At 48.3% G+C, this 60,948-nt stretch overlaps 2 protein-coding genes across 14 annotated transcripts; both read left to right on the forward strand.

Annotated features, from left to right (window-relative positions):
• Positions 1-23,482: 23,482 nt before the first annotated feature.
• Positions 23,483-48,063, forward strand: LOC308609776 (BCL-6 corepressor-like). 13 transcript variants are annotated; one of them, XM_081259082.1, is made up of 6 exons: positions 23,483-24,174; positions 40,633-40,733; positions 41,007-41,180; positions 43,213-43,348; positions 44,668-44,746; positions 45,687-47,153. In XM_081259082.1, exon 6 carries the CDS (start codon positions 45,886-45,888, stop codon positions 47,014-47,016), a length of 1,131 nt encoding a protein of 376 aa, XP_081115208.1. In that variant the 5' UTR covers positions 23,483-24,174; positions 40,633-40,733; positions 41,007-41,180; positions 43,213-43,348; positions 44,668-44,746; positions 45,687-45,885; the 3' UTR covers positions 47,017-47,153. The 13 variants fall into 13 exon arrangements, with proteins under 13 accessions (XP_081115208.1, XP_081115199.1, XP_081115207.1 ...); XM_081259075.1 differs by lacking the exon at positions 23,483-24,174 and adding an exon at positions 37,450-40,147 and having other exon boundaries at positions 40,577-40,733; positions 45,687-48,063; XM_081259071.1 differs by lacking the exon at positions 23,483-24,174 and adding an exon at positions 37,458-40,147 and having other exon boundaries at positions 40,577-40,733.
• LOC308609780 (BCL-6 corepressor-like) lies at positions 48,000-57,408 on the forward strand. Its single transcript, XM_081259086.1, has 7 exons — positions 48,000-48,616; positions 49,275-49,328; positions 49,800-49,986; positions 55,402-55,647; positions 56,070-56,312; positions 56,897-57,077; positions 57,326-57,408. Exons 3-6 carry the CDS (start codon positions 49,809-49,811, stop codon positions 57,007-57,009), a joined length of 780 nt encoding a protein of 259 aa, XP_081115212.1. The 5' UTR covers positions 48,000-48,616; positions 49,275-49,328; positions 49,800-49,808; the 3' UTR covers positions 57,010-57,077; positions 57,326-57,408.
• The last annotated feature ends 3,540 nt before the right edge of the window (positions 57,409-60,948 follow it).

The raw sequence follows: 60,948 nt of genomic DNA on the forward strand, positions 1-60,948 counted from the left end.
TCTGAAATTTCATCAGCGTATGTTTCGCTATGAATCTTTTTTTAACACTTTGAACTCTGTACATTACTCTGTGGACCTATTTCAGTCTGAAAACTCAGATATTTGTTCAGCTAAGGGATGTCTCTGATGATTTCTTCTCTGTTTCTTATGTTAACTGATTTTAGAACTTCTGCTAGTTTTGTGTTGGACTTAATCACCATATTTCTTAATTATCCCTCATATATTTAATCACTGTAACTTTTATTTAACATTCTGTAGTATTTCCTCAATTTTATTTCCCTTTTGTCTGATTCATTGCATTATTCAGTTCATATACTGAAGATTTAAATTCCAGAAATAGTATTTTAGTTATTTATTTATAATATATAAATGTAATATTGTGTTAATTTTTATAACTTGCTTATTCTGAATTGTAAACACAGATAATATTCTCTTACCTGGTGTATTTCCAAAGGATGTTCCACTTGATATTTGAGAGTTTAATAGGTATTACTTGAAAAACAAATCTTTTCTAAAGTCAAATGAGTTTAGGAAACACTGCGCTTAACAAATATTAAATTTATTTCTTGAATCCGTTATTGTAAATGGCATTTAATGAACTCATGGGCATTGGGAAACTCTTAAGAAGTGATTTTATAGGGCGAATTTTTCAGATTTATTTTACTAAAATATTTATAAATTAAAGAACATATTAAGGCACAGGGCAGTTTAAGAAATGGAACCATGTCACTTTAGAATATCCAGCATTGGAAATACATTTTTTACAATCAAATTTTGTTAAATTTAGTCTGGTATAGTATTAGAAATTTCTAATATCTTTGTATTAAATAAATAAATTAAGAAGTACTTTATGAAGATAGGAGCAAGGGAATATCATTTTTTCCTCCATGCCCATTTCATTTCCTCCTCCAGGATTTTGAAACTAATTTATCACATCTTTATTTTGGTGACAGGTTAAAGTTTGGTTGTCTTTTTCTAGATGATAGTAATTATATTAAATGAAGGGAATTAAAGTACTACAGGAAGGCTTGACTAAGTTTACTTTAGCTTTCCTCCTTATCACTATTAGGAAAACAGTATTCAATCAAGATCTGTCGGTTTGGAGACTAACTGTTGACAGGGTCTAAAAAAACACTGTGTTAAAATTATTTCTGGTATAAAATTTATTATAATCAGATCAACAGTGGGCAACAGAAATAGCTTTTTAAAAGTAAAACCAATCAGTCAACATATGTATTGACTGCCTATATATTTGTAATAAGAAGAGCTGTATTGTATATTGACTGTTTTGCTGCCAAATTACAGGAAAAACCACAGTTGTTTACAGCAGTGACTTTTTTACCCAGCAGGATGGACAAAACATTCTCAGAAATGTTATAAATATTTTCAATGTAGTCAATTTTGTGGTTGCAACTGTATTTATTTTGATTGATTTAACTCATGGTTAAGTGTTTGCAAGGCCCTTTGTATGTAAGTCTGTGGTGCATTATTGTGCATTATTGAACTAGAGTTCATTAGGTAATGGAGTTTTATGAACTTTATTAACTTTTTCATTTTCTTACCCAGGAGTAAATAAATAAGGTTCTTGCTCTAAATAATAATTTCATGAACTATTGGTAAGATGACTTTAATTTTAAAAAGGCTAGCAAAAATAAATGAATGAAAAGCTTGTTGCTGTGTTCTGTCATCATCATCTTGCAGAACACAAATTTCATATTCACATTAAAAAGACATATTGCTCAAGTTGATCATTAACTAGGAAAATGAGCCATAGGGTGTACATTATGCTAAAGAACAGTGAAGTGAGAAAAATTCCCAAGACATTTGCCTCTTGAAAACAGCCTATAAGTAAAACCTTTTAAGCACCATGCTGTCATTTGATAAACTGTTATACTGAAAAGGTAAAAGTCAATACCCAAATTTGAGATGTCACCACACACATATACTGTGTGACTTCACTTGTCTGTAAATTGAAGTCCTCTTTTTAATTTTAGTTATAATAGTCAATATTCTGGTAGTTAGCAGAAAGTTAACAATAATAGCTTAATGATAAAATAGCAGCCCTGGGAATTGAGATAATTCATGATCTATATATATTCTCAGTGTACTGCTCCTTCATTTAAGATATATAGGTACAAAATGAATGCAATAAGCAGTCTTTATTTCTTTTGCAGGTATGAAAGACTTGGGCTTCTGTGTCAAAAAGTCCTCAGTTGAAAGCTTGTTCCAAGCTATGTGAACTTGCATATAGTGATTTACTCATCAGAAGAATGGGGCTAATAATACCATATATTATAAGTATTAAGTTAGATGATTCATTTAAAATGATGCTAATGTTACACTTAGCTCATTGGCTTCAATTAATATGTGGTAGCAATTATTTTTAAAAGACTGACCTTGATAAAGTAGTCTATTCATTATGAAAAAACTCAAGTTCATTTTTAAACTTTAGGTTCTTCTGTTGTGAGTTTGGAAGGCTAACATAATACCTTTCCCCCCTTTTTTCTTTTTTTTTCTTTTCCAGCTAGTCACTGAAATCTCATTTATATTTTTTCTTGTAGAAGTGTTAGTAGGTAGCACATTTCCAGCATGTGAATAGCTTTTGGAATCAATAAATCCTGAAGATTAGTTTGAGACAGAGGAACTAAACTTCAAAAAGTAACTTATCAAGGGCTACATTTATATGGCCTTTAGACATTTCTTATATTATTGTCCTGAATTTTTATTTAATTTCAAGAGTAACTGTCTTGTCTCTCTAAAAACAGCAGAAAAGGAACCTTAGATATTGTCTGTGTTTCCATTACAGATTTTTCTCTCCCAGAGGCTCAATAATAATGGTGTAATAAGTAGTAGATCTTATGGAGTGTTTTAGTCCACTGAATACAGATCCACTAAATATTGGTACTGATGCACTGTACTCTGAAAATTTTGAAGGTTCATCATGCTAAATTTGCTTTTTAAAAAAATTGGAGGAAAGATTGCAAACATACAATATATAGTAGATTTCAGTGGTTTTTATTTTTTATTTATTTTTTAAAATAAATTTATTTATTTATTTTATTTGTGGCCACATTGGGTCTTTGTTGCTGCGCGTAGGCTTTCTCTAATTGTGGCAAGCAGGGGCTACTCTTTGTTGTGTTGTGTGGGCTTCTTATTGTGGTGGTTTCTCTTGTTGCAGAGCTTGGACTCTAGGCTTGCAGGTTTCAGTAGCTGTGGTGCATGGGCTCAGTAGTTGTGGCTCACGGGCTCTAGAGCGCAGGCTCAGTACTTGTGGTGCACAGGCTTAGTTTCTCTGCGGTATGTGGGATGTTCCTGGACCAGGGCTCGAAACCGTGTCCCCTGTATTGGCAGGCAGTTCCTTTTTTTTTTAATTTTTGAATTTTATTTTATTTTTTTATGCAGCAGGTTCTTATTAGTCATCAATTTTATACACATCAGTGTATATATGTCAACCCCAATCGCTGAATTTATCACACCCCCACCCCCACCCCCCTGCAGCTTCCCCCCTTGGTGTCCATACGTTGTTCTCTACATCTGTGTCTCAACTTCTGCCCTGCAACCTGGTTCATCTGTACCATTTTTCTAGGTTCCACATACGCGTGTATGACAGTCTCTAGGTCCATCCACGTCTCAACAAATGACCCAATTTCGTTCCTTTTTATGGCTGAGTAATATTCCATTGTATATATTACCATGTCTTCTTTATTCATTTGTATGTTGATGGCCATTTAGGTTGCTTCCATGACCTGGCTGTTGTAAATAGTGTTGCAGTGAACATTGGGCTGCATGTGTCTTTATGAATTATGGTTTTCTCTGGGTATATGCCCAGTAGTGGGATTGCTGGATCCTATGGTAATTTTATTTTTAGTTTTTTAAGGAACCTCCATACTGTTCTCCATAGTGGCTGTATCCATTTACATTCCCACCAACAGTGCAAGAGGGTTTCCTTTTCTCCACACCCTCTCCAGCATTTGTTGTTTGTAGATTTTCTTATGATGTCCATTCTAACTGGTGTGAGGTGATACCTCATTGTAGTTTTGATTTGCATTTCTCTAATAATTAGTGATGTTGAGCAGCTTTTCAGGTGCTTCTTGGCCATCTGTATGTCTTCTTTGGAGAAATGTCTATTTAGGTCTTCTGCCCATTTTTGGATTGGGTTGTTTGTTTCCTTAATATTGAGCTGCATGAGCTGTTTGTATATTTTGGAGATTAATCCTTTGTCCGTTGATCTGTTTGCAAATATTTTCTCCCATTCTGAGGGTTGTCTTTCATCTCGTTTATGGTTTCCTTTGCTGTGCAAAAGCTTTGAGGTTTCATTAGGTCCCATTTGTTTATTTTTGGTTTTATTTCCATTACTCTAGGAGGTGGATCAAAAAAGATCTTGCTGTGATATCTATCAAAGAGTGTTCCTCCTAGGTTTTCCTCTAAGAGTTTAATAGTGTCTAGTCTTACATTTAGGTCACTAATCCATTATGAGATTATTTTTGTGTACGGTGTTAGGGAGTGTTTGAATTTCATTCTTTTACATGTAGCTGTCCAATTTTCCCAGCACCACTTATTGAAGAGACTGTCTTTTCTCCATTGTATCTCCTTGCCTCCTTTGTCATAGATTATTTGACTATAGATTAGTGGGTTTATCTCTGGGCTTTCTATCTTGTTCCATTGATCTATGTTTCTGTTTTTGTGCCAGTACCTTATTGTCTTGATTACTGTAGCTTTGTCATATAGTCTGAAGTCAGGGAGTCTGATTCCTCCATCTCTGTTTTCTTTTCCCTCAAGACTGCTTTGGCTATTCGGGGTCTTTTGTGTCTCCATACAAGTATTAAGATATTTTGTTCTAGTTCCATAAAAAATGCCATTGGTAATTTGATAGGGATTGCATTGAATCTGTAGATTGCTTTGGGTAGTAGAGTCATTTTCACAATATTGATTTTTCCAACCCAGGAACATGGTATATGTCTCCATCTGTTGGTATCATCTTTAATTTCTTTCATTAGTGTCTTACAGTTTTCTGCATACAGGTCTTTTGTCTCCCTAGGTAGGTTTATTTCTAGGTGTTTTATTCTTTTGTTGTAGTGATAAATGGGAGTGTTTCCTTAATTTCTCTTTCAGATTTTTCATCATTAGTGTATAGGAATGCAAGAGATTTCTGTGCATTAATTTTGTATCTGCTACTTACCAAATTCATTGATTAGCTCTAGTACTTTTCTGTTGGCATCTTTAGGATTCTCTATGTATATATATCATGTCATCTGCAAACAGTAACAGTTTTACTTCTTCTTTTTCAATTTGTATTCCTTTTATTTCTTTTTCTTCTCTGATTGCCATGGCTAGGACTTCCAAAACTATGTTGAATAATAGTGGTGAGAGGGGACCTCCTTTTCTTGTTCCTGATCTTAGAGGAAATTCTTTCAGTTTTTCACCATTGAGAATGATGTTTGCTGTGTGTTTGTCATATATGGCCTTTATTATGTTGAGGTAGGTTCCCTCTATGCCCCCTTTCTGGAGAGTTTTTATCATAAATGGGTGTTGAATTTTGTCAAAAGCTTTTTCTGCATCTATTGAGATGATCGTATGGTTTTTCTTCTTCAATTTGTTAATATGGTGTATCACATTGATTGATTTGCGTATATTGAGGAAACCTTTCATCCCTGGAATAAATCCCACTTGATCGTGGTGTATGATCCTTTTAATGTGTTGTTGGATTATGTTTACTAGTATTTTTCTGAGTATTTTTGCACCTATGTTCATCAGTGATATTGGTCTGTAATTTTCCTTTTTTTGTAGTATGTTTGTCTGGTTTTGGTACCAGGGTGATGGTGGCCTCATAGAATGAGTTTGGGAATGTTCCTTCCTCTGCAATTTTTTGGAGGACTTTGAGAAGGATGGGTGTTAGCTCTTCTGTAAATGTTTGATAGAATTCACATGTGAAGCCATCTGGTCCTGGACTTTTGCTTGTTGGAAGATTTTTAATCACAGTTTCAATTTCATTACTTGTGATTGGTCTGTTCATATTTTCTATTTCTTCCTGGTTCAGTCTTGGAAGGTTATACCTTTCTAAGAATTTGTCCATTTCTTCTAGGTTGTCCATTTTATTGGCATAGAGTTGCTTGTAGTAGTCTCAGGCTGTGTTGTATTTCTGCAGAGTCTCTTGTTACTTCTCCTTTTTCATTTCTAATTTTATTGATTTGAGTCCTCTCCCTCTTTTTCTTGATGAGTCTGGCTACTGGTTTATCAATTTTGTTTATCTTCTCAAAGAACTAGCTTTTAGTTTTATTGATCTTTGCTATTGTTTTCTTTGTTTCTATTTCATTTATTTCTGCACTGATCTTTATGATTTCTTTCCTTCTGCTAACTTTGGGGTTTTTTTATTCTTCTTTCTCTAATTGCTTTAGGTGCTAGGTCAGGTTGTTTACTCGAGATGTTTCCTGTTTCTTAAGGTGGGATTGTATTGCTATAAACTTTCCCCTTAGAACTGCTTTTGCTGCATCCCATAGGTTTTGGGTCGTTGTGTCTCCACTGTCATTTGTTTCTAGGTATTTTTAAATTTCCTCTTTGATTTCTGCAGTGATCACTTCGTTATTGAGTAGTGTATTGTTTAGCCTCCATGTGTTTGTATTTTTTACAGATCTTTTCCTGTAATTGATGTCTAGTCTCATAGCATTGTGGTCGGAAAAGATGCTTGATACAATTTCAATTTTCTTAAATTTACCAGGGCTTGACTTGTGACCCAAGATATGATCTATCCTGCAGAATGTTCCATGAGCACTTGAGAAAAATGTGTATTCTGTTGTTTTTGGATGGAATGTCCTATAAATATCAATTAAGTCCATCTTGTTTAATGTATCATTTAAAGCTTGTGTTTCCTTATTTATTTTCATTTTGGATGATCTGTCCATTGGTGAAAGTGGGGTGTTAAAGTCCCCTACTATGAATGTGCTACTGTCGATTTCCCCTTTTATGGCTGTTAGTATTTGCCTTATGTATTGAGGTGCTCCTATGTTGGGTGCATAAATATTTACAATTGTTATATCTTCTTCTTGGATCGATCCCTTGATCATTAGGTAGTGTCCTTCTTTGTGTCTTCTAATAGTCTTTATTTTAAAGTCTATTTTGTCTGATATAAGAATTGCTACTCCAGCTTTCTTTTGATTTCCATTTGCATGGAATATCTTTTTCCATCCCCTTACTTTCAATCTGTATGTGTCTCTAGGTCTGAAGTGGGTCTCTTGTAGACAGCATATATATGGGTCTTGTTTTTGTATCTATTCAGCCAATCTGTGTCTTTTGGTGGGAGCATTTAGTCCATTTACATTTAAGGTAATTATTGATATGTATGTTCCTATTCCCATTTCCTTAATTGTTTTGGGTTCGTTATTGTAGGTCTTTTCCTTCTGTTGTGTTTCTTGCCTAGAGAAGTTCCTTTAGCATTTGTTGTAAAGCTGGTTTGGTGGTGCTGAACTCTCTCAGCTTTTGCTTGTCTGTAAAGGTTTTAATTTCTCCATCAAATCTGATTGAGATCCTTGCTGGGTAGAGTAATCTTGGTTGCAGGTTTGTCTCCTTCATCACTTTAATTATGTCCTGCCACTCCCTTCTGGCTTGTAGAGTTTCTGCTGAGAGATCAGCTGTTAACCTGATGGGGATTCCCTTGTGTGTTATTTGTTGTTTTTCCCTTGCTGCTTTTAATATGATTTCTTTGTGTTTAATTTTTGACAGTTTGATCAATATGTGTCTTGGCTATTTCTCCTTGGATTTATTCTGTATGGGACTCTCTGTGCCTCCTGGACTTGATTAACTATTTCCTTTCCCATATTAGGGAAGTTTTCAACTATAATCTCTTCAAATATTTTCTCAGTCCCTTTCTTTTTCTCTTCTTCTTCTGGAACCCCTATAATTCGAATGTTGGTGTGTTTAATGTTGTCCCAGAGGTCTCTGAGACTGTCCTCTGTTCTTTTCATTCTTTTTTCTTTATTTTGCTCTGCATCAGTTATTTCCACTATTTTATCTTCCACCTCACTTATCCGTTCTTCTGCCTCAGTTATTCTGCTATTGATCCCATCTAGAGTATTTTTCATTTCATTTATTGTGTTTTTAATCGATGCTTGATTCATCTTTAGTTCTTCTAGGTCCTTGTTAACTGTTTCTTTCATTTTGTCTATTCTATTTCCAAGATTTTGGATCTTGGAAATAGAATCTTGGATCATCTTTACTATCATTATTCTGAATTCTTTTTCAGGTAGACTGCCTATTACCTCTTCATTTGTTAGGTCTGGTAGGTTTTTATCTTGCTCCTTCACCTGCTGTGTGTTTTTCTGTCTTCTCATTTTGCTTATCTTACTGTGTTTGGGGTCTCCTTTTTGCAGGCTGCAGATTCGTAGTTCCCGTTGTTTTTGGTGTCTGTCCCCATTGGCTAAGGTTGTTTCAGTAGGTTGTGTAGACTTCCTGGTGGGGGGGACTAGTGCCTGTGTTCTGGTGGTTGAGGCTCGATCTTGTCTTTCTGGTGGACAGGTCCCCGTCTGGTGGTGTGTTTTGGGGTGCCTGTGGCCTTATTATGTTTTTAGGCAGCCTCTCTGCTAATGGGTGGGGTTGTGTTCCTGTCTTGCTAGTTGCTTGGCATAGGGTGACCAGCACTGTAGCTTGCTGGTCGTTGACTGAAGCTGGGTGCTGGTGTTGAGATGGAGATCTCTGGGAGATTTTCGCCGCTTGATATTATGTGGAGCTGGGAGGTCTCTTGTGGACCCGTGTCCTGAAGTTGGCTCTCCCACTTCAGAGGCACAGCACCGACTCCTGGCTGCAGCACCAAGAGCTTTTCATAATGTAGAGAACATATCATGGGAAGCACATAGACAGTTGTTAAGCTTCTCCACTGTATGATAAAATTCTTGAATTAGTACATTATAAACCGGTCCGGGGAGGAAGGCGTCATCTGGGAGCGCGTAAGGGCTGCGCGGCGCAGGCGGCGGGCAGGGCCGAGCGGTGGCGGCGGCGCTGTCCTAGGAGAGGTACTGGAGCCGGGGGACGCCGAGGCGGCGACAGCGGCGGCGGGGGCGCGGGGCCCTCTCTTTGTGTCTTAATGAACAAGGATAACTGGGACTTTTTTGAAGTCTTTGCTTGAGTTGAAGACACAAAATGCAACCTGTACTCTTATAATATGTTCAGTTTATCAGTACACAAACTTATAAACCGTGAATTTCCCTAAAGTTATTATACCATTTAGAAGATGTTTGCTGGGACGTTTACTTAAAACCAAACAATTGAGGTCTATAGGTCCAAATAATTTCCTTCTCTCTTGCTGTCTCCATTTCAGTTTCCTGAGTTTCTGGGAAGGCCTGGTTTCCCCAAAGGAACGATTTCTGGTAGAAGTCTGAAGGTCTGACCCAAGAAAAAAATCCAGTATAGCCAATGAATTGAGGACAAGAAGGTTTCCAGTCAGGAACATTTAATCTCATACATTACAATCACCTTAAGTAAGGTGTGCTGATAGCTGGATATGATTTAACTTCTTGGAAAAAGATGCATATATAACCTGCCCCACAAGGAAGCTGTTCTCAATTCCCTTAGTGGTTGTGGTGTTTATCAGAGAGTGCCTTGGGGGAAGATGAGTACAATAACAGTATGATGCTTTTCTTTTCATTTTTAGCTCATTGTTGCCACGTACACTTGGTGATCTTGGTGCCTGTGGTTTAATCCCAGGAGGTTAGACATGTGGAACAGCACATTAACCCTTTTTAGTATTTTCTCCCAAGACAAATCATTTTTATAGGTTGTCTCCATGGTCTTCTAGTTGCTTATCAAAATTAAGCATCAAGTCTTCTAAGTGAGCAATAGCCCCAGTCAGTGTGAGGAAATCAGCTTGGTTCTTATTGGGGCACAAATTCTTGGTCTTGGCACAAAGTGAGTTCACATAGGGAGTTAGAAGGAGAAGAATGGGACATGCGAAAGGGGAGTTCTCTGTTCTCATTTACCTATGCATGTTGAAACTCCACTAACAGTTTTATTTTCATTAGCAATTTGTGATAAAAACTTAGGGTAAAGGGAATAATGAAGCTGTCCCATTATATGGCAGGACAAAAGATAGCAGTGACATCAAAATCAGGGCCTATACATCTCATTTGCAGTTATATACTCAGTGTTTAGCATAGCATTTGACCCCTCATCAGTATTCAATAAGAAGATGCGTGTTGAATGACTTAGGGATGAATTAATGAATGAAAAAAGTTAATATGGTAGAAAATGTGTTTTATCCTTGTATTTTCGTGTGTTGACTTCTGTATTTCAAGACCCAGCGCTGTAACTGACACATAGAATATAAGCAGTAAAATTTGCTGAAAGAATGAATGAGTCCCCAGAATTCTAAGAAGAATTTTAAGACCAACACCGACCCCATATCTGCCAAGGTCTATGACAGAAGTATCCAGAGAAGAAAGCCTGATCTCAGCTAGTGGTAGAGCTGACAGAATTTATCTAGTTTTAATAATTTACAGCTCATCCCATTACATCTAGGCATAGTACCTACGTGAGCCATACAATTAAATGTTGACTGAAAAAAAATGCACAATCTAAAAGTTGAGAATTATGTTTTATTTGGAGGACATACTGAGGACTTAAATCAGGAGACAGCCTCTCAGATAGCTCTGAGCGACTGTTCTGAAGAGGTAAGGGAGGGCACAGGATATTTAGGGGTTCTTGCAAAAAAAAAAAAACCCAGGTAGTTGGAACATCAAAAGATTACTGTTAATTAAAGAAACTAGACATCTTAAGTTAATAAATTTAGTACTTTTCTATATATGGTGAGATGCAAGAATCTGGTCTCATGGAAATCATTCCCTTGATATGCACTTTAATTATCTAGGGCCAGTATCCTGTTTTCTCCATCCTGAATCCCCTCAGGGTGCAGCACTGGGGTTGGCTTCAGTGGCTGATGGCTTGATGGCTATAACATCCTTTGTTACTGATACCGCAGGCTACATTCTTTGTCCACGTAAATGACTTGAATATGGATAGTAAATCTGTGGATTTGCAAAACGTAATTCTTGGAGCATTTTTAGAAGGACAAAGTTAAGGGCAATTTCAGAATCACTAGCAGCTAAAATTGCTATTTATACTTTTCCACCGGTAGGTAGTAATCTGCTGTTGCTATCTTCAGTATTCCCAAGGGATAACAAAAGCCATTTAATTCAAGAAAGAAATGTAAACTTTAGCACAATGCAACTTCCACAAAACCAAACACACAAACACACACCCAACTCTCGCAGATATGAAGTAATAATCTGAAATAGAATCCTAGAACTAATTGCAAAAAAAAGAGCAAATGTACTCATATTAGATTTTATTCTTTTATTAATGTTTGATATATATATATATGTATTTATTAATAAAATTCAGAGTTGCTATATGGAGAAATAGCTTTGTACGAATATTGTCTTTGTAGTGTTTATCAATAATGTATGAGATTGCCTCCTATGCTCCTTTTCCTTTATTCTCTTGCAGGCAGTAAATGTAGTTATCAGTTGTTTTTAAAATTTCTAGGCAGCCAAAGGACTAGTATCACTTAAATAAAGAAGGCAAATTGTCCCAAAGTAGGAACAATTTCCCTTCATTATGGAACATAAAGTCCTCATATGAAGGGGGAAGAATTTCATAGCTGAAAGCTTTCAACTACAGAAGATTTATGAGTAACTATGTATGTTGTTTCAAAGTGGACTCTCTATAATTAATGTCTAGGGGTTATCTTTGGTATATAATGGATTTTGATTTTTTAAATATTATTAGATAATATACAGAAGAATATATTTAATTGTATGTAAGTTATGAGAAATAATAAAAAACTCCTGCAAACACACCACCAAAACTAAGAAGTAGAATCAAAACTGCTGAGTCTTCTCTCTGTTCTCTACCCTGATCCCACCTTCCTGCTTTCACCAAAGAAATCACTCTGACCTTAGCTTTATGTTCAACATCCACATAATTTTTATCTGATTTTGCTTATTATTGAGATTTATAAAATTGATATCATACTTTAGTCTTCTGTGCTTGCTTTTTTTACTCAACATTATGTTTCTAAGGTTCATCCACTTTACTTTAACTAGTGTTCATTCATTTGTACTACTGTATAATATTTTATTGTATAAATACAAGAAAATGTGTTTATTATTCTATTAATGATATTTGGGTTGTTTGGGGCCTATTATGGACAATACTTCCATGAACATTTATTTTAATGTTTCCTGGTACACATGTGCAAGATTTAGCATAAGTAAAAGAGTAGACATGCTAAGAGTAGAATTGCTGAGTTGTAGGGAATTCAAATATTCAACTTTAAAAATTCATGTCAAAATGTTTGCCAAAGTTATGGCATCAATTTTCAGCCCTTTTGCTCTATAGCTTCACCAGTTAGAATGGCCATTCTAGTCTTTTGTTCCTTGTATTAGTCTGCTCAGGTTGTCCTAGCAAAATACCTCAGATTCAGTGGCTTAAAAAACAAGAGATTTATCTTCTCACAGTTCTGGAGGCTGGAAGTCCAGGCTCAAGATGTTGGCAGTTTTGGGTCCTCCTGAGGCCTCTTTCCTTGACTTGCAGATGACCACTGCTTTCTTGCTATGTCCTCACATGGCCTTTTCTCTGTGTGTATACATCCCTCTTATCTCTTTCTCTTCTTACAAGGACACCAGTCATATCAGTTAGGGCCCCACCATTATGACCTCATTTAACCATAATTATGTTTTTAAAGTCCCTGTCTCCAAACAGCCACATTGGGAGATGGGGCATCAACATACGAATTTTAGGGAACACAATTCAGTCCATAACAATTTTAATTTGTATTTCCCTAATTACTGATAGGCTGAGAATCCTTTCATCTGTTTAATAGTTGCCTATGTTTCCTATTCTGTGAAGTCCAGAGAATATCTTTTGTCCATTTTTCTACTGTTTATCTTTTTCTTACTTATTTGTATTGTTTTTTAAATACAAGCAAATAATCTTTGGTCAGCTATATATGACACAAATAAGTTATTTCATACCTTCTAACTTTTTTAATGTTGTCTTTTGATAAATAGCGGCTCTCAATTTTAATGAAATCAAATTTATCTTTTAGCTTAGTGTCTTTTTGTTCTACTTAAAATGTCCTTCCCTAGTTTAATGCTACCCAGATATAGTATATTTTCTTCTGAAAGTTCTAGTGTATCTTTGTTTTATATTCAAGCCATTAATGCACTTACAATCGACTTGTCTGTATTATCCAATTTCTTTGTTTTCTTATGAATACTTAAGTTTTCCAGGACCATTTTGGAATGAATGGATTTTTTAGGTGTGTCTGAGCTGTTCTTGACCATTCACATAAATTTCAGAATTGGCAATCCCGTAAAACCTCTATTAAGTATTTTTATTGTAATTGTATTGACTATATAAATTAAGTTGGGGGAAACTTACACCATTATGATGAGTCTTTTCTATCCATAAACAAGATGTACCTCTCCATTTATTTAAGACTTCTTTAATATCTTTCAATAAGGTTTTATTTTCTCCATAAATGTCTTGCACATTTTTATTTAGATTTATTCCTAGGTAGTTTTTTTTTCCATTTTAAATAATTTTTAAGCTCTCTCTTTGTTCCTGGATTATAGAAATCCAATAGATTTTTGCATCTTGAGCTTATATCTAGCCATCTTGCTAATATTGTTGTTTAGTAAGAGAGGATTTTCTTAGCAAAGAGGAATAAATGTAAAATTAAATAAAAAGGTTATGGGTCAGCTCTGGTCAATAGAACTTTCCATGATAATGGAAATGTTCTTAGTGCTGTCAAAAACGACAGCCATTACTCACATGTGTTTTTAAATTTTTAAATGTAAGTTCAATAAAATTAAAATTTCAGTTCCTAAGTCAAACTTGCCCACATTTCAAGTATTTAATAGCCACTTGTGACTAGTGGACACTATACTGGACATTGTATCTCTAGACTATTAGACTGTGAAGCCATGGCGTCCCGGGATTTTATCTTTGTCAATGGCATAGTGAGATCTTTCATGTGACAGTTATTCTGTTATTAAAAAGAGAAGTTACTTAACCTAGTCATCCCTAACTTTTTGAAATAATCCAACATAGCTTTCACCATCCATGAATTTCTTGAATCATATTTATGTTTCTAAACTATTTCTTATGTCATGTGTTCACTTTGTAGCAAGTTCATTGTCCTAAAATGGCACATACCAAAGTATCAAGAGGTTCCCTTATTCCTGATAAGCTGTGATTGGATGAAGAAGACCTTGTTACCCTGCCTATCTGATTTTTATTATAATCAGATGTTAATCTGTATCAGTCTCCATATTCAAAATTCACCTTCAAAATTATATGTTATTCCCATGATGGTTGTCTTTATTTCATTTAGCTAGTATCATGACCTTATAAATGCAGTTTTGGTCATTTTCTACTAAAACCTCATATTTATCTGTGTGGAAATACATCTCCTACTTGTTTGCCCTCTTATAAACTCTTCCTGTAATTTAATCCTCATGAGCTTTATTTCCCCGAATTTTAATTACTTAATATTTTGTAAAACATTTAAGAGATCACTGGTATGCTCTTTTTTTCAGTCATCTATACTTTTAAACAGTGTGTTGCAATAAGAAATAGTACTGGTAATCAGAAGACCAGAGTCCTAGTTTTACCCATAAAAATGAACTATATGTGCATTTAAATAAGTTTTATATAAGGTTATATAAGGTTTATTCTGATTCTAAAATTGTTATGATTATTTAGAAAATTATGTTTGAAATATGACATTATTCAAAACCAATAGAGGTTTGAAATCTATTAAAAATCTACAAAGAATTCAACTATTTCACCTTTTTCCCTGATTTGATATTAAACTGTAATCCTTCATCTTTCACTTAACAGCATGCTGTAGCTGCTGTTGACACAAAGACAAAATATAATGTCTAAATATTGTGTACTTGTTTTTAAATGAATACTTTTGTTTAAAATTGTCTTTTACATAGATTCTTGATTCCCTTTTCACAACTTTTCCATTCCCCATGCTACTGCAATCAATCACTCATGATAGAAAATTATTCTCTTTTCTGTTTGCTAAAGCTCTTTTTAAAATACCAAGTTTCAAATGATCATCAATTCAAGAAACTTTGGGAAATGAACCTCATAATTTCCAGAATGAATATTTTGTTTCACTGGCTACCAGGACACCATCCTCTCCTAGATTTCTCCCCTCTCACTCACCATTCCTTGGCAGCCTCCCTTGGTGATGCCTCCCATCCCTCAACGTCTGTTAGAATGCCCTAAGGCTCATTCCTGGCCCCCTTCACTCTCCATCTACCTTAACTACTCATGAGTTTTAATCTAGTCCCATTACTTTAATGGGAAGATGACTTATGACTCCCCAGTTCATACTTCTAGCCCTAAGCACTCACCTAACCTCCAGACTCCTAATTCCAATTTCCCACTAAATATCTCCAATCTATGCATAATAGACATTTCAAACTTAGCAAATAAAACTAAATAGTTTGCTTTGATCCATCCATTGCACTCCAGTTTTTCCTGGCTCCATAACTCATCCAGTTGCTCAGGCCAAAAATGTTAGATTCATCCTTAAACTCTCACTTTCCCACAATTCCTATGTCCAGTCCATCAGAAATTCTTGCCAGTCTAACTTGAAAATACATCCTGAATCCACCTACCTCTCACCTTACTCTTGCCGTCTTTTCTTACTCCAAGCCATCATTGCTTGCCTCATCTAATGCAATAGGCAGCCTCTTCCACAACCTCCTTGCTTCCTCCCCTCTTGCCCCAATCCTTATAGTCTCTAACCAATACAATAGCCAGAATAATCACAAAAAAACCATGAATCATATTACATTATTTCCCAAAACCTGTTCCCATCACTTTAGAATAAAAATTAAACTTTTTACCTGTCCCACATGCTTTATTCAGTATTTCTTCTGCCCTACTCTCCAAGCTCGTTTACTACTACTATTCTCTCACACACACATCCAGATTTTCTTTCTGCAGTGGCTTTCCCAACATCAGGGCCTTTGCACTTGCTATTCCCTAAAACCTGGAAGATTTTAAAAATCTGTAAGATTCCTCCAAGCAAGATCTTAGAAGGTATTTACCTTTCATTTTGGAGAGACATTTGGTAGAAGACATTTTTGCAGAAGATTGATACATTTTACTTTGGCGGCTATTCACACATCTGGCAATTTCCAAGTTGGTTAAATAACAAATGTGAATTGATGAAACTAAAATAAAAGAACTGTAGTTGGTGAGACCTATGTGTTTTAAACCGTGAACTTTGAGGAATTGTAGACATGCAAACTACACCATGGTTTCAGTGTTAATGTGTGAGAATTAGCTAAGGTATTTTCCAAATACTCATTACTCTCTAAAGAGCTTCTGAGCAGGAAATCAGAACAGGGCCTGTGGACCTGAATTTTATCTAGTACCACAGTTGATTCTGTTGCAGATGGTTTTCAGTCAGCCCTTTGAGAGACACCAAGCTGGGGTATTTGCCCAGATATGATTACCAATGGTCATGCAAGTCACCAATGAGATACAATCGAGAATCAACAAATGACTGAAAAGAGTGACAAAAGAAGAAGAGGATCCAGTAAGGACCAGTAGAGACGCTATCCCAAGCACTTGTGGCGAGGAGTTTTACAAATCCATTCATATAAATGGATGATAGTTAACAGCCAAATGGCACTGCATACTTTTTTAAGTTGCTGAGTATTAAAGTGTATGGCTAAGCATCATAAGTTTTGTTAAATTATATTTTGGTTGCTATAAAATTAGGTGTACATTGTGTGTCATAGATGTAGGGATACAGATGTGTAAATATATGTCGTTGTTTCAGTTCTTCAGCTGATACTTCATAATGTCTTTGCAACTTCTAAATGAAGGACCTCTTCAAATATTGTTTAGAAAGAAAAGATGCCTGTTCATCCCTGTCCACCTCCCTTTCTTCATCCCCTTCCTTGTCCCTTCCCTTCTTTTTTTTTATATCTTTATTGGAGTATAACTGCTTTATAGTGTTGTGATCCCTTCCCTTCTTGAACAAATTAGTCCATTAAGTGAGGTAAAATAACCCTTTGTCAGCATGGGGGAGGTGGGCATTCAAGGAACCACATGACTTGGCATTGGGTCTCAGAGTCTGAGAAAGGGGAGAGGATGTCTGCATAAGGGAGCCTGGAGTTGACTGCTGAAATCTGATTCGTGTGAAAGGGCATCCACATGAGGAAGTGGCCTTGGCAACCACTCTGTACAGATTGTCATAACCCGTGCCAGGTGGAGAAAATGTGTGGATGGGAAAGTGGCAGCTACAAGAATTTACTTAAATACAGGAAGATTGATCAAATAATTAAGGATATTAAGAATATGGTAATCAGTGTTATTTTAATATCTGTGGAGGGAGTTAAAATATGAAAAGGGCAAAAACTAGAATGAAAGGGTGTTGAAAGGGAATGGAGGATGTTAATGTGAACATATGATTTTCAATATAGAGACATTATAGAAATAAACATAGACTATATGTATGCATATGTTTATGAATGTGTTTGTGAATATGTGTAAATGGTTATGAATATGTGTTTTCATATGTGTGTATGTATATATGTACATAAATCCCCTAGCTCTGCCTATTGAGAGTACCTGGGACCACTGCTTCCCAAGAGCAATGAATACACCTAGTGTCCAGATCTTGGTTTCTAAATACAGCTCTCCAACTGAAGGAACTAAAGGTCTTTGGAGAAATGGCTGATTCTAGAACCACTACAGGGAAAATATAAGATGACCCTAGAACATACTATTGTTTCAAGAAGTAAGGGATCAGCCATAAAAAGAAACGAAATTGAGTTATTTGTAGTGAGGTGGATGGACCTAGAGTCTGTCATACAGAGTGAAGTAAGAAAGAGAAAGACAAATACCGTATGCTAACACATATATATGGAATCTAAAAAAAAATGTCATGAAGAACCTAGGGGTAAGACAGGAATAAAGGCACAGACCTACTAGAGAATGGACTTGAGGATATGGGGAGGGGGAAGGATAAGCTGTGACAAAGTGAGAGAGCGGCATGGACATATATACGCTACCGAACGTAAAATAGATAGCTAGTGGGAAGCAGCCGCATAGCACAGGGAGATCAGCTCGGTGCTTTGTGACCACCTAGAGGGTTGGGTTAAGGAGGGTGGGAGGGAGGGAGACGCAAGAGGGAGGGGATATGGGGATGTATGTATATGTATAGCTGATTCACTTTGTTATAAAGCAGAAACTAACACAACATTGTAAAGCAATTATACTCCAATAAAGATGTTAAAAAAAAGAAGAAGAAGGGAGATATCAAAGAATAATTGGGAAACATCAAAGGATATAGAAGCCAAACTGAAGGGGTTTCCACTGGACAAATCTTGAACAATCTAAGCCTCAAAATAAATAATGGTAGAAACGTATTATAGTCAATTGAATAAAATAGGAGTCTATGAGTTCATACTGATTTAAATAATTAAATTGAACAAATTATGTTTGATGAGGAACAGGATATTTACATAATTACAAAGTGCCTTACCACAAAAATTATTAATAATGAAGGAGAAAAAAATAACTTTACAATGGAGAAGACTGGGTGATATACACCTTAATCAAATGAGTAAAATAATATTCCAGTAAGGTTACAAGTTAAAAGTTTGCCAAAATTGTTTGATAGGAAGCAGTGAGAAGAACAGAGCTTCACCACTGTGTTATTCCTGCCAACTACACATATCCTGAATAATCATGAGACAAATACAAACAGCTAAATCCTACAAAATAGCTGATCCATATTCTTTAAAATTTTCTAGTTTATGAAATTCAAGGGAAGCCTGAGAAAATTTTCCAGATTAAAAAACTAAAGGGCTTCCCTGGTGGCGCAGTGGTTGAGAGTCCGCCTGCCGATGCAGGGGACACGGGTTCGTGCCCCGGTCTGGGAAGATCCCACATGCCGCGGAGTGGCTGGGCCCTTGAGCCATGGCCGCTGGGCCTGCGCGTCTGGAGCCTGTGCTCCGCAACGGGAGAGGCCACAACAGTGAGAGGCCCGCATACCGCAAAAAAAAATAAATAAATAAATAAATAAAAAACTAAAGAGACAGGACAACTAAATGCAACATGCGACACTGGGCTGATCCTTTCATTATGAAGGACATGATTGGGATAATTGACAAAACTTGAAAGGGGTCTGAGGATTAGTAGCTCTGTAGTCATGTGTCAGTGTTAATTTCCTGATTTTCATGATTATAGTTGGATATATGTTTGTAGGAAATACTAGAGGATTTGGGGGAGACATTGCATTGTGTTGGCAACTACTCTCAAATGGTTTGGGAAATAAATTATTTTTATTGTCATTTCAACCTTTCTTTAATTTTCGAGATTGTTAAAAGAAGTCAAACAAAGGAGAAGACCCCTGAGTCAGGTAACCCTCCTTTTCCTGGCGACTCCCATAGTTAAAAGCTCAGTTTACAATGGTGGTCAGTTTTGCAGTCTATTTGTGCTAATTTCTGTTACTAACAACATAGCATCTTATTTTCTATTTGAGGTTTTTGGATTTTTCCTAATTATGCTTTTGCTTTTTATTCTATCAAATGTCTATGAATTTGATAAAGTCCTCGGTATTAACACAAAATCAGTAAGATTCATAAAAATAAAAATAAGTTCTTGGAGAAATTTATAAATTTCTACCTGCATTCAAATTGGAGTAAGTTGGCAAGAAATTTATAAGGGGAAAATACTATAAGGAGCACTCCCATTCAGAAACTCAAAATGGTTGCACGTGTTTATCCTGTAAGAGGTCTGTGATGAAACAGCAGGATGAAGGCTGTATGTCCAAACTTAAATGCAATCTTTTAAATCACCTTTCATGTCAGGCCATGTAAGAACTGGGCAATTCAAGAAGTAAATTAGAACAATTCTTATTTTCAATAATTTCTTAGGTCAACACTTAGAATAATGAAAAACTTATCTTTAACTCCAAGAAATCTGGACAGTTATTAAAGCAAATGTGTTGTCCTACTGGCCTACACCTGGTTATAAACAGCAGTATGACTTCAGAAAACCCTGGACACTGAGTGGACTTTCTAAATATAGCTTTTTCTTTCTATAAAGGTGTTTTACAAGAATGCTATCTTTTGTGAAAATGTGGCCTTTATAAAGGGTACACTAAGGTCTGTGACTTTTAGACCTAGAAAAGATTTGAAATATTTTCTTAGCCTGGGAATCCACATTTTAGAGGCATAGAAAGAGAAACCCAATGAAATTAAATATTTTGCCCACCATCAAATGGCAAACAAGCAGTAACGACAGCACTCAAGCCTCTGTCTTCTAAATCCATTGAATGCAGCATAAATAGATTGCAATAACTGCTGATTTTCATTGTCCTCAACACTACATTTCTTCTGTGCCTTATCCCTTTTCTTTTAAGAGGGATGACAACATTATCTGCAAACTTTATCTATAACTATTTTTTTTTAATTTTGCTGTTTAGTAACTCATTTTTGAAAAATTCTGTTTCTATGTTGAAAATGTGTAAGGACATTTACCTTCTTTCTTGAAACACCTTTGCCTGCATTTATCACATTTTATTTTGAACTATTGTGTAGCAATAAGTACAAAAGCGCGTCTAGTAGAAGAGATAATGTCAGAGGCAACAAGGTGTGTGTATGGGGGGGGTCGGGGTTAGAGTTGACATACCTTAAGGGAGATGAGGAGAGAGGGAAGAGAATAGAAATTTTATTTATTGGAAAAAATATGATGGCAAGTTAGAGAATTTTGGCTAAACTTAATACAATATAGCTTTCCTTAACTTAAATTCCGGGTTAACTTCCACTGTTTACATTGCCACAGACTAGGGAATAAACAAAGCAAAAAGATTTTTGGTACCACCATTTTGTGTTAATTTCATAAAGATTTCTACAAGACTTTTTAAAAATAAATTGAAAAACTAAAGTCTTGTCTTTAGCTTATTTTCCCTGTGTGCTTGCACTTTAATAAGTTGATAAATGATATTTAAACTCAATAGTTATGATTAATTCTGTCCCACAATTTTTAAAAGCACTGGGGATTGTGTGCGCGTGCATGCGCGCACCTTTACAACCAGTAAAACAAAGTTCTTGATCAAAAAATTATCACTTAGACTATTGAATAAAATCAGATATGATAGAGGGGCGAGCTGTTGATAGGTTTAAAAGTCACCCTAGGTGATTAATTCATGCAGCAGTGTTGCACGTTTCTCTTTAGATGAAGCACTTAGAAGTATAACCAAGCTTGGCTCTAATTTCATATCTGAGACCTGTTTTATTTAGAGTTCTTTGGCAAGTGCTTGCTCTGTGTTTTTATAGTCTTTGGTTGTGCTATAAAAATGTCAAAATTATGAATTAACAGATATGCAAAAGTGAAATCCTAGAAGATAGGATAAACATGAAGTCCTCTAATTATCACTCAAATAAGTTTGGTTGACACAGAACTGGGAATCAGATAAAGACATTAATAATTCATAATGCTGAAGTTAAAATCTTCTAGTTACAGTACAAAAGAAATCCTAATTTGTACCACAAGGTAATGAATTCAGTACTTTTCATTTGTTAAATATTTGCTTATTACCCTGCACCGTGCATATAACACTGTTGCCAAATTTGGAGGGCAAACAGGAAAAACAGACACTCTCTACCCTCAAGTTGTTTATACTGCAGTCAGTGAAATTTCTCTACTTTGAGATCTTTTAATTCCTCAGTTCATTGTAACATCTTCTTCAGATGAATTGTTTTTTGTTTGTTAAAACCAATGTTTAGCACTTTAAATAGTTTCTTCAATGTTCCTGATGGTGAAATAGAGTCATCATGCTAATTTCCAATACTAATTATAGAGTTGATAGGAGAAATGCTCAAGATTGATAGTAAAGTGATTTCGATAATCTACAAAATGTCTTGAGGTTTCCCAGATAACAACTTGTCTCCCAGACAAAAATGCACTTATTATTGATATTCCAAGCTTATAAAAATGTTTGTACTTTAATCATATAGCGATTTTACAACATCTTTTCATTCACATTTTAAGATATTTTGTTCAGTAGATTATCTCATTTTGAAACTACTGATTTATATATACATACTATGTAAATATTAGTATATATTTCTCAATGACTAGATTAGTGCTTTCTTAACTACTTAAATTTGTTTAATTCATATTGTTGTTCTTCAGCATTTCTTTTACTCACTGGAGCCTATCCCACTGACTTCAAAAAGCCTGAAAACTCTGAAAATCCCATTTAAAGTAACTGTATGGAAAATCGTTAAAATAACATATAATGGTAGAGAAGAAGTGTATTTAACATTGTGCTGAGATTATTCCATTAATAAAGAGATTAATCAATAATTCTAACATTCAGACATATAATAAAAATGAAAAACAATCATAATACTGAGCAATGACATTTTCAATAAAGGGAGATATTGAATATTGTATAGGAAACGAGAATCTGCAAAGCAGATAAGTTGGCAATGATTATACATATATTTAAAATACGTTGAAACAGTCATAGACAGTTTTTCTTTTTGGATGGAAAGAGGCATATTGAAGTGTTCAAGCACTACTTCAATTGGAATAGATATTTAGACACTATACAGAAAACACATGATTGCAGAAGAGCAGATATTAGCAGGTGTGTGAATGTGTATGTCTTTAATTAATGCATTTTCTTTTATTCAAAAAGGAGGAGAATGCCAAATTTACTTTAAAGGTGGCTTTGTGATATGTTAAAGTTCCATTCTTAGACTTTTGCTGCTGTTACTGTTCCTTTAGTATTCACCAAAGAGTACCGTCCTGTCATTTATCCAAGTTAGAAATCTAGAAGCAATCCTGGGATTCTCATTATAGGGTCCCCTACCTTCATGCTCCCCCCTCAAGAAGTAACAAATTCTTGGCTCTCCTATATAGGAAAGCTCTCTCCAATGTACGCCTGCTCTGTAACTCTCCGGGTCTCGGCGCGCGGCTGGGAGAGCCGCCCCCGCCGCCCCGCATCCCCTCGGCTCAGGATCAACGGGCCGCCCGCGCCGCCGCCGCCGCCCAAGTCGGTCTCTCACTCGCCCAGGGCGCGCGCCCGGGCGGGGTGTGCGCAGCCAACTCGGTCCAAGCGGGGGAGGGGAGGACATGGGGCGAGGGGGACGCCACCCAAGTGGTCTGGGGTTCGGACCCAGCTAGGCGAAACGCGCCGGGAATCGATGACGGCTGGGGAAACTCGGGCAAACCTTTCTTGGGGAGTCACCCCTCCAACACCCCACCGCCCAGGCGCTGCAACGGAGGGTGAGCGGAGGGTGAGCGGAGGCTGGGGGAGCTCAAACTTGCGAGAGCTGGAGGAGGCGTCGGGCAGGCGGCTGTCGCCCGAGCGCTGCGCCTGCGGGGGGAGGGGAGGCGGCTGCTGGGAGGGAGGGGGAGGAGGAAGAGGAGGGAACCAGGGAGGGGGCACGCGTTGGGATCGCGGCGCGCGGCGTCAGACGGAGCCTGGGCTCCCAGCGGCGAGGTGAGGCGGAGCTACGCTCCTTGCTGAACGCGAACCGAGCTCGGCGGCAGCGGGGAAGACGCGCCGGAGCCCAGGCCGCGACCGAGAGCGGGAGCGAGGCGGCAGCGGCGGCGGAGGGGGAGCCCGCAAGCTGCCGGGCGGGGAGCCCAAGCCGCGCTGTCGCCGCGCAGGGAAGACTTGGCCAACACACTCACACACACACGTTCACACACCCAGCCCGAGCTGGCGCTCGCGGCTAATCGTCAACATGGCGCTGGGGCTCCTGCCCGAGCGCGCGGCTGTCGCCACCTGCCCGGAAGCTTTGAGCCCGCCCCGCCCGGCCCCGCCCCCGCCCCCACCCGGCCCAGAGCCCACCCCTCGGCGGGGCCGACCGCAGCAGACAGCGAGAGAGGCGAGCGGGTTGCGGGCAGCGGGGGACGGCAAACTTTGCTGTTCGCCGCGCTTCCCCGGCCCGGCCCCTTCTCCCATCGCGAACGTCGCCACCCCACTTTCCTCCAACCCCGCACACCTCTCCCCACCCACCCCACCTCCTGTCGCTCCTCCTCGCCGCCTCGACTCTGCTCCGGGGAAAACTTCAAAGCGCCGGATCGCAGGCTCCCTGCTTACTCCCCGGCTGGGGATTTCAGGTCAGTGCCCGGAACACCTTTCCCCGCGGAGGCCGCGCGGGCTGGCGGCCGTGCGTGCGGCGGGCTGCAGTCGGCCCCCTCCCTCGGGGCCCAGACTAGCGGCGGGTGGCTCTTCTGACTCTCGCGTACCCCTCGAAGCTTGTGCCTCGCGCTTCACTTTGGCTGCTTTGCTCGCTTTCGTTTTTATTTCCTAGCTGTAAGTTATTAAAAATGCAGCCAACCTAAGCGGCCCGGCGTGGGCTTCGGGGAGGGAGGGGCGCGGCGGGGGCGGACTGCCGCCCCCCTGGGGGCTGGGAGGAGAGCAGGGAGTTCGCGGAGTGGAAGTTTGCAGGCAGTGTGTGCCTGTGTGCGCGGGAGCGCGGTCGTCGCTGAGTGCCGCGAGTCGGGCGTGGGGGGCGGGGGGGTGAGCTGGGCTGGAAGTTGGGAAGCTCGGCTCGTCGTTAGCTCGCTAGCAGGAAAGGGAGGGCGGCGGGTTCCCGTCTGCTTTCTTTTTCGACTCGGGAAAGAACTGTAAAAACCCCCAGCCGCCGCTGCCTCGTCTCGCCTCTCCGGGGGCAGCTCGTTCTTGCTCGTGGAACGACGGCGTGTGCGTGCGCGAGGGTGTGTGTGGCGGGCGCCCCGAGCCGAGCTCGACCTGGCCGCCGCTGCCGCGCGACTCGTGAGGGGAGTCCCGGTTTTTTGTTGTTTTGGCTTTCTTTGGCTTGCTCCAAAGCGTGAATCACGTGGATTAAAAAAAAAAATACTAGGAAATGGAGCAGAGTGAGGGGTTCCGACTCTGCCCGCCCGCCAGCCAGCCAGTCAGGTCAGACGCTTTGTTTTGTAAATGTTCTTTTAAAATTGTAATCTGCCACCCTGGTCCACCCCCACCTTCCCCGCGACGTCGTGGGGTTGGTTTTAAGTTGTGAGACCCCAGGGGTGGGGGTAGATCGTGCGGGGGCGGGGCGGCGGCGGGCGGGGGGGCGAGACCTGGGTCCTCCTCTGGGTAGCGTGGAGTCTGGTGGAAAGCCCTGTAGGGCGTGTGCGAGTCTGCGGCCGGAGGAAGTTGGTCCCACTCGGAGGGCGTGCGGCGCAGAGGCTGAGGGCGAAGAGGAACTTGCGCACCCGGGCGCGATCCTCGGCCGAGGCGGGGAGGGCGAGGCGCCGCTGCGCCTTGGGGCCCGCGCTCGGAGCAGGCGGCGACGTGCTCCTGCTGTTTACCAAGCAAGCCCCGGGGCGCCGTGTGCGGAGTAGGGCGGCTCGAGGCACGCGTGGTCCCGGCGGGCTTCGCGCCGCCTGCACTCTCGAGTGGGCACGTCCCCGGGTCCCTGAGACGGCTGAGCCTGGCCTCGTGTAGGCCGAAGCCGGGGCGAGGCTTAATTTGCAGTTAATGAATCTTTTCCAGAAGTCCGCGATCTCCAGCTAGAGGCTGTGAGTGCCCGCGCGCGAGGGCGCGCGCCGCCGGCGTCTAAAGGGTTGGGGGGTTGCGGGGATGGAAGAGCGAAGGAGGGGGGAGGGTTATGTGTATTTAAAAACAAACCTTAAAAAAAGAAACCAGCGCGCTTCAAATAGGTATTCGTACAGCCTCTTGTGTCTAGAGTAGACAGCTCAGGGTTTTAGCTGCTTTTTTGTTTGTTTGTTTTTTTCTTTTTTTGAGAGAAGGCCAGAGGAGGGGTAGTGGTATTTGCTTCTAGGGGTAGTCTCTGGAGAAAAATCCGTAAAATGACTTAGGAATAAAAACGAGGAGGAAATGGCCCACCCCAGAAGGTGGTGGGTGGTGAACGCAGACAGACTTGGGTATTTGTAGCCATGTGACACTTGCTGTGGCACTGGAAACGGACACCGCGGGCCGAAATTAATCCTTAGGAGGTGTTGGATTCGGTTTGGCCAACAGAATTGCTTGTGTGGAAGGCATTTTAATTGTCGGCCTCTGAGACTCCTGTACGTGGACACTTGGAAAACACATTTGCTTCTCGACCCTTCCCACTCCACCCCCGACCCGTTATCTGGTCTGGGCTTTGCAGTGTCGGTTCCCGTGTTTATTATGGGCATGATTTCACCGCGAGGAGGAAGCGGGGAGATGGCGGTGATTAATATGCCGTCCAGGTTTAATCCGAGGCTGGCCTTTAGTGTGCGGGTTTACGCCGTCACTCACCGGGATTGCCTGGGGTAGTGGGGGGGGGCGCGGGGCTCGGGCGCCAGGCGCTCCGCGGGCAGGTCGGGGTTGGGGCTCGGACGGCCCCAGCGCTGTGCTTTGAGGCACTGTCACCAGTAGGTGACTGAGAGTTAATTAGGAAGTGTTCTCCGGATCAATGGGCCGCACAGCTTATTAGCGATTCTCTCCAGCCCTTTGCAGGGCCGGCCGGGCCTGTGCCTCCCACACAGGCCGGGACCCCGCGGCCCGGGCTGCGGAGAGCGCCTCTGGGAAGTGGGGAGGGATGGGCGGCGAGGGGCGACCGGGAGGTGAGTGTAACTTGGCCGGGCGGCGCGTTGCGTGCGGCGCCTCGAGGCCCGCGCAGCCCGCTCTTTCTTCCTGCTCTCGGTCGCCTCGACTGTGTCTTTAACTCGCTCCCGCTCGCGTCGCTGCCTGGCTGCTCCTCCCCGCCTCCCTTGCCTATCTCTTGTTCTCTAAGCACGACGCCTGTGCTCCCCGCCCAGTTTGGGATTAGACAAGATAAAAATCGGACTGCCCAGCGCGCAGAGCTGTGACTGTGCCCCGGCAGCCGGGCTGGCGGGAGCGCTGTGGGCCGGGGCCGGGGCGGACCCGCTGTGCGCTCGGGGCAGCCCGAGCCCGTAGAGTCCCACCCCGACCCTGCAGGCGCGGTCACGCTCCAGCGTTCTGTCTGTCTGGGGGCGGGCCGCGGAGGCGGCGGCAGACTCCCGTGAGCGAGCGAGCCTTTGGGCCCAGCGACCAGGGTGGAGGCAAGGCTGCGAGGGTTTCTCTTAACCCTTTAAAGACGATAGGGAGAGTGGGGGTGGGGAGTGTAGTAGAAATTCCTGGAGGCAAAGTAGCCCCCTGGGGAGAGGAGGCGGGAGTCTGGGCTTAGGGTTTTCCTTTCTCTTCTGTGTATGCAATCTCACATCCTGGTACATTGGGCTCGATTCTTCGAGGAACCAAACGCAGCTGCTAGGTGATCTAATTTGACCCGATACTTCTCAATGGGGAAGGTGTGAACACACACAGTGGGCACCCTCACTTAAGGAAGTGAGTTGGGGAGATGCAGAGGTTAGACCTTACCGTTCCCAGCGGCCCAGTATGTGAAGGTCTGCTCAGAGCTTTAGTCAGTGGGGCCTCTGACTGAGAGTGTTGCCTACCAAAGACCCAAGCCTGAAATGCCTGTCCACTGCGTACAGGTATGCGTCGGAGAGAGCAAAGGGGTCCTTGAGTTGTCTATGTAAATAAAAACACTTTTAACCATGAACTTGTGGAGAGTTCAAATAAGATATGTGCAGGGAGGCAGCCTCCAAACAGGAGTTGGACAGCGATGTGTACAAGATCGATCATTTGTATCCACATCCATGGGGTCAACATTGAATGGGTCTAAAAATTTAATACAACTCTGCAGGCATTGGTCTCGTTCTTTCCCTGAGGTAGACCCCTGAGGTAGGTGGGTTACCCTATAGAGAAATGAATCATTAGTCACATTCCTCTCTCCTTCCCCCTCCTCTTCCTTTTAGGGTTTGTAGTCTTAGGGGATCCTCTAGTTACATTAAACTGCAACCCCATATTGGTCTGGGAACGAGCCCCATTATAGGCAAAGCAAGAATGTAAGTCGTGGGGAGGTGTACGTGTTAGACAGGAATGCACAGATTAAGATGTGCGCCTGAATGACATGTGCTGAGACAAATCAAGACACTTGGGCTCTGGTGCCCACATGGAACAAGAGATAGAGAAGAGAGAAAGAACTGGCCGCGAGGAATGTAAACATGGGTATGCAAATACTGAGACCTAGAGCGAGATCCTAGGAGAAAATCCCAGACTTTGTTGAGCTGGCAACTGGAGCAGAATTTCTGTAAGTTCGTTCGAGAGACAAAAGCCTATTTAAAGGTGTGAAGAGGGTCACCTGGAAACACAAAAAGCATTCACATGCATACATCCATGCTTAGATACACAGGCTGAACGACAAAAACTCCTCAGTGCCTGATGAAGATTTTCCTGCCCGGTGAGACAGAGCAGGGCACGGAAGTGTGGGCCACACAACCACATTCGCACACTCATTCACTGGGAAATACTGTGTCTTCGGCTAGAGGGAAACTGAGGGCGACGGTGCCTAGCTAAGGGTGGATGGCCCTTGGTTACTAAGATTGCTTCTGGTTATAGTTTCTTCCCATCTGGAGTGGGGAAGAGAGTATGTCTTGAGCAGGTAGGAGGATTTCTGAAAGATTTTTGAGTTCTGGACCCTGAGAGGATGGATGGTGGAGGAAAAAGGAGTAGCTTTGCATTCTGGGTCGGAAGCAAGGGATGTTGCGCTCCTCTAAGCCCTGTTTGCTAAGGTGGCGCAGGGCCTAGTGAACTGAGAGAGACTGAACCGAAAGAAGTACGAAGCTCGGCCTCTGGGCGGAATCAAGGGGAGGTATGCTTACTTTCCCTTTTTTTTTTCCCCCTTGAGGAGACCGTGCGGGGACGGCCAGCGTAGAGAGGATTAGCAGGCGCCTCTGTGACCCCAGACGCGCGCGTAAACTCGGCTTGGGTTTGGTTTGCGCGTGGCGTCGGTTTGCCGCGGTCCTTCTTTGTCTGAGCCCAGCCGGGAATTCCAGCTTTTATTGGGAAGACAGCACTCGGGTGGAGCCCGCGCTGGGTTGGGCACGACAGCCGGGGCTGGGCAGGAGGCTCGCCGGCCTCCGAGCCGCCCGAACCCCAGGACGGTCCTCGGGAGTGCCCAGCGGCCCCGGCAATGCCACCTCGGTGGTTTCCTCGAGGGCGGCGGGCCCAGCAGACCCAGCCCGGCGGGGCGTGGGGCCTCACGGGTCCACTTGGGCCGCCGTACCGCCCCTCTCCCCGCTGGCCCCACCGCTCCCCCGCCAGCCCCACCGCTCCCCCGCCAGCCCGAGGCCGAAAGGAGCTCTGAAGGCCCTCTGTTAAGCTCCAGGGTCACACCCGTACCCTGGGGGCCGCGCAGGGGCGGGAGGACCTTCTCCTGGCTGGAGGCCTCCAGCCCTCGGCTCACACGGTTTGGGCCTGGAGGGGCCTCGCCCAGGCAGGGGAGGGGAGGCCTATCCCGACCGGGCTGCCTCGCCCGAGTGAACGGCTGGCAGGATTCCGTCTGTTTGCAAGGCTGGCTGCGCTGCCGGGGCCTGGATGGTGGCGCTGGCTTGAGAAGCAGCCGGGGCAGGAGTGGAAGGTCTTCTCAGGCCACCCCCGTGGCAGCCAAGCCGCCTGTGCCCCGAGCACTTGGCCGGGGACGTCTCCCCAACCTCCAGCCCGGCCCGTCGGCTTTCGCTGGTTGCCCGCCATGTGTTCCTCCGGAAGGGATAGCTGACTTTCTGTTGGATGGGAATTAACCAATGAGCTTCCCCCCACCCCCGCAACGTTTCTGTAGCAGGCCCCCTTTCCCAGCGCAGGCTCATTTCCGCCGGCCCCTATTCGAGGGTGTTGGAATTGGGTGGGGGCGTCCCCGCACTTTGTTATTTCTTAGAACCATGTCTCCCCGGCCAGCCATCGCCCCTCAGCACCCATGGGCTCCGGCGCCCCGTGATTAGACTAGCGGGGAAGTCCGCTAGGAGAAGATCCTGACAGCATTAAATAGAATTTGATCTAAAAGACAGTTTCCAGTATAATCTCGTTATGCATCACAGACTCCCGGTGTTATTTTGTGGAAGGCGGACAATGATCAATTGACATTGACCCGGGGCCGGGCGAGCTTTTAGATGGTAATTGCCATATTGATTTGCATGCAAAAAGGAGACCTGCTAAAGTTAAAGACCGGAAGCTAAATGAAACTAAATTTATTGTCTAGGTGCAAACCAGAGGAACTACTGGGGGGAAGAGGGTGAGTGAAGTCAGGGTGCCAGGGGCAGAGCAGGTGAGAGGCCCAAGAGCTCCGGGAGGTCACAGATTTGGGAGCGATCTTTGCCCTGGTGATTTCAAAACGTGAGGAGCGGGCTTGTTTAGGGTATGGGGACCCAGCAGGGAAAAGTTATAAACAGGCACTATTGCATTGAAGGCACTGGGATCTTTTAATGCTAATAGTAACTGCGAGGGGGGAGGAGAGGTTTATAGGGTTATAGGGGTCTTCCTGCACCATTTCCGGCACCCCCCATTTCTGTTGTTCTACCCGAGCGCTTATAACCGTGCCAAGGGCACCCAAATTCTTGCATCTGAAGAGTTACATTTTTTTTTAAAGACAGGCCTTAAACTTTCCCCGCCCCCCTCCCCCCCCCCCGCGAGTAGGGGGCGGTTCTGCATGCCGCTGCGGGCAGACCTAGACGTTTGGAGGCTGCGGGAGTTCCTCCCCGGACGCAGCAGCAGCAGCCCCAGACTCGGCCGGACGCCGATCGCTTTGGGAAGCGGCTCGTTCCAGGTGGCCCAAGTGGCGGGGGCGGGGGAGGGTCTGCCGGGGCCAGGGACTCACGGTGCCGGGGGTGGGGGGATCACCTCCCTGGAGGTTGGAAGGGCCTGCACGGAGGGTGTGGAGGAGGGAAGGCGGGGGCTGGAAATCCTGTCCCAATCGGCGGTGATCGCCAAGGCCGGAAAGTTTAAAAAAGAGAGAAAGCCACTGGCTGCAAGCCAGGGGCTGCCGGGCCGCCGGGGCGTGTTTGGCTGACTAGAGGGGTGAGGACCCGGCTCCGCCATCGCCTCGGTCCCTCCCGCTGCGGAGGCCCTGGCTTGCCCCAGGCGCTCCTGGAGCCATTTCACGCATCCGGAGCCTCGGCCACTGGAGGAGCCACCCGCCCGGGGCCGGGAAGCCGCAGGGGCGGCTGAGTGTCCGGCGCTCCTGCCCGTTCCCCTTCCCACCGAGCTGAGCTGGAGACGGCCCTGGGTCGTGGAGCCTGTGGCGTCTGTGGCATCGGGTGTGGATGGTTCCCGGAGCTTCTGAAAGCCCGGGGCAGACCAGGAAATTGAAGATGGGGTGGGGAGGGGATGTTGAGCGCTGACCCTGCGCTGCTGGGATGAGAAGTTGGGGAGAGGAGAGAGAACCCCAACCTCCGGCTTGTCTCGGGACTTGGCTTTTTGTGGGGACCCCCAGGAGTCCAGGAGGGTCCAGCATCTTGCAAGCCGCTTCCCCCTCAGTTGCCTCCCCAGCCCACTTTGGTCCCTGGGTTTTTCATTAAAGTCCTAGGAAAGGTAGATGTAGGCAGTCTTTCCAAAGGGCTTTTGCTCTGTCTAGATAATTTGATTGATTGCTTTATGTGGCAAAACTAGTGTGGCAAGCCTTCTTGTAGTTCCAGGTGTCAGCACTTTTTCCAGAGACCTAAGAGTAGCACCCACCTCCCACTGCCTGTTCTGGGCTCCTGGAGGAGGGGAAAGTGGAGCCTTGTTGGGAATCCCTGGCCTCACAGCAGGGTGTTCCAGTGTAGGGAGATGGGTAGGATGTTGGCAGAAATTTCGAAAGACTTCACATGGACCAAGAGATTTCTGGGTGTAGGAGAAACTAGGATGCGGGCTCCTTGTGGACCGAATTTCATAGGTGTTAAGTGCTATCCTTTTACTCTGTATTGGAGTACAAGGGCTAAGGAAGCCTTCCGAACTTCTTGGGGATTCGGGATGGCACAATTTGACCGATAATTGGCTCCTCTCCGCAACTCCAGGACTGAGTTTGACCGTGGCCCATTTTTACTAGCTGTGTGACCTTGGGGACAGGTTATTTATGGCCTCTGAGCCTCAGTAAGTTTCTTATTTGTCAGACTGGGTATAATTTTCCACCTTTAGGATCAAAGAATACTTGGCACATAGTAGGCCCGGAGGATTAGTAATTGCTTTGAATGACTGGTCAGATTCCTATAGGTTGCTTCTCCGTTCCCTGCTGCCCCTGAGATGCCCGCCGCCCTCCCCCCGCAAGACCTGCGTAGGCCAGTGTCTGGGGACCAACCTGCAGGTTAAGCTCCCCTCCAAGGGTATTCCTGAGGCTATTCCTCCAGGTCTGCCTCCGTGGGTTCCTCCTTCTTTCCCTTTGTTACAGTTCTTTGCATTCTGGGCTTTAAAGGAATCCATATGAAAAGGCTGGGATTTTTTTTTCTCCCCCTAAGTGGGATCATTTATATGGTTAGGAATTGATTCCAGAACCGGTATCTAGGTGCTCTTTGGCAAGTCCTCCCGTCATTCTTTCGGGGGGAGGGAACAGCAGCGGCTGGAGGGGAGAGACCTGGTGGGAAGAGGTGAAAGGGTCTGGCCCGCTGCAGAGGCCAGAGGTGCTGTGGTTTGTCTGATAGGGATTAAGTCCGGATGTTATGAGGTCTCAGTGTGGTTTTCAATAAAAGTCTGTCAGGGATTGCTTCTTTTCTATGGATATGTATTTTAAAAACTTTACTAGCATGAGAAGAAAACCAGACCTGTATGGATCCAGGCCGGTAGTAAGCTACTGTGATCAGGTTTCCTACTAGACTCCCAGAGGGGAAGTCAGCGTTTGATTGAAGCTACACTTGGTTCTTGACTCTCTGGGGATGCCTGCTCTGAAACAGGAGCCCTCCCTTTCTCTCCTCCCCCCCACCCCCCTTTTCCCTTCTTCCCCTAAAAGCCTTTGTGCTGAAAGAGCTTCAGTAGGCATGAGTCCCTGGTACCTCTCTAAAGAATGCCTTCCAGTCTTTGCTGACATTGTTTTGTGAACAGTGGGTTTTACCAGGCCAGCAGTTTTCCCCCGATCTTAGCTCACTATTTTAGAGGTTCGAGTATGCCCAGGATGCGCCCAACTGCAGTGCTTTCCAGTGTGTGTAGCCAGGGCCTTGCCTGTAATCTGAAAGACACCTTAACCTTTGCCCTAGGTGCCCCCCCGCGGGTGGGGGTGGTGAAGGTGGGGAGAGCAAGGACAGGGGATCTTGTTGAGGGTCTGTTTGTTTTCTCCAGCCACAGAGGCAGAGGGGTGGAGTGGGGCGAGGCCGAGAGTACGTTCCAGCCTTGGGTCTGATTTAAAACTTGGTTTAATTGGAGAAACTCTTAGGCATTTAACAGTTCTGTACAAATGCAAACTTGACATAGCTCTAGGCCTACGTCAATTAGGAAAGAATAAATGAAGTACAGAGATGTCCAAACTATGTAATTCCTAGAGTTGTCTGCCCTCCCGTAAACACATGACAAGTGCCAAGGCATTTCCAGTCAAAACACCCATGGAACCAGCAGCCTCCATCCTTTGTATTTATTATTTTATTAACAGCATTTTACAGAGCATTTAACAAGCACAGCCTGCCTGCTTTCCACCACAGCTCTCAGCAGACTGAGGGGTGGAAAACAGATGGGGGTGGCGAGGAGTGGTCTCTAGAAGAGACTTCTAAGCTGGAGACATCTCTTCAGGTGGGCAAGGAAAAGGAACATTTGGGGTTCCTTTCTCCTGGCCCCAAAGAGAAGACAAAAGTAATGCTTTGGAGGAAGAAATCCCCTCTCCCTTCTCCGGAGGAAAGTTGTGCAGATGTGGTCTGTCTAGTCTCCACTTGGATTCCAGAAGGTGTGAAGCAGGGTCTGCTTTCCCAATACTCTGCCCATCAGTTATTGGTGCTTTTCAAAGAATAAGTATTTGTCTGCTATCATTATTCTATATCCTGGTGGAAAGTTTATAAGGAAAACGAATGCCTTTCTTAAGTCATAAAATGAGCCTTGTATGATTATTTAATTAAAATCTATTTAAGGACCGATTAGGCGTGTAATTTGCGCTAATAATGACGATGATGGAAATGTTCGACTTAACCAAAAATCATAAAAGGAGACATTTTGATCAGTGGGGCGACCAGGAAGGATTCAGGGAGTTGGACGGTTTTCCGAAACACGAGGCTTTGGGCTGCAGAAAGTGCCGAGCTGCCTAGCCTCTGGGACCACGGTAGAGAGGGCTGCAGGACCCCAGGCTTGGCCGGGGCAGGCCGACCCACGCTTTGCTGAGCAGAGAAACCGACCCTGGGAGTCTGAACAACCTTTATTCCCAGCTGAGGAAATGGGGGAGGGGGCCTGAGAGGAAGAAACTCTGGGAGAGAGCTGATGAACCCCACAGAACTCTGCGCGAAATGGCTGTGTTCTCTTGCTTTAACAATCAGCAGCGACACACGCATTGCTGTCTAGGCTAGCCTTGGCTGGAGCCTGGAAGGGTGGGGGGAGGGGGGGTCTCTTGTTCTGGAGAAACCTGCCAGCTGCTGGGCTTGGTGCGAAGGCAGACACAATGCTGCTGTTGGTTTGATCTCTAACTGGATTGTTAGTCTGGCTTTAACTGTGTGGTAAGGGGGGAATGTGAAGGCTGTTTACAGCGAGTGCAAATAATGTGACAGCTGTTGGTGCAGGAGCAGCGCTGTGCCTCCTCGGCGCTCACACAATGCGAGCACTGTGCAGGCCCACGGAGAGCTGCAGAGGTGGCCGCCCCTTGCTGGCCCGGGAGCCCTCGGATGCGCTGCGAGAGAGCCCTCCGGCGGCGGCACCCGCACCCCGCGACACGCATCTTTCTGGCTCCTGGGATCGTGGTGGACGTGCGCGCTGGTTGGTGTGTTGTGGATTAGGGAACTTGTTAGGCAGAGGTGGCAGGAGAAGGCCTGCGGGGTCATGAGTGTCAACTGTCTGGAGGGGTTTGGCCGGGATCTGTTGACCTGGGGCCTCAGTGGCTTGTGACCGGGTTGTTAAGATTTGGGAAAGTAACTTTCCACCCTAAAGCAAGCCTGTTGGAAAGAATGTATTAACTGAAGGCTTTCTGGAAATTGCAGAGGCTCTGAAGGCCGTTGTTCTTCCTCTGAAATGGCCCTGTTATTCAGACAAGTTCAAGAGACAGGCGGCCGCTGTGTTCTATGCCCTCGGCCCCGTTTCCTGGATTGGAAACACAAGTGTGTAGGTTCAGGACCCGAAGGGGGGTGAATGGGGGTGGGGAGGGGTGCAAGTCGGCTTTTGATCACCCGCCTCCCTTTGCCTTCCCGGTTTTTAAGAGCGCACTTGCCTTTCAGCTGCAGGACCAGCGGTGCTGTCTTGAGGTCTGCCCACAGCGCCACCCACTCTGTGACTTAATCAACGAGATGCCCACAGCCCGGCCTTCTCTGAGTTCCTGGTCCTCTGCCAGGCACTGCGGGGAGGCGCCAGGGTGGGAGGGAGAACAGTTGGTGGGTGGCAGCAATACCCCGCTGGGCCGGTCCAAGCTGGCAGGCTCAGGATGGTCCTCAGGATGGTCCAGAAGATGGGCCTGCCCCTGGGCTGTCCTGGGGCAAGCTGGGGGTAAGCACCACTCCCCACAACCTCAAGGTTGAAGGCTTCCGCAACCCTGGCCCCCGGGCTTTGGAGGATCATTTAGAGCTGACTTAATTCTATATCCTGCCCTTCTGTGTGATTTCGGCCCCTGAGTGTACAGCTTGCAGGATATCTGCAAATTACGGGTCCACCTCCGCTCCCCCCTGCCCCCACATCTACTCTCTGAGTTATAATGTGGACTTCTACATCTAGTTGGGTTCCCTAGTGGGGAGCTGGGAGATGCTTCTGGAATGATACATGAACTTCGGTGCCAGTTCTATAAATTGGTCTCTTTTTAGGACGTGTGCCATTTTCTGTAGGAATGTTGCTTGCAAAACGAGTTTCGCCTTGGAGGAAAGGCGGAAAGATAAACAAGCCTGCAACGCCAAAGCGCTGGCAGTCTTTCCCTCCTTCCAGCTCTCTTAAAGCAGCCGGGCTGCATTTCCAGGATTAGACTCGTGCTTGTGAAGAGGGACTCTGGTTGGCTTTTCTTTCCCCCGAAGCAAATGCAAATTAGAGAAAAATAATTTTCTTTCAACGATATGCAACGTATGAGTCACTTGTTATCGTGCTCCGAGGCAGGTCTCATTGGCGCGTCTGCCAGCTCGCTCACATCTGCTGGGCGCTGTTTGGGGCATTTTAACCTTGGTGGTGTCGTGTCTGGTCCCACGGGTCAAGGAGGAGTAATTAAGCTCTGAACAGCTAGAAAAATTCACGGGCCCCCACGTCTACCGCAGTTTTCCCACAGCTTTGTTTGGGGTGTTCCGGGTTCCAAGATGAACAGACGTGGGGTTCCTATTGTTCCTCGTAAAGAAAGTGGGAGCCCCTGTCCTCCTCTGACCCTCATCCCCAGCCTTCCCAGGACTCCCAGGCTGCACACAATCAGCAGGGAAGCCGGGTGCAGGTCACAGGACCCTGTGTTTTATGCATCTTTTTTTTTTTTTTTTTTTTTTTTGCAGTATGCGGGCCTCTCACCATTGTGGCCTCCCCCGTTGTGAAGCACAGGCACCGGACGCGCAGGCTCAGCGGCCATGGCTCACAGGCCCAGCTGCTCCGCGGCATGTGGGATCTTCCCGGACCGGGGCACGAACCCGCGTCCGCTGCATCGGCAGGCGGACTCCCAACCACTGCGCCACCAGGGAAGCCCCTATGCATCTTTTATTCGTAAAAAGTTCCTTTGTGCTTCCTGTGTGTACTAATGATAGCTGTCGTTAATAGCTTTCTGGTCTAGCTTGTTCCTTGTGGGGGGAGGAGTTTGCAGTGAGTTCACTATTTCTACAAAGCCCTGATGGAGGCTGCAGTGCAGTGACACCCCGTCTAGAGTCGTGGTCTATGGATCGTTTATTCTGGATCTGCCTCCAGGTTGTGTAGACTCCAAGTGGGAACCCAGCCTGTAGGGACCAGACCCGAGGGGGTGTGGAGGGTGGGTGGGCGGGGAGGAGAGGAGTCAGGTTGATTGATTGCTTTCAACCGAGGTTTCCTGTCCTGGGCTGCTGCCTCCTGTTGAGGGACACCAGCTTCCAAATGGGGCCCCCTCTTGCATACACGCGTGGTTGTGTGTGGCACAACCGTGAAAGAAAGTGAAAGGAACAAAAAGCCGAGGCCTGGCGTCGGGAGGGGGGGTTGGCGGGGGGAAGGGGAAGTGTCTGAGGTTGGTCCAAGAGCTGACGGGGGGCCACGGCTCTGTTTTTGGGAAAGGGGGTGTGTGGCGGGCAGCCCCGGTTTGGCAGCGGCTCTCCCGGTCGATCCTTGCTGGTGCCCCCCTCCCCAAGCCCCCGAGCCCCCTTTTACAGTTGGCTACACCTGGCTTGCATCTTTGAATCGGGGAAGGTGGGGGAGGCTTCCACGGAGAGAACACTCCAGACTGGCCGAAGGGAGCGCAGGACGATGGGCCGGAGCGGTCTCCAGTCAGTGCCCACTCCCCTGGGGCGCGCCGCCGCACATCCCGGGTTCTCCGTGCGCCCACCCAAAGTTGCTTTTTGTCAGAGATTCAGCGGCAGGCGCCTGGGAAGGGGGAGCCCAGAGGAGCGCGCGGGCGGGGTGAGCTGGGGTCGGGGGCTGGCCGAGAGAGCCGGGGGTCCTGGAAGGTCGGGCGGGGGGTGCGTGTGGGGGGGCGGCCCCGCGCGGGGACCTGGCGTAGGAGGGGCGCGGAGCCTGCGGCAGCGCGGGTGTGTGTGGTGGGAGAGAAAATCCCTTTGCTGCCGACCGATCCGTGCTCGGGGCTGAGGCGGGGGAGGGGGCGCCGCTGCCGCTGCGGGCCAAGTTCACTCCCGACTGACCCGAGTGGCTCGCGGCGCTATCCTGGCGCCCTGGGAGGAGGCAGGGAAGGTTCTGGTTGCTCAAAAGGTCAGGGCCAGCCGCGTGAGTTTCCCGTCCCCCACCCCGTCACACCCGCACTCCTGCTCCGCAGCTCTGTTACTAATGCAAAACTTGGGTCGTGAGTGGGGACGCCTCTGGAGGCGGCGACAGCCATGACTTGGAGTGTGCCAAGAGACAGCGCCTGGGCAGGCTGGATCACTCCTTCCACTCCTCACTCCCCCCCAGCACCCATGCCCGGCTGCAGGACCCGTCGGGCGACCTCCTTCAGCCACACCCCAGGACGCCTGCGACCCTCGCCCCGACCTGGGGGCATCCTTGGGGTTCCCTTCTCCCCACTGCTACACATACTGGGGAAAACATCCCAGGAGGACTTGCCCCAACGCTGCACACCCTGGACCGCTTTTTCTCATCTCCCACCTCCTCGCGGCCCCCAGTGCTAAAATAGGAACTTCTTCTTCCCTCCCTTCCTTGACACCAGTAGAGAAGTGTCTGTGTGTGACTCAGTCTGCGCTTGGAGCAGTCCCAGGAAGGGCTCCCGCGCCATGAGCTTTGGGCTTCCATGAAAGCCACACACTCTGCAGAAGGTCACCCCTCCCTGGCCCCCTCTGTGTCCCTGCCTCAGCCTTCCCTCTGCCGCAAGGAAACTATGTAGCCATTCTGGGGTTGGTTTGTTACGTAGAATGTTTAGTGGAGTCAGATGCTGTTTAATGGGTCAGATGTGGCCTGCACCAGCTATTGCCAGGCAGAACTCGAGTCCATAGTGCAGTTTAATCCTCTGGAAAACACGGTGCCAAATATTTACAGATGAGGGGGCCAGAGTTGAAGAGGTCCGGCCACCTGCCCAGAGACACGCCGTGGATGAGAGTGGGAGCTGGGAGGCTGTGGTGACTGCGCGCGCGCGCGCGTGTCCTCCACAGAGAACCAGCCATGCCGGTGCAGCGAGAGACACCCCTTCCCCGAAGAGGTCCCCAGCCTACGGAGGACCGTGGCACATGGCATGCTGGCTGGGAGCCCTGCCGTCTGCCCGGCCTTCTGAGCCGGAAGCTCCCCAAAACCCGTCCAGGTCTTCTTGGTCACTAACTGGATAAATGCCTGATGCGGCATGGGGTGCCTAGAGAGTGAGGCCCTAGGAAGGGGCACCGTTCGTATTGGAGTGGAGTTGGGATGGTTTGGTGGCACTGCTTCCCATTCCGTCGCTGTCACTTGACAAGCGTGCTGTGCAGACTTGAACCAATCCATCAGCGCCTCAAGGGCGGAGGCAGTGGAAAGTGGCCCGGTGCCAGGAGGAGCTGGGGTGGAGAGAAAGGAGAGGTGGCAGGAGTGGCCTGGTGCTGCCTTCCTCCCTGCGCTCACGCCAGCCTCTCACGGCCACTGCTCCTTCCTTTGCAGCCTGTTTGTTGCCTGCCAAGGGAAGTCGCCTTTAAAGAAAAAAAACAAAACAAACGTTCTCTCCTTCTCCTCATTCCATAATGGTGTCTTCATGGCAGGAATCGGCAGAACGGTGGTGGGTGCAGCTGGGGACCCGTGTGCCCCCTCGTGTCTTTTCACAGAGGGCCAAAGTGCCCTCGCTCAGGGATGCCGAGGTTGGGGGGACAGCTCCTAATCTTGGTCCCTCTGACCTCTTTCTGCCAATCAGGCTCTTCTCCCCAGCGTCCAGGCCAAGCTCGGATGCTAATCATAACTCTTGGCTCCCGGACCAGATGACTGCCCAAGTCTGTCGAGGGAGACTCAAGCTCTCCTGTGCTTGCCCCTAGGGCCAGACCGAAAGCCGGAGACCACGCGGCAAGTCTGCGTTTTGCAAGCCGGGTCTCTCCCAGAACTGGGTGTTCAGCGGGCAGCCACCACAATTCCTGGTCTGTTCTTCAGAAACCAGACGCTCTTCCGTCTCCCCGGCTGACCCCTTCTCTTGGCCACCTTCCCTCTTCATCCCTGTCCCACATCCTTGCCCCCTTCTCTCCACTGCTGGAAAAAAGGGTTAAAACCCAGAGCCAGGGTGTAGCTTAGCAGCTCCCACTGGAAACAGGTTGGTGCTTGTAAAGTGCTTTTCATGACTGGCTTCACACATCTTGGCACTTCCAGAAGCATCACCCACCTGTGGAAGAAAAGGGGGGGTCGTTGAGAAATAAGGGCAGATGAGCCTCTTATATACAGCAGCAAAGCGCCTGCTGTGTCTGTCATCTAAATCACGTCATTTGCCCCCTGCAGCATGACCCACAGCCAAGGGTCAAGGAAGTCACTTTTGAAGAACTTTTCCTTGGAGGTTAAAAAAAAAAGAAGAAGAAGAAAGTAAGAAAGACCCCCAACTATTTCAATAGCCGCTTCTAGAAGAGGAATGGGGTGAGCGTGGCGGTGTCTCTGACCCTATCTCTGTGTCCCTTGCGCCCACGATCCCCTTAGTTAGTTTAGTTCTACATCCCAGAGAGATGGGGGGTGGGCCCGTTCTTCAGTGATGGTGGGGTGTACGCAGTATGGCCTTTGCCCAGGATGAGGGTGTTCCTGCCCAGGATTTGGGCTGTCACTTTGGAGAAGGGCCTCACGCCAGGCAGGGCCCCCGGCTCCTTGGCCCTTTCCACTCAGGTCCATCTTTGGCCCGGAACCGGAAGAGAGTTAAAAGTCTTTAGCTCGTTGCAATGAAATTATGGCTGGCAGTGGCGCCGCTGTTTGTTCAACAGACCTCCACTTTTAAACAGTTCACAAAAAGTTCATGGGGCAGCTAAAGTTTATAAGTGTGTGGGTGTGGGTGTGGGTGTGTGTGTGGGGGTGTAGTCAGCAGGATCCAGTACTGAGCCTTGCCCCTCCTCCTCTTGTTTCTTCACGGCCAGCCCCCCGCCCCGCCCCGCCTCCACTCCCGTGACACCGGACCACGCTCGGGGCCTCAACGGACCACGCTCGGGGCCTCAACCCTCCATCTGACCCTGTGCACGTAAGAACACTTCATCCTGCCACTGGGTGTTATTTATCTGTGCGGTGTTAATATTGAAAACCCCACCAGTCAAGACCTGGAAGGGCGGGGAGAGGCTTTGAAAGCACCCCATGGTCCCAGGTGTCTCTAAAGTGCATTCCCCTCTCATGCTAAGTCCAGGCCGCCCTTTCTAAAGAAAAGCCCTTTCAAGGGAAGGGGGCTGCTGGCCCTTTTTGAGGGGAGGGGAGAGGGTTCAGTAGGATGATTGTGGCAGGGGCCTTTCTGTTTCCTCAGTCAGGTGCTCAGAGGTCCTTGTCCCAAGGTGACAACTGAAGGAGACATGTAAGAGGCAGCTTGTGTAAGTTTTGAAGACTGGAGCACCAGAAGAAGATTGGGGCTTCGAGGGCACACACGCTTCGTCCCTCATCCTTTTCTTAAGGGTTTGATGGAGTGACCCTTTGGCTTCTGGTATAATGTCCAAATTTCATCATGACACCCAGCCAGGGGGTGGCATGGTGTGGTCCTCCCGCTGCAGCCACGGCCAGGACACTTGCACCGAGGAATGTTGCTCCTCCACCTTTTAGATGAGGCTTCCCTGGACATCTTCCTTTTGGTCTTCCTTTTGTAGAAGGGGCTGCAGGGGTTAGGGAGGGGACACTTTGTTGAACGTGCCTTCTGGTCGGCCCTGCACTAGTGGTGGCCTGCCCCCAACTTGATTTGTATGTTCGAAACATGGAAGAACAGCCCGTGAGCCCCCCACAGAACCTTCCTTGATGCCCAAGTCCATCTGAGTCCACCTTTTCGGGGCACTGTGGCCAGCCACTGGAAATGCCCCAGTCTGTCTAAAGAAAGGGACGCTTCCTAAAGAAATAGCTTCTCTAGAATCCCACCAGGCCGGACACAACTGGGAGATCCCTGCCTCTCCTCCAGCTTCATCGTTGAGCTCTAACTACGCGCCGTGTGTCTGCGGCGTGGGGCTCTTGATGAACAGATGGTGTTCTCTTCTGTATAGGGGCCGATGGGGGATGCTGGTGGACAAAAGCCTGTGTTAGGACAAAGAAATGCAGAGGGATAGCCTGGCTGGCTTTGGGATTCAGGTCTCCCAGGTGCTCCCCGACCCCACCCCTAGTCACTCTCGGAAAAAGAGTCCCCAGTCCTTGGTGGCTCCCACCCAACAGACCTGGCAGTCAGCTCCGTGTGCTAAAGTGTAAAAGCAAGCATTTGCGTATTTTTTCCTGCTAACAAAGGAAATGTGTCGACTTGGGGAACATTTGGGCTTTCGGGAGCTGTGTGGGTGGGTGTGTGAGGGAGGAGAAAGAAAAGTTGCCCCCATGAGCTGCACACCAGTGATTTCACACTCAGGTTTGGGTCCTGTGTAAAGAGGCCGTGGCTGGGGGGGGCCCTCCCCCGCCACCCTGCCCCGGACAAGGGAGTCTGAGCAGGGGAATTGCCTAGGGCCATCGGTCCCAGGCATTAAAGGCTCCCCTACTTATTAACCCAGCATTTAACAGCAGGATATGGAGCTGAAGCGCAGTCAAAAGAAACGGCTCAACCTCCAAAGAGCAATTAAAATCCTGCACGAGGATAAATCACGCACCGTGATAATCCTGTGAATAAAATGCAGCTTGTCCTGACCCTTCACTCATGCAGCAAACTAGAATGTGGTGTGGGTGGGGCTGGTGGGCCGGGAAGTTAAGGAGGGGGCGGGGCTCTCCCCTGTGCCTCAGCAGCCTCCCCCCTCCTCCCGCTAGACGGAAAACGGGTGGCTTCTGCTTGCTCCCCGTGGGCCGGAATCTTGCAGCCCCAGCCCCAGCCCCAGCCCGGCAGCCTGGGCTGCTCCGATTTCTGCACTCGCTCCTGATTGCTGGTCCCCAGCGAGCAGGCGTCATTGAATTACTCAGCCCCCTCCCTCTGCAGCTCCCAGGCCAAACCACCCAGGTTTGGGGCTTAATCTAATCTAGGGCTCGGGTGGGGTGGCTCGCCAGCGCACTGACTCTTTTTACCCCTCCATCTGTAAGTCACACGCACCGCAGCCGTGGAAGTGAGTCGTAGTTTGGGCCACCACACCGGACTGTTGTGCCTTTTAGCCCACACCCCACCCCTGTCCCCAATCCTTTCAGCCACAAGAAGAGTCAATGTGGGGCTCCCTGGAATCTAGCACCGTCCACTTTCGATCCAAGTGTGTTCTCCAAAAGGCTGGGAAAGGGGAAGGGAGAAGGGAGAAGGGCAGGTTAAGGGTGTCATGTGCTGTACCTTGAATGGTGTGGCCTGTGGCTCTTGAACTCTGCATCCCCAGCGCCTCCTGCCAGGGAAGTTCCACCTCCCTCCTTGAACCTCTGGCTCAGGTGTGTTCCTTTGCTTCTGGCCATCTGTAGAACATGGAGCAGGGTCTGCCTTCCCAAGTGCATTCTGTATGAAGTGCCTAGAAGGAGGGTTTCTCTTGTTCCCTCTTTGGCTCCTTTTTTATTCAACCTCCTGGGCTTCTTTTTGTTTTAAACAGACTAGACGCTTGAAGAAAAGCTGCCATCCAAGAAGACGACATGCTTTCAGCACACACCCCCCCCCGCCCCATATGGGAATGTTCACAGCTGGATGAACAGCGAGAGGGTCCGCATGTGTGGGATCAGCGACAACAGGTAAATGCGCGTGTCCGGCTGAGGCCTGGGGAGAGCGTGGGTCCTTCCTCAGGGCTCCTGAGCAGAGCCCCCCCTTCATGTCCTCACAGCCAGAGTGGGCCCTAAGGGGGTAGGGGGGAGATCTCCTGCCTAGCTGGTGGCCCTTGATTTACAGTTTTAACAGGCAACCTGGCTCAGCGAAGCATTGCCGCCCTTTAAGAGGTTAGCCCCTAAAGCGGCCTTTCAGTGCACTTTCGTCCTTAATTTATTATTTCATATTTACGAAGGAGAATTAATCCCAGTCTATATGCTGCTTTAACTCTAAATGTCAGGAGTGTGGGCCCAGGTGGATCGGCCTTCGATGTGCTTTTAAAACAAATAGTTTGCTCAGTAATAAATGGGACGATAGCCACCCTTCACACCATTGAAGCCCAGGGTTTCTCTGCGTCCTCCGCCACCTGTTAAGCGAGGCCACTGGCTCCTGGTTTCAGTCACCCGGCAGCTCTGTTATGCTTCCTCATCAGTAATTTTGGAGTGCGGGGTAGAGGCAGCTAAGCAGTAGATAATTGAAGCTGCTCTTCCGGGTAATGATGAAACTTCTCTCTGCCGCTTGTCAGTGATTTTATCCTGGGGATTTGGAAGTTGGCACCAAGCACTTTCTTTATCGATGCTCTCTGATAACAAGTTCCAGGGGCAGCCGCAAGCAGCCTGGCACAGATGTGTGGCTTCCCCTGGAGCAGCTGACATTTGTATGATATTAGTGTGTTATCCCCCATCATTTTGATAGAGGCAGTCAAATATGGCTTCATTATCACCATGGAAACCAGTTTCATAGGACATGGTACCTAACTTTGTTTGGGGAAAAGTTTTGAAAGCCTGTCCTCACGGGTAACACAGAAGTGATTGATGTAGCCAGCTCGCAGACTCCAGCCTTGAGGTCCCCACTTTGGCTTTGGACATTGTATTACTTCATTCCTGTCCTCAGGTAGAGCTTATAAGGGTCTGCTAGGACAGCAGAGCCCGGACTGTCCTGCCCGGCCTCTCTGGAGGAAGAATTGTGAGGGTGACGTGGTTGTGCAGACTTTCTGCCTTACCCACCTCGAGGACGTAGCATCTGTGATTTCACATCCCTGTTGCCCTGCCTTTCCTTTGTTTTTCCCAGTCCCGTTGAATCACCATTCGGGGACAACTTTCAATATGGGCCATTGGGGAGGATTTTTTTTTTTTTAAGGGCAGTTGGAAAAACGGAGTTATTAGAAACTGGTCTATTCTGGGGCAATCTATGAAAGATGGATTAAGTGAGGAATGCTTTCATGAAGTTGGTGTGTCCTTCTAAATAGGAAAATTCCTGTAAACGAAGGTGACACTTCAAAGGCCGTACTGGAACTAAGGGAAGACAACCCCTTGAATCACAACGTGGTAAGAGATTAATGGCTTCTGTTGATGTGCTGAGTATCAGTGATCTGTAATCAATCGTGCATTCATTTGCCTACCATTAAAGGGCCTTTTGGGGGCGGGGCGGGGTGTTTCAGGGCAGGGCTGAGTAGAAAGCCTAGGCCGCAGGACGAAGCCTCACCCAATTTCTTCCTGGCTCGCTTTCTTGGCTGTGCTCGCCATTTACGTCCTCGTCCCCTGGTGACTGGTGGGATACGTGCCGCCTTTTCTTCGATAAGCTACGTGCCACATCAGTGCTCCCAGCTGGATAAATGTGTAGCCTCCAAGTAGACCCTTAGGGTTTCCCTTCCCAGTAAAATATGAAACAGAGCTGTCTTCAGATACCAGGGAGAGGAAGTCAAAAGACACAACTACAGTTTGACCCATGGCCTCTTTATTGATTTAGAAATGAGACAGCTCAAGTCCTTCATTCCTTACTGTCCCCCTGAAGATTGGTTTTTGTTATGTTAAAGAATGCCTCCCCGCTCCATCCGGGGAAAACGCAGTGCACATCGCCCCGCCCTAACCTGACTGGGGCCTGGGGAGGGTGAGTCCGAGTTCTGTACCCCATGAGGGTAGTTCTGAGAGCAGTGGAGTTGGTATCACCTCAGTTGCAGCAAAGAATTTCTGCTGAGAAGGTGGATCTTCCAGAGTTAATAGATGACTGATTAATGCAGGGGCCTCAAGTCTAAGGGGACCAACGTTTTCCGTGCTTTGAGGACACTAGTTGGACAACGGTGAGGCGGCAGGCAGAGGAGGGTTCTGGATAAGCGGGGGCCAAAGACCTTGTGAATCCTTTAGTTTTTAACCGTTTCGGCTCAGATGTTGAGGCTGATGTCCGATTGAGCTAGTCCGCGGTTTCTCTTTGGGATGGGCTGCTTTGAAGGCATGTCCTCGGTAATACCCATATTCTTCTTCTGCGAAGGTGGACGCGACCACGGCCCATCGGATCGATGGCCTGGCAGCGCTGAGCATGGACCGCACGCACCGGCCTGATCCGGGAAGGGCTGCGTGTCCCCGGAAACATCGTCTATTCTAGCTCGTGTGGACTGGGCTCAGAGAAAGGGCGGGAGGCTGCCACAACCATAGGTGGTCTGGGGTTTTCTTCCGAAAGAAACCCAGAGATGCAGTTCAAACCGAATACACCCGAGATGGTGGAGGCCTCCGCTGTCTCCGGAAAGCCCCCAAATGGCTTCAGTGCTATATACAAAACGCCACCCGGAATACAAAAAAGTGCTGTCCCCACGGCAGAAACACTGGGCTTGGACAGACCTGCCAGCGACAAACAGAGCCCGCTCAACATCAATGGTGCTAGTTACCTGCGGCTGCCCTGGGTCAATCCCTACATGGAGGGGGCCACGCCAGCCATCTACCCTTTTCTCGACTCGCCAAAGAAGTATTCCCTGAACACGTACAAGGCCTTGCTACCTCAGCAGTCCTACGGCGTGGCCCAGCCGCTGTATTCTCTGGTCTGTACCAATGGGGAGCGATTTCTCTACCTGCCGCCACCTCACCACATCAGTCCCCACATCCCATCATCCCTGGCCTCGCCCATGAGACTCTCGACGCCTTCGGCCTCACCAGCCATCCCGCCTCTGGTCCACTGCGCAGACAAAAGCCTGCCCTGGAAGATGGGCGTCAGTCCTGGGAACCCGGTCGATTCCCACTCGTATCCCCACATCCAGAACAGTAAGCAGCCGAGGGTGCCCTCTGCCAAGGCGGTCACCAGCGGCCTGCCGGGGGACACGGCTCTCCTGTTGCCCCCCTCGCCTCGGCCTTCACCCCGCGTCCACCTTCCCTCCCAGCCCGCTGCGGACACGTACTCCGCGTTCCATAAGCACTGTGCCAGGATGTCCACCTCGCCCTCGGTCACCCTGTCGAAGCCATACATGACGGTCAGCAGCGAGTTCCCCGCGGCCAGGCTCTGCAGCAGCAAGTATCCAAAGGCTCCAGAAGGAGCCGAAAGCACCCAGCCAGCTCCCGGGCACGCCCGGAAAACAGCAGGTGAAGACAGAAAAGGTGGCAGCTCACCTCCTCTCTTGGAGAAGCAGACGGTTACCAAAGGCGTCACCGATAAGCCACTAGACTTGTCCTCTAAAGTGGTGGATGTAGATGCTTCCAAAGCTGACCACGTGAAAAAGATGGCTCCCACCGTCCTGGTTCACAGCAGAGCTGGAAGCGGCCTAGTGCTCTCCGGAAGTGAGATTCCGAAAGAAACTCTTGTCTCCTCCAGGAAATGGCTGTGCTATCTATAGATCTGAGATCATTAGCACGGCTCCCTCGTCCTGGGTGGTGCCCGGGCCAAGTCCTAACGAAGAGAACAATGGCAAAGGCCTGCCGCTGAAAAACAAGGCCTTGGACTGGGCCATCCCGCAGCAGCGCAGTTCTTCATGTCCCCGCATGGGTGCCGCCGACGCCGTGGTCACTAACGTTTCGGGGTCGGTGTCGAGCGCCGGCCGCCCAGCCTCTGCGTCGCCGGCCCCAAATGCCACCGCCGAGGGCAGCGAGACCAGCAGGAGCTCCGTGGATACCACGCCATCCGTCATCCAGCACGTGGGCCAGCCCTCGACCACACCTGCCAAGCACAGCGGCGGCACCGGCAGCAAGGGCGCCAAAGCCAGCAACCCAGAGCCGAGCTTCAAAGCGAATCCCTCGACCACACCTGCCAAGCACAGCGGCGGCACCGGCAGCAAGGGCGCCAAAGCCAGCAACCCAGAGCCGAGCTTCAAAGCGAATGAGAATGGCCTCCCGCCGAGCTCAGTATTTCTGTCACCAAACGAGGCGTTCAGGTCCCCACCAATCCCCTACCCCAGGAGTTACCTGCCTTACCCAGCGCCCAAGGGCATTGCCATAAGTCCCCTCTCCTTACACGGCAAAGGCCCTGTCTACCCTCACCCGGTGTTGCCCAATGGCAGTCTCTTTCCTGGGCACCTCGCCCCAAAGCCGGGACTGCCCTACGGGCTACCCACGGGCGGGCCGGAGTTTGTGACCTACCAGGACGCGCTGGGGTTGGGCATGGTGCATCCCATGTTGATACCTCATACGCCCATCGAGATCACTAAAGAGGAGAAGCCGGAGAGGAGGTACCGGTCCCACGAGAGGACCCGCTACGAGGACCCAAGCCTCTGGAACCGGTTTTCTGAGATACTGGAAGCCGGCAGCACCAAGTTACATCCAGAAGTCCCCGCGGACAAGAACCTAAAGCCCAGCACCAGCTGAAATCAAGGGAAGACCGTTGTCAAGAGTGACAAGCTTGTCTATGTAGACCTCCTCCGGGAAGAGCCAGATGCTAAAACCGACGCTAACGTGTCCAAACCCGGCTTCACAGCTGAGAGTGTCAGCCAGAGTGCCGAGCCCACCAAACCCCCACCTGACCCGGCTCTACAGCCACACCGGGATTTCATTGCCCTGAGAGAGGAGTTGGGGCGCATCAGTGACTTCCACGAAGCCTATACTTTCAAACAGGCTCCGGGCCAGCCAGTCTCCGGCTTAAGCAAGGAGAATGTTCCAGCGGTAACCAACAAGGAGAACCTGGCGACGCCGGTCTCGACTCCATTCCTGGAGCCGACCCTGGGGAGCGACGGCTCTGCGGTCACGTTCGGGAAAACCCAAGAGGATCCCAAACCATTTTGCGTGGGCAGTGCCCCACCGAGTGTGGACGTCACCCCCACCTACACCAAAGACGGAGCTGACGAGGCAGGATCAACCGATGGCAAAGTTCTGAACCCGAAGCCATCTAAGCTGGCAAAGAGAATCGCCAACTCCGCTGGTTACGTGGGTGACCGGTTCAAGTGTGTCGCTACCGGACTGTACGCAGACTCCAGTCAGCTCGGCCGGGAGCAGCGGGCATTGCAGGTGAGCCCCCCCCACCCGAATTTCAGGAGCCTGACCAGTTGTCAGGTTTTTTTAATGTGTGAAGAGGAGGGGGCCGGGGGTATGATAGGGCAGGACACCGGGCTGATTTGGTTAATGAAGCTTAGGGTAATTGAAATGTTTGAAATGTGTCCAGTAAGGGGACGTAAGTGGATACTTGAAGTTATTCTGTAGATTTTAAGCGAACTCCACTCGAATGCTGATAACGGAAGTTTTAATTATTGCGAAGGATGTCTAAAAGACTGCATGACATTTACCTATCAATCGCTTTGATTTCTCTGCCGTTACTGTACGTTAACAAATATACCTAAAAGCGCTGCTTAGAGTGCCTTACGTGATACTTGGTGGAGGTGTGTAGCGGCCGCATGTCTGTGAGATTCGTGCAATTTTTTTTCCACCCAAAAAACAAACAAACAAACAAAACAAAAACACAAACCTTGCTTAAAGGGATAGAGTATGTATTTAACTTGCTAGTGAATGATAGATGTTGTATAGGACTTTCCTTAAGATATTTTACTTTTAATTAAAAGACAAATAAAGCCAAATTGTTTTGCAATGTTAAGAAAAAAATTGGTTTATGCTTATAAAAATGGATGAAGTTATCTAAATGATCCATTGAGTGCCCATTTTAATTACATAGGTGGAAGGATTACAAGAGGACAGTATTTTATGTCTACCCGCTGCTTACTGTGAGGTCAGTTCTTCAAATTTTTATTACTGGAATCTTCCATAAACCTTTTGAGTTAAATTTCATTTCCAAATATACAAAGGGAAGTTTGTGGGCCATGGTCGTCTTTATTCACTGTGCATTTATTTTCTTTTCTGTTGTGTTTTTGTTTCGCTTTCTTTGCGTCGTGTTTTTGTTTTGTTTTATTTACCTTCGAAAGAGAATGTCTGTCTGTATGCCACAGTGTATGTATGGCTATACATACACACCACATATATCTCTACATACATATGGCTTTAGGAATAAAGAGTGTGTGACTAGTTACACATAGACACTCTTACGTTTTTATCGTTCAATTTTAAAATATCTCAGTTGTATCATAAATTGTGGTTGGTTTTGGGCAAACTTTTCTTTGAAGATACCTTCCTTTAAGGTAAGGGCAGTGAAATAGCTTTGGTGGTAAGGTGTGTCTTTTTTCCATCTCCGTTCTCTTTGTAGCGTGCAGTGATGCGCTTCTCAGAGTTGGAGATGAAAGAGCGAGAAGGTGGCCACCCCACGACCAAAGACTCCGAGGTGCGCAAATTCAGCCCCGCTGACTGGGAAAGGCTGAAAGGAAGTCAGGACAAAAAGCCAAAGTCGGTCGCCCCGGAGGAGGCCATTGCCGACCAGAACGACAGTGAGAGATGTAAGTGAACCCAGGCGGCTCGCGTGTGGTACCACGTCGGTGGGAACGGGGCAGTTCTGCTCCCAGTGCCGAGGGAGGTGAGAGGAAACCATACGCTTCCGACGGCCCAGCGTCTGGGTGCTGGCTGTTCGGAGAACGGGCTGCTCTGGCCACCCTTCCCAGCTGTGGATTGCAAGGCTGGTTGTCCTTTGGAGCGTTGCGGCATCCAGGAGTGAAGCACCTATGAAATGTTGTTTCCTGGCACGCGTCTCCTTTTTCCGGAGCAATGCTAGTCCTGTAGTTAGTAATAGTCTGATACAGTAGAGCAGAGGAATGGCAGTGCAGGACCTCCGGCGTAGCAGGTATGTGTTCTGTTTCGTAGCAGGTACGGATACGGGTTTTTGGTAGCAGTGGAATGACACTTGCAGCCAGAGCCAGACCCTCCAGAGTGACAGTCTCCTATGGGAGGGGGTGGAGAGTACTCGGACTCTCCCTCCAGAGGCAGAGGTTTCGTTCACGTGCGATGAGGGCTGATGAAGGCCCCAGAGAGATGAGCATCATTGTGTTCTGTGGAGGCTCGTTTGCAGTCATGAGGAGCTGACACCACGCTCCAAGGGCGTGGGATCAACGAGGGTGTCTTCCCACCAGACGGGTGTGTTCTGTTCTGGAGGCCGAACTGGAGAGAAAGCTCGTGTTGCCTCAAGTCACACTCTGCGGTCCCATCGGCTGCTCCCCCACTGGGGTTGACTTCGGGCTTTGCCCTCGAGACTTCCTGGGCGAATGAGATGCGTTGGCAGCAAGTGGAGGTCTTTCTCCCGCTTTCTTCAGTGTGCGTGCTTGTGGCCTGTGGCCTGCAGCCTGCTCCGGACCCCAGAAACCTCACCGGTGATGGTGAGTGAGGGCACCTCGGTGAACGTCGAGGACACGGTGGGCGTGCAATCCTCCTGAGACGGGACAGTCGGGGGTGGTAGGCACGTTTGGGAGGCCCAGGCCCTTGGACCCAGTCATAGGGTCGGCGTTGGCCCGCACGCTTAGGTCGTGGGTGCCTGATGCAGTTCGGGAAAATTGTGGTCAGCCGCAGCGTGTGCTTCTCTCTGCTGCTTGGAGCACTGCCCTCCCCCAGCTCATCTTTGGGGTCAGACAAAGGCCTGTGGCCAGGGTTCTGGGTAAGCCACACTGGGACCGGTGTGTCCCACGTGGCTCCCGTAGAAGGGGATTTCTGGGGCTAGTCAGTGGCGGCCTTACCCGAGGGATGGGGCTCTCGATGTGCCTGGAGTAGACGATTCCGAGCTCCTCCCCCTCGGGATTGGAATGAAAAACGGAGGGTCCAGGCCACCCTGGAGTGAAGCAGCAAGAAGGCCTCCCTCCTTGCCTGTGCTCACAGCTGACACGCAGCCCTTACCCTCCCGAGTGGCCTCATAACTCAGCTCTTGGGGAAGTTTCTCAGAGAGATGTGGTAAAAGTGGGCAAGGCCAAGTTCACGGGGATGCACTTTTCTGAGGATGGGATCTGCCTGTTCTGGGTGGACGGTGAGGGAGGCTGGAGGAAGGGAGCGGGCAGTTAACCGGCCTCGAGTCTTCTCGCCCTTTTCTCCAGCAACGTGGCCAAACCCAGGGTGGCCGCTGCCCTTCACGTCTCAGTGGCCTCACCCGCCCTTCTTCCCAGAGACGTTTGTGTGCGTCCTTCCCAGTCTTTCCTGCTGAGCGTGGAGACGAGAACTCGGTGTGGCTGATGGGGAGCAGGGCTTGAGCCCCAGATGATTCCGAAAGCCCCCTCCCCCCACCGCCTGCCTCCAGTCTCAGACCGACCGACGGGTCTCTTCCTGGAGCACCCGGGACATGGCCCAGTGAGCCATGAATGGCCACCATGGGAGGGCAGGAGAAGGGTTGGGGAAGGTGAGGGGCTCCGTTTCAAAGGTTGGGGCAACGGAGGTGGGTTCCCCACCCACCCTCTGTCTTGTAGAAACGTGGGGTTTGTAAATAGCTTGTCAGGAAAGGTCACCTGAAGGGGCCACTGTTCTTACTGCGGCCTCCACGTCCAAGGCCCAGCAGGTGTTCACTCCATTCAGCTGGATATGAATGGGCCTTCTTGTTCTTGGGCCATCATGTCTTGAGCTGATATGGGCTCAGGTCCTTCTCATGGGTGTAGGTGTGGCCGAGAGCCGAGCTGTGAGCACATGGGAGCTGGGGCGGGGATTTGGGGCGGGCAGGGGTCACAGAGAGGGTCCAGGATGCCTTCAAGATGCCTTCCCCCTTCTGAGGCAGCCCCTACCCATGGAGGGCCCAGGAGCTTCCAAGGTGGTGGGTGCTGTTTGCGTGGCCCTGGTTGTCCTGGTGCGGGTGCATCTTGTTGCTAGGGGCTTGTTTAAAAAAAGGAATTAACTTGAAAACACAGTGGCCGAGATACTCATTTATTCTTTATGATCACATGGGTGGCTGAGTGAAATTTTTATTTTGGAAGTTCACCAGAGTTTGGAGGTTCCTCAGACTTGGAAGTTCATCACTAGGAACCCTCAGTGGCATTTGAAGATGGGGCGGGGCAAGGTGGCACTGGTCCCTTCCTTCTCAAACTTGGAGTAACCATCTCCCTTGCCAACCACTTGGCTGGGACAGGCCTAGGACCTGCTCAGTGGCAGTGCCTGGCCAGGAGCTGGAGGAAGCCTCAGTCAAGGGGCTTCATGAAACTTCTTTGCTCAGGGAACTTCTCTTCCAGCTGAGCACTTGCACGTTTGTAAACTACTTTGGAACAGAGATCCCCTGCACTCCTTGTGTAGCAGGTGTAACTTTGAACAAGGTTAGCCCTGACTGGAGGTGCTATTATAGTTAAGCTACAGAGAAGGGGATTTTAATCCTGGGGAGCCTTCCAGCAAGTCAGAACCCTCTCACCTTGTTTAGGCCTCACTGGGCATGGCTCAACAGTGGTGAGGGTGCTTTGCTGCCACAGTGACTTGTAAATGTTGCTGTGGTGATGCTTCTGTGAGGTGATGCTATGGTACAATCATAATGAATTTGGGATATATGTGCTGTGAGTCATAGGACCATGCTGCAGGGACCACGTTCACATCTTGCTTAGACTGGGTGACCAAGGGCACATGGCTTCCCACTTTTAGAAGGGCCAAAAGTAGCAATGATGGCAAAGCCTGATGGTTAGGATCCCCGTGTATCTATTTATCTCCCCATCTCCTTTGCCCTCAAGGGTCATCCTCCTGTGGGTCGTGGTTAGAACAGTCTTTGAGAAGCTCCAAGTGACACGGAGCCTCTACCCCATAGCTGGTGGCCATGGGCATCTTGGGCAGTCGGGGTGGGTGTCCTTCAGGGTTATTACTGGCCTGGGTAAGGTCACACTAGCGTAAGGTCTTGGGGGGCCTTAGCTGAGGGGAATTGAGATCTTTGCCCTAAAAGGCTCCGGGGTTGGGGGAAGGGTGGATGGACCTAGTTTGGAAAAAGAAACTTTCAAATTGGACATGGGGGTTCTTAAGGTAGCCCTTCCATTCCTCCATGGATCCCCTCCCACGGAGCTTTTAGGGAAGGCTGATTGGACCAGAGAAGTCCAATGGTGTAACCAGCAGGGCTCACCTCTTAAAATTTCCTACATTTCAGGCCTGAGATTCAGGCTGGTCTGAAAGTCTTGGCATCTTTTGGTTAAAGGGATTTTTCCAGCCTTTCTCTGTGCTGAGCCCGGCCCGTGATTATGAAGCCCACCCTGGAGGGAGGCTAGCAATAACATTCCCACTTTACAAGTGAAGGGGGCCGAGTTGTAAAGCGGCGCCATTCCTGCCCGAGTGTTTAAGAGGGTCACAGAGCAGCCCGAGTGAGAGTTGCAGCACGCCGTCTTCACCGGGCCTGCGGTAGCCTGGGCTGCATCACCCGTAAGCACAGGCCAGGAGTTTGGGGTTTCTCCTGCTGCCATGACAGGAGACCCTCGCGGTTGGGGTGATTCCACCATTCCGGCAAGAGTAGATGGGGATCTCTCCCACCTTGGGATACCCTTGGAGAAAAGCTAAGTGTGTTCCACCATTGAGAACACAGGTCAGGCTAGCCCAGGCCAGGGTGAGGTTCATCCCCACAACTGGCTGCCATTAAATGCTGGGAATGCCCCCCAAGAGAGGCTGATCAGGGGACCAGCCGGCTGGGCAGAAGTGGGAGTGATACTTGAAGTGGTCTAGGGAGAGGAGGAGGAATGCGAGCAGCATGTGAGGGGTGTGTCCATGATTTCATCTAGAAAAACGGGCTGTGGGAGCTTAGCTCAGGTGTTAACGAAATACCAAACTCATACACCCACCCCCACCCCCGGCCGGTGATGGACACAGGGTCATCTTCGGGGAACTCTTTAACAGCACAGTGATCATTATGGAATTATTTGTGTGTTAGAAACAATGTGACTAGCAAAGCAGTTGAACTGTTTCTTTGGCTAGAGCAAAAGCGAGGAGTAATGTTAGGCTGGGGTGATTGGAGGAAAAGCCCCAAGTGGATGCTAGATTGAGCAGAGGGGGCAGGAGCAACACAGGCGGAGCTGAGGTGTGAGCAGTTCAGCCCTGCCCGCCGCCCCCCCACCCGCCCCCCCATGAAGGGTTTGGAGTCTTGTCTTTGAAATGTCCTTAGATGCTTGTTGCCTGGGAAGGAAGGCGTGGAGACGTGCCAGGTGGGTGACTGGTGTCACTGAGGGCCTTCTTCCTAGACAGGAACTAGGAGCAGCCCCTCGATGGCAGTGAAATGCTTTTTCCCCCACGGGTGTGGAAGGAGGACAGACGGACTTGTAGCAATCTGGTTGAGTTCTTTGAAATTGCCCTTGACCCTTGTGTGTGCACCAGGAAGCCTTTCCTTTCCCTTTGCCAGGCTCCTCTTGCCTTGGTCTCCCCAGCTTCCCAGCCTCCCACCATTCTTTCCGTACCCTTTTTCTTCACCCTCGCCCCTGCTGACCCAAGTGAACATTGGTGCTATGTCTGTGTAGATGGCAGTTGGGGGCTATTTGGTCTGTTGATGACATCAGCCTTTTTTGTTTACTAGCAGCTGTTTCCATAGTCATTTGTAGTTCCGCCCTGATTGGTTGGATAGTCATTTGTAGCTCCGCCCTGATTGGTTGGATCTTACTGTGAGGTCACTCACCCCCCCTTTAAAAGTAAGCCACCTTGGAGAGTTAAGCAGTTAGGGAGTTATCTCACATGCCTATAGAGAGAGAGTGTAGATGCCTCACCTTGACCCTTGAAGGATGGATTGTGAGTGGGCTACACGCCTCATCTTCTGCTTTCTTTGCTGGCTGTGTTCAGCTGTCCTTCCTTTGGGACGTCTTTCTGAGGGTTTTGTGCTTCCAGCGTGTGAGGCCCCTGGTCTCCAAAGGGGGGTGGTCTGTTGGTAGCAGATTGCCTTGGGCATGGGGGTCCTGCCTGCTCCTGGTGACCTTTGTTCCCTCCTTTCCGGGTTGTCTCCCCTCCCCTAGGGGAGTGTTATGATGGAAGCAAACCTGACCCCTTCGAAGCCCCAGAAGACAGTGATCTGCCTGAGGACATGGACACGGAGCCCCCCAGAGAGTCCCTCACCGACCAGACGGCCCCGGACGCGTCACGCAGCCCCACCCTCAGGCTGAACAGAAAGCGCAAGGTCTCTGGCAATAGGAAGCACACTGAGACCACTGTGCTCCCGGAGAACTCTCTGCTGAAAGCCAAGCCGAGACGGGTCTCCAAAGGTGAGCTCGGTTTCGCTTCGGCCCGCAGGGCACCCTACGGAAGTCCTGGAGCGGAGCAGTGGAAAGTTCCAGTCCCACCCTGGAGCCCTGGGGGGAGCCACTCACACCTCCCTACCCCCCACCCCCCCAAAGCCAGGTGGCGGGGCTGGAGCCCAAAGGTGGCCAAAGGCAAATAGGCCCCCTCCCGAGACTTGGTGACAAGTTCCAGCCAACACAGTGACCACACCCCTCCCCTCCCCCACTCCTGTTAGTGATGTGTAAGACAGTTCGTTCCCCGCCCTGGGGGGCTTCTTCATTAATTTGTAGTTATTTCTCCATTAGCTGACTGGCCTGAGAGGGAAATGACAAACAGTTCCTCTAACCGCTTAGAAGAGCCACATTATAGTGAGCTGACCAACCTGAGGTGTGCATTGAATTAACAGGGCTCCATCCCAGAAAGCAGCGCCGCTTGCTGCACCTTAGAGAACGGCAGAAGCAGCAGGTGTCGGCAGCAGAGAGCAAACCTGGCCGGCAGGGCAGGAAGGAAGTGACCCAGGCGGTCCAGCCTGCGGTCACCCCCCAGGGCAATAGCATCTCCGAAGAGAAACCTGGCAGGAAAAGGGCAGAGGCCCAAAGCAACAGAAGCTGGTTGGAGGAGTCCCTTAAATGCAGTGACAATGAACAAGGTACGCACGGGGCGGGGGGCGCTCCTGGAGGGTGGATCACCCGCCCTCTGTGGGAAACGGCCCTGGAGGGGACCTGAGGGCCATCCAAGTTGACAAGAGTAGCGTGTGGCGAGCGGGGAGTTTTCTTCATGAGGTCCTTTCAGCCTGCACACTTCTTATGGAATGGACAGTGAGGTGGGAGCTCGACTTCCTGGGCTGCTCCTCATCACCCAGCCCGCGGCTGGGCAGGAAGGGAAGTCTTGGGTGACCCCGGGCGCTTGTCAGTGCCCTCATTCCAGCCTCAGGCTGTCTGTCCCCAGTCGCCCTGTCCCGAGCACCCAGGCCCCCCATGGGTGGGGACGGGAGCGCAAAAAGGGCTGGCTTCTGCCCTCTCTTGCGGCCCTTTGAAGCGACTTGCCATTTGGCGTTTCGTGGGTTAGCCCATTTGCCGGTTGAATGTGGGATAATTAAAATATTAGTGCTTTGAAAACATAATTGGTATATCTTTAAAAACTGAAGCTGCTCCAACGATCAGTGCTAACAATGGGCTTTTCTTTCCTCACCGGCTACAACTGTGTAAGGCCCGCTGCTTCTCCCCCTGACAGATGTGCTGTGCATGGACGAAGAAATGGATCGGCAGCCTTCGCCCCTGCCGCAGAAATACACCGACAACAGCGAGAAACCATCCGCGAAGCGACCGTGCAAACCAAGCATTTGATCCCTCAGGAGCCCAGGCGGGGCTTGCCGCTGCCAGGGGACTCCTAGGTGGACAATGCGGATGGCAAGGTACCTCTTGCCCCTGGCTCTCCCCCGCCCCCCGGGCCTCTGCAGGCACATCCCGCCTGCCTACTTCTCTGCTTCTGGGGACAAAGCTTTCCTTTTCCTGAACCCCTCCCCCCAAAACGTCCCTACCCCTTCCTAGGGGACGTGTCTCCTGGGTGGCGGTGAAGTTTCCAGCGAGTAAAAATGCAGCCCCTTCCTCGCGCCCCGCCTCCCTCAGACAGAGAGGAGGAAAAGTGCTTTCCTCCACTCAGGAGCGGCCTGAGCCCAGTTCCGACTATGATCTTTCGCCGGCCAAGCAGGACCAGAAGCCCTTGGACCGTTTGCAGCAATTGTTACCATCTTCCCAGGCCTCGTAGCTGACATGCTCAAGCTCCCCTCCAGAGACCACCCAGTCCCGCCCGATGCCACCAGAAGCGCGGAGACTTATTGTCAATAAGAACGCAGACGACACCCTCCTACAGCAGGCCTCCCGGCTTGGCTACGAGGTGAGCATCCTTGTGGGTGCCCCGGATCAGGATCCACCGGCTGCTGCTCCTTGGGTGGGGGACACACTGGCTGGGGATGGGGGGCGTGTCTCAGAGCCCAGCCCCCTCCACGTGGCGGGCTGGGCTGGGTGTTCCAGCAGGGTGTTTGCGTTGGCTCCCGCTCACACTGCGGGCTCTTTGGTGGCTTGTTCAGTCGTGGTGTGAAAAGAAAGGCAGGCCTCTCTGATGTTCCGTTCCCGTTCAGGCAGGTAGGCTGCTTTGGCCAGTCTGGCTCACTTATCTCTGATATAAAATCTGACCTAACCCAGGGCTTGGCGACCAGGGGAATTTTAATGAGCCCTTTTGGATTCTGAATAGCAAGAAGGAGAGTAGGAGAGTAGTTATTAGCTCTACTAACTTGTGCTGTTTGGGGCAGAGTGATGCCCCTGTGGGGTAGCGGGTGGGAAGTGTCTGTGCAGAGTAGGGGTGGGAGTGGGGCAGACCTGAGCAGTCTCTTTCTGAGAGAGCACGGGAGCCGAGGGCTGATGGGCGGGGAGCAGGGGTTGAGCCTTGCACAAAACTCCCTGTCCACACTGCTGTATCCCAACCCAGCACGGCTGATGACAGTGATGGCCTCTATTGCTAGAGCAACATAGAAAGATAACTGATATCTGCCTAAGCCCGTGTGATCTGTAGTAACTCCTTTCACCCTTTTAACATCTTCACTTGGGAGTAACGAGTACTAGCCCACTCTCGGATGAGGAAACTGAGCCTCAGAGGGGTTAGCTGATACCCGTACAGGTAGCAATCCAGCAGTGCTCCACAGCCCACCACGCTCCTCAGCAAGACTGGCTCACACTGGAATTGCCCTTTTGACAGTTCAAAACCTCTGTGAGACAGATGACTCTCCATGCCCTGTGCAGTTCCCCCACCATACTTGTCAGTAGCAATTGTGATGTAATAGCCCACAGGGCAAAGGCATTTTTCTGTGCTGGCATCAGCCCTCTGGGAGTTGAATGGTGACAGTAAAACGCGGTGCAGCAGGCTGAGCGTGGAGGTGTGGCTGAGCACTGGGGTGGCAGGACCCAGGCTGGCCCGGAGCCCTGGCGCCCACACCCTCAGCCAGCTCTGTGCCCCTGTCCCCCGTCTCCCGTCGTGTCCCCCCACCCCGGTCCATAGTGCCGTGAGCACTTGGAAGTGTGCCTGCCTTGGCCCTAAGGCATGACTGTGGGTGGGAAGTTGGAAGCATTAGGGCTATGCTTAGTTTGGGATGTTTTTTTGTTGTTGTTGTGGGTTGAATGTGCTGTTGTTTATATCTACACGTCTCTTGGAGACCTCTCCATTAGCTAGAGAGCACTTTCTGGTAGTTAGCGCAGTTACTTGCAGGTGAAGTCCAAGGAGCACCCAGTTGGTTTCCCAAGAGCTGAGAGCGGGCGCCTAGGAGGACAGAGCAGATGTTGCACATAGTGTTGAGCTAGACCCCCCCCCCGTGGTTGAGAAGATAGTCTCCTTGCTTCCAGCAAACGCTGGAGGTCGGGGGGAGACCCCTAACCCCAACTTTTGGGTTAGGGTTGAGAAAGTAGACTCCCGCTTCCAGCAAATGCTGGAGATGGGGGGGGCGGGGTGCTGCTGCACCCGCCGTGGAGGGCGGGGCTCCGAGCCCCACCTGTGAACTTGGCATCATTTCCAGCAGCCTCCCTTTGGGACCAGAGAGGTCAAAAGACCCTCGTTGGTCCTCTAAGACAGTTTCCATTTTGGTTTGGTGGCTCTGAGGCCTGGACCAAGGGGCACTTGATCCATCCTTTTTTAGGCTACCTGGCCTTTGATTGCACAGGAAGCCTTGGGAATGCTTATGGTCGGATTTGTTTTTTTCTTCAAATGTAAATTTCAATATGTAGATTCCACAGATCACCAGTGTTGATGCTGAACATTGTGACAAGTAGATGAACGCTTTCAACTTTGAATCCAAGTTTCTGGGATTTCTCTGGGCAGAATTTTAAATGTTGGGATGATGGCCCAGTTGGGAGATGTGGCAGCTTCAACCTTTTCAAATTGAAGGACAGTTTGCTTAAGCAGATAAGGGTGTGGTTTGGGAGGGTTTTCCTGAAGTTTTGTTTTCAGCATTCTTGGTTATTTTCTTCTGCTTAGCCAAAGATACCATGTGCAGTATAAAGGCTGTCTGAGCTTTATGTCATGATAATGTGGTTCTGGAAGTTTAGAAACACACTCTGGCTTCAGATCCGCGTTAAATAGATCACTTGTGTGGCCAAAGACCTCAAACCTTTCCCTCCTGGGAAAAAGGCTTCTATTTCTTAGGCTGAAACGCCAGTGTGCAACCACATGCTTGTGCCTTTAGCGGTGATGGTTAAATTTTCTATGAATTGATTAAGTCATGTTTTTCAAAAAGTTAATGAGGCATTTAATTAACAACGTCGGGCTTATGGCCTTTATGGTTACATTTTGCGGGTAATGGCATTCGGCTTATAGCCGCTGAACAGAGAGCTGTCCGACAAAAGCAGTTTGACTTTGCTTGGGAATGGCTGGGCTGCCCTTCAGACACTCCCGTTTATTTCTAGCGGAGAAAATAAACCAAGGAATGTGTTGCGTCGACAGACTCGCCCCGCCTCTTCACCTTTCAGTTAGAGAAAGTGTTGGTGGCGATGGTTGCCATCCATTTAGAGGCCATCACCCTCTTAGCTAGGAGAGTGTAGTTAGCCCACTTGACCCCCAACAGAGAAGGCCTGTGGGATGCTCGTCACAGCTGGATTGCATCCCTCTAACTGGGGCCCTCTTGGGCCCTTTGAATCTTCCCAGCTGACCAGGTACCAAAGACCTGAGTTATAGGTCTAGTACTTCATGTTAATTGAACTTGGGGTTTAATATCTCTGGGCCTCAGTTTCCAAGTGTTGAATGAGGATGGTACTACCTTCCTTTCCTGGTAGCTCCTGGGTTCCTGTGGGTGACAGAAGACGTCCTCATCTGGGGAAATGAGAAGCACTGTGTAAATAGTGGGATCAACGTGGTTGAGTTAGGACAGCCCGTGGCAAAAAGTCTGACCTGGCCGTGGGGCTACTGCTGCCTTTGCTGCCATCTTCCAGGAGAAGAGAGTTGACTTACCCATCAGCTTGGACGGCCTTTCATTTCTAGGTACCCTTGAATCTGCCCTAGTAGTGATGAAGGTTTCCAGGTGAAGGCCATGATTGTCACAGCAAATAAACCCTGGGTTGAGTAAATTGATGTGTGCACAGCAGTTGGTGGCGTTCAGAACTGATCCCAGAGCCACGTGACAGGGCCTCTCCCTGGCTGGGGCACACAACTCATTAGCTTGCAGCCGTCCACTCAAGTCTGGCTAGTGAGGGCCTGCTAAAAGAGCAGCAGCTTCATGCGGTATCCTGGATACCAGGGCTCGG

Source organism: Mesoplodon bidens (genome assembly GCF_964165515.1).
Source record: "Mesoplodon bidens genome assembly, contig: HAP1_SCAFFOLD_146, whole genome shotgun sequence".
Classification (NCBI taxonomy): domain Eukaryota; kingdom Metazoa; phylum Chordata; class Mammalia; order Artiodactyla; family Ziphiidae; genus Mesoplodon; species Mesoplodon bidens.

Excerpts from the sequence above, each read along its gene's own strand:
- LOC308609776 (XM_081259082.1), top strand. The coding sequence starts at position 45,886 with ATGCAGTTCAAACCGAATACACCCGAGATGGTGGAGGCCTCCGCTGTC.
- LOC308609780 (XM_081259086.1), top strand. The coding sequence starts at position 49,809 with ATGCGCTTCTCAGAGTTGGAGATGAAAGAGCGAGAAGGTGGCCACCCC. Across the intron at positions 49,987-55,401 it reads CCAGAACGACAGTGAGAGAT|GGGAGTGTTATGATGGAAGC; the intron begins GTAAGTGAACCC and ends CCCCTCCCCTAG. Across the intron at positions 56,313-56,896 it reads ATGCAGTGACAATGAACAAG|ATGTGCTGTGCATGGACGAA; the intron begins GTACGCACGGGG and ends TCCCCCTGACAG.